General features: G+C 45.8%; 1 protein-coding gene across 2 annotated transcripts; it reads left to right on the top strand.

Moving 5' to 3' along the window:
* The first annotated feature begins 16,220 nt into the window (after positions 1-16,220).
* On the top strand, positions 16,221-20,055 carry OTX2 (orthodenticle homeobox 2). 2 transcript variants are annotated; one of them, XM_067555137.1, is made up of 3 exons: positions 16,221-16,317; positions 16,798-16,949; positions 19,020-20,055. In XM_067555137.1, the coding sequence occupies exons 1-3, from the start codon at positions 16,221-16,223 to the stop codon at positions 19,638-19,640; spliced, it is 870 nt and encodes a 289-aa protein (XP_067411238.1). In that variant the 3' UTR covers positions 19,641-20,055. The 2 variants fall into 2 exon arrangements, with proteins under 2 accessions (XP_067411238.1, XP_067411237.1); XM_067555136.1 differs by having other exon boundaries at positions 16,732-16,949.
* Positions 20,056-72,089: the final 52,034 nt, after the last annotated feature.

Raw genomic sequence — 72,089 nt, 5'->3', positions numbered from 1 at the left:
TGTGAGACCTGGGTCCAGGGATTATAAGCCCAGGTTTACAATGCACTGTAGATGCTCCAGCGCAGGCTTGGAAATGTTGAGTCAACAAGCCTGGGTCTCACGCTGATAGTGCAGTGTAGACATAGCCAGACTGCGCTTGTCCTAGGTGCAGCACTGAAGTCAATAGTAACTGTAATAAGTGGAGTGAGAGCAAAAAATAGCACGTTAGGAATGTTTCTTGCAATTGACTTTGGAATGAATAATTTACACTGTTGAACTGCCTCAGATGTGTAGCCACATGAGTTTTTACACTTCTTTCAGATAAATCTGAGACAAAATTGAGCACTCTGGAACATCAAGTGGAGCTGTCCATTTGCCCATTTCTCCCTGGGTCCACAAACCAAGTAAGTGGTGTTTCATCTTTCACACAGGTACGGTCCTTGGTATGCATACAAAATTCCGTCTCTGAAATGAGCTGAAGTGAATAGTTTTTCTTTGGGATAATAGTGCAGACACAAGGGAGCCTGGAGGAAGGATGGTCTTGTGTTTAAGGCGGTGTACTGAGTTTCAGGAGGTCTGGATTCAATTCCTGGCTCTCCCACAGACTTCCTGTGTGACCTTGGGCAGTGCCTCAGCTCCTTATGTGTAAAATAGGGATAAAGCATCCCTAGATCATAGGGGCACTGTGAGGATTAGTTCATTAGCATTTGTGACGTGTCAGATACTATAGGGATGCAGGCCAGAGAAATAACTAGATAGGTAGCTCTCTCACCTATAACAAAATCTATGCCCTATTACCAAATCACTCATGGGTATTTTTTTCCAGATCAGTCGCCTTACAAAGCAGACCAGTCCTTGACTTCACTTTCATAAGTTCCCTTTTCTGCCTTGAGTGTGGAGATGTGTGAAAATGTCACGGTTCAGAATTTTGCATTCAAGCATGTGCTCTTTCCTTTGGTGCGTACTTTTGCACCTCTTCCTTTTGGTGACATTTGAAAATAAGCCTGTTTGCCTCAAAACCATGCACACTTGGCAATTATCTTGTTTCAAGGTGAAAGCCGTCTTTGCTTGAGAAAAATGGGACTCATTTTGCTCAGAAACACTTCTGCTTATAACCAAGCCGGATATTGGCCCATCTTTCTAAGAAAAAATTGCAACCTTTTCCAAGAAGATGGGCTTGTTTGTGAGACCCTAATGAAATGCAAAAATGTTTTTGATTTTTAAGTAGCTTTGTATTTTATCATTATTAATTTGTATATTTCAAACTGGAAGACTCTCATGAATAGTAAAGGTAGAGCAATGGTATGTATAACATGCTCCATTTTTTTAATGCGCAATAATCTTCATATAATAATTAATCTCAATAATCTTCATATAATAATTAATCTAACTATAACAATTATGTATAGAAGTTTAAATTGTCTTCTTTTTATTAAACTGTTTCTCAACAAGTTTGAGGGAGCACAACAAAATGGAAATTGTTTATATAAAATGTGTTGCAGTGTAACACGTACTGCCTGTGTTGTATTCCTGGCCTATGTTTATGTTGTGATTGCCATAACTAGAATATTGGGGGAGGGGAGGTTGCATCTATTCTATATTTTGCATTTCTTGACAATGAATATATTGAATAAACTGTTTGAAGCTGCCATTTCAGTAAAACATTGTGAGTACAATCTCTCTGAGAGTCCATATTGTGGCCAATAAAGAAATGACTAAGAAATGCATTCTGGATTGCTCATAGCAGATATAAAAACATAGACATATACAGTATGTGCATATCGTATGTATGGATTGAACAATGAGGGCATGCAGTAAAAGTGCAGATATGGAAACCTAACTGAAGCCTGAGCCTCAGACACAGGGGTGTATAAATCAAACAACAGAGTACAATATGAGCACCGCTGACCTGGCCATGAACAGTTATGTTCAGGTTAAAATGCATGGATCTTACAAAGGGCAAGATATGGCCAAAGTTTCTGCTTTCCTATGTGTTTTACCAAAGTGATGCTACTGACCGAGGTGGTGTCAGGGCATATTACATTTCAAATGTCTTTTTACTCAAAAGCAGCAAGAGGGAAAGATGCATGACACAGGCAAGTCAAGAAGTTTCGAGAAGCAGAGAATTGAGAGTCCCAGAGGATGTATTATTTTTGTGACCCATGCACTCAGCCTGGGACACTGAAGATATCTGAGGCCAGTCGCATATGGCCATAGTTTTCAAAAGTGACTAGTGATATTGGGTGCTTCCGTTGTTGAGGGGGCTTGAAGGCTTAAAGTGGCATGAATTTCAGAAGTTGGGGTCTCTGCACTTTCTGAAATGTAGATCCCTTTATGTTTTCTCAGGTGGAGTGCCCATAACTTGGGGTAGTCAAAATCATTAATCACTTTAGAAAATCTCGGCCACAGGCACTACAAAATTGTCACAATGAATTGTTACAGGAAGAGAGATGTTTGGAATTTTCTGCTACCTATGGGCGACTGCATTTCTGCTATAGAACTAGAAATCTTTTCAGAGGGTTCTGTCCTGCATCAACCCGCAGAGCCGGGTGTGAGTGGCAATGGTTAAAGCAGGTCAGACTATGTCTCCACCTTATGTGGTGTCTGCATCGTCTTGTGGTGACGGGACACAGCCAAGAAAAGAAAATGGGAACAAGACAAGGTTCTTCCCATCCCAGTATTCATCCTTGACTCTTGATGTAAAAACAGCTAACAGTAGAAATCCAGGCATCCTTCCACAGAAAGTTTGAAATGCCTGATGCAATTTCCAGCCATTTTAGGTGTAAGGATATTTCAGAAGATAGTGATTTTTCATGAAATATAACTAATCTGTCTTATTTATATCTTTCCCCCCAAGAGGAGCAGACCTTCCTTCAGAGACGCACACATAGACAGGGGACCCCTGGCAGGGATCTCTCTCTCCCTACTGGCAGAAAAGCTGGACGCCCCGGAAACTGTTCAACCGTACAAAGGCCTCACTTCAGATTGTGCTGCCTGGAGGTAAAGCCTCACCTAACCAGCCAAGGAAGAGGGGGAGCAGCACCCCCCCAAGCTAAGGGGAGGAAGAGGAGGGAAAGCTGTCCCCCTGGTGTTAGCAGAGAACAGGGAGTTATACTCTCCCTTACTTAAATCCCAAGGGCATTGATTACAGAACAGATCCGCTCGGGAATGAGGAGTGTGCCAGTGATGGGTGGGGGAAAGGCCCTGAAGGAATCAGGGTGCTTTGGGAGGTGAGATGCTACAGGAGAGTGAAGAGGGAGAAAAAACCTCCAAGCCAACAGGCCAGAGCTTGTTTGTCTGTTCATCTGAGGGAGAGAAGCAGCTGGCACTTTATCCTTATTTAACATTCACATTGTGTGAGCACCTCGAGTCGCAGGCAGGTTGGGCCCCAGTGTGGTCTGTCTGTCTGTCCCTTGGAGGGCGCCGGGGAACACTCTTCTGTCTCTCAGGGCAGTAGAGTATCACATCCCTGTCTGTCTCTGGGAGGGAAAGGGTGGGGCACTGCCTTGTGGTGGGGGGGGGGCTGGGCACTCTGTGTCTGTCTGTCTGTCTGAGGCAGAAGCTGGCCTGCCTGTCTGCCAGCTTGCTGGGAGTGTCTGTCTGTCTGGGCACTCTGTGTCTGTCTGTCTGTCTGAGGCAGAAGCTGGCTGGGATCTGTCTTTCTGTCTGTCTGAGGGCAGAGCTGGCTGGGCACTGTGTCTGTCTGTCTGTCTGAGGGCAGAGCTGGCTGGGCACTGTGTCTGTCTGTCTGTCTGAGGGCAGAGCTGGCTGGGCACTCTGTGTCTCTGTCTGTCTGTCTGAGGGCAGAGCTGGCTGGGCACTCTGTGTCTGTCTGTTTGTCTGAGGCAGAAGCTGGCTGGGCACTGTGTCTGTCTGTCTGTCTGAGGGCAGAGCTGGCTGGGCACTCTGCGTCTGTCTCTCTCTCTGTCTAAGGGCCGGAGCTGGCCGGCCTCTGTCTGTCTGTCTCTGAGGGCCGGAGCTAGCTGGCCTCTGGCTGTCCGTCTGTCTGACTCTCTGTCCGAGGGCGGGAGCTGTCCAGGAGCTGCTCGATCCCTTCCCCCCCTCCCCCCCCCCCGGGACCTGGCAGCCCGCGGGCCCAGCGGGAGCCGCCCTGGCAGCTGTCTCTGGCGGGGGCTCGGCGCCCGCTGGGGGCAGGAGCGGGGCGGGCGCGCCGGGAGGGCTGAGCCCGCAGCTGGCGACCTGCGGGCCGGGCGCAGCCGCCGCCCCGCCAGGGGGGGGATAACCGCTCCGGGCAGCCGAGTAGCTGGAAGGAGGCCGGGGAAGGGCCGGGAGCGCGGCCAGCAGCCGGGGCCGGGGCCCAGCCTGGGGAGCCCTTCCCCCGCCACCCCCGAGCCAGCGGGGAGCCGGGCTAGAGCTCCAAGGGCGGGGGTGGGCGAATCCCGCTCCTGGGCCACCCCCGGCGGTGCCCTCGGCTGAGCCGCTCCGCTCCGCTCCCCACGTCCGGGGGGCGCCCGCTCCCCGCTCCCTGCCCGGCCCAGGCCGGCCGGGAGACCTGCGCACCCCGCGGCGGGCAGCCAGGGCTCGCTCCCGGGGGGGCAGTGGGAGAAGAGTCCCGGGGGGACCCCACCGCGCTGGTTAAAGCCCTGCCGGCGATCAGGGCTGGGGGGGGGGGGGGATGGTGTTGGAGCCTGGCTACAAAGATCCTAAGACAAAGCTTCGCCATGGTCTGGCCACTCGGCCCCCCCCCCCACACACACACACCCCGCCTCGCTCACTCGCTGGGCGGGCGTGAAACGGGCCCACGGGCTGAGCTGCGCCGGTGTCGATCGGCTCCTTAACTTTCGCGGTGTAAACCGAACTGCGCGCAATGAACGGAACCAAAAGCAGAAGAAAAGCAATTCGGAGCTCAATCCGCGGGTCCAAGAAAGCGGGGCCGGTGTAAAAAGCCAGGGTGTTCCTCTCCTTCCTCTGCCCCGGCTGGCTTGTGGGGTTCAAAGACCTACAGAAAACTTCTGTGCACATCGTCTTCGGCGGGGATGGGTCACGTTGGGAAAGGGGGAGTTCAAATGCAGGAGAGACACTCGGAATTCAGCAACAAAGTGGGTTTGCTGCACATCAGTATTGGGGCGGGGGGGGGACGGGACTGATACCTGCCGGCTGATTTATTTTATTTGTCATTCATAAACCAACGGCCCTGCCAAAGGCAGGAGTTGGAGCTGCGTTGATCTGGACTTTACCTTCGTGAAAGCCAGATCCTCGAAATGTATTTTTCAACCTGTCTCTAGTCAGACGTTTCACACTGGAATCACGGCTCTTTTGACCCTAAAATAAAAGCCTGATTTAAAAAAAAAAAAAAACAACCCCCCCCCCCAAATAATCTGCATAAATGTAGCTTTCAGCACAACTATTGAATGAACGTTCCTCGTCATTATGAGTTTTGGTTAGAAAAGAAACCAAACAAATGCATGAAACCGGCGTCGTTTAGATGAAAGCTGAGAGTTATAGAGGCTGGACGTTGGAGAAACGATTTATCTGGGGGTTTGGGCCGCAGATCCGTTTGGGAGCGGCAGATTAAAGGCTACCACCACCCGGCGTTGTTGGGATATTAAATGCCCTGAATGATGCAGCTCCCCTCAATTCAAGTCCCTTTAAAATATGTCAGGAGACGAATTTTGTTTGGACAACTTGCTGGTTTGATGCTTCCATTCAAAACTCAGCGAAGAGCTGGGGGGGGGGGGGCAACGCCTCGTTTATGTTCTTGGCAGTTTATCACTGGACCAAAAATAAGGGGGCCAGTCCTAGGGTGAAATGAACCTGTGCCTAAAGAAGGGCAGATGTGGACGCGGGGCGCGTTTCACTGTTTGTCCCAGGTATGAGCGCTTAGATTGACATTGATACAGCTGCATTAGACTTAATGGCAGCAGGCTGGTCCTCATTATTAATTGTCTTTGTGTTTGGATAAAGTATGTAATCTTCTCACCCACCCCATTCAAACAGGTTGCCTTTTCAATTAAGAACTGTCTGGAGCACAGCAGTCAATTTTCCTAATGAAGATGCATTATATTTTCACTTTCCCCCACTAAATAATGGGGAAATCCTTCGGCACGATTACGGAGAAAGCACAACCGAGGGGAGGGGGGTTTGACTAAACTAAATGTGGCCCATGTCATGTATTAAATACCAGGCTTTTAAATAAATTGAAATTTCATACAGATAAGACGCCAGCTTGGGTCGCAAATATGGCCTGGCTCGCTTCCTTCAGATTAAAAAAACATGCAGAGGCCGTTCTTTAAAACGCACTTATCAGATGGAAAATAATGATTAAAACCACCGTGGTCGACTCTCAGCTGCAATTACGCGGGTAAACTTTTTACTCGGTCCAGTTTGCTAACCTCCAACCTGAGGCTGCTGCTTCCAAACGTATTTGCACTTAGAGGGAAATGTGCAGCTTTTGGGGACCAACTAACACAGTTTAATCCTGCAGAAACGCAGGGCAGCCGGAATAGCCTGACAATGAATTGAAAATAACCAAACAAATGGAAGTGGGGTGTATGGTTTAAAATGCTGGCCTCCCCCCATCGCTCCTCTGAGCAAAATACCTAGTGCTATTTTTGACATTTGCCCATCAATATTTCCTGAAACGAAAGAAGCGAGCAAAATTGTACAGAATTTAACGAAAAACAAAAGCAAACAAAAAAACCGGTTTAAAAAAAAAAGTGATATTCCTGCCTTCATCTTCGGCAAATTAAAGGATTTCGTTTCTTAGAAGATTTCCTGAGAGTGTTATACTTTTTGATCTTTGGCAACACACACACACACACAAATCCGCCCCTTTCTTTTGCAGGTGAAATAATATTTCCAGCATGCGATTAAAAATGAAAATACTGATAGATTTGTCAAGATTTGTTTCGAGATGAATGTGTAAAAACCATCCTGCACTAATAGATGGAAATGAGGGAAAGAAAGAAGGTGACATGCGAGTTTATTTCTCATGCCCAGAGTCACAACAGTTGCTTTTTTAAATCTTTTGCAAGTTTTCTGCATTGTGTGGCTGTGTCTGTGTGGTGTTTTGTTTTGCTCGTTTAAATGCACATTTGTTTCTCCACCAGCCAGCGGCTAAAGAAGATCTGCAAAGAATGGCAAAGAAGATTTTCGATTAAAACCTTATCCCATCTCCACGGATTACTTTATATCGATTCTTATATAGGTGGCGGCGACGGATGGGCTGTAATTAAAAGTCCAAAGGAAACCAAAGGCAAGAAAAAAGTTCTGGGCGAGTCTCAATTGAAAAAAAAAAAAAAAAAGTTTGTCGTGTGCGGGAAATGAAGGTTGTAAAAGGTTACAAACGAAAGACTCGTTTAAATGTTCACTGCGGATTTCTTTTCTTCTTTCTCGCAAACCCTTTCTTCTGGTTTCCTTCCCCCAGGTCGTCTATGAAGTTTGCCAGCTCGTCATTGTAATATCAGGACTGGAAGCTATAACCTGACGGCTGCCCAGAGCTCGCTGCTCCACCCGAGCCAGGAGAGGAAAATGATGGGAACTGATAGTTACCGCCTCCCATCCACACACACCTGCCCCGTCGGCTCCCACACAGCCCGCGCGTCCCCCTGAGATGCACAGAACATTTCCACACACCCATCTCTTTTTCGCCTCTTCGCCCGTCTCACAACCCCCCTCCAGCTCCACACCAGATCTGCTTTTCTCACTCTCACGTTTGCACCTCGAATGTTTGTCTCGATTTTTAGGGAGCTTTTTTCGGTTTGGGATAATAATTCATTTCCAGCCCTGCCTCGGATGTGGTTCCCCCTTCTCTCGCTCAGTGGATCCCTTTTAGGAAATGTCTGGCTGTAAACCGGGCAGTTGCCAGATTGCATCTTTCTTCCCCCACCATCTCCCCCATGGAAATGATGAAAGTTGGTTTAATCACGGTTAGGATGGCGACTAATAAAAAAAAAACCCCAGAGGAGTCCAGGCGCTGTGTAGTCAGCTCTGAGGGAGGAAAGGTGAACTCCCTTTAGCATTGCAGCCTTGAAAAACGGCTGGGAACGTTTCAAAAAGTGGCTCTGGATATTTGTGAATGGCTGTAAAAATCGCACCCCTCCCCCCGCACCAAAATAAGTTTTTTTCGGGGCAGGAGAAGCGTCGGTAACCGCAGATCAACTCCAAGGGAAGTGTGGACTATTTTAACTAGACACAAATCCGTTGGGGGAAAAGCTAAGGGAGTAGCACGCACTGCTGTCGGGATCCGATCAGCGATAGAAAAGATGGCAAAGCATACATCGGTTCTTTTTAGGGGGGCTTGCTTAACTGTCAGAGAATACACCCTTTTTGTCATCAGATACAAACCGAGCGGGTCAGAGCCATCCGCCGGCCGGGTAACACAAACAGCAATACATAAAGCTTGCAAAATAGTCACCTAGAACAATAATACCAAAGGAATCGCAAATAAATCGAGAGAGAAAGACAGAGGTTGGACAATACAGAGACGCAGCGAGAGAAACCGAATGGGTTTTTAACCACGATTGGTATTGGAAGTTGAAGAACTTACTGCAAATCAGAAGGGAGAGAGCTCTTTTCATCCCAGAAGTAGATTTTTGGTTCTCAGAGGACAAAGTTCTCCACACAGCGTCCACTCACTATCACTTTATCCGGGCTAGACGGGGTTTCTGGGGCTGCACCTGGTCTGAAATGGTTTCCACATTGAAAAGAGGAGATTGGAAAAGCTTTTTCAAAAATGAAAAGGCAAGTTCTGACAGATGGAGAACAATTTTTTTTTTTTTGCAACTTTTCCATTAGCTGCAGGGAAACTGAAGCCAGAAGCTGCTTCAAAGTCTGTGCAGAATTCCTCCAGAAAGAAAGTGCCCCCTTTTCCCCCCCTTTCAGATCCAATCTTTGCAAGAGCCATTCCAGCACATTGCTAAGCTAAAGGGAAATTCTCTTTGATAAAGCGGTGTTCCCAGCTTCTGGGTTTTAAAACCTAAATCTATATTCAAATCTGGCTGAAGGTGTGTTCTGGGATTTATGAAAGCCTCTTAAAGGGGTAAATTTACCAAACCGTGACAAAATCATCACAATCTTACTTTAGACATCTGAAGTGGATGAGAATTTTAAAGAGACCCTTGTTTATTTAAGTAACACCGTCCATTTCTGCCACTTGTTTTATTGGCCGGGCGATTATTCCAAAGTTATTAGACTAGAGGCCAAAGGGAAGGGCTGGGGGCTTGCCTCATGCAGTCCCCTATCTACGGGAAACGGAGCTCACTTATTCACACAAGATCTAAGCCTGGTCAGTTTCAGGAGCTGATGCGAGACTGGATATTTACCACAAGCCCTCTGGCTTGGAATAGAATGAAGTTCCAGATCGTCTCTCCCAGCTTTGATTTAGTTTCTTGGACTCTGTGTTTTATTTAACTGCCTCTCCAAGGCCTCCCCATTTCACCCCCAACTACATAACCCATTCCCCCTTTTACTGCCCCCCTTTCTAAAACATTGATTTCGACTCAGTCAAATTTCCTTCTGGCCCAGGCAGGATACAGGGGAAAGAAAGACCTTTGTAATTCTTCCTTCCAAAGTGGATGAAGGTTATGAAATAGTATGGGGGTGGAGGTTGGGGGGAAAGGGTTGAATCTCGGTAATTACTATTGTTGCGGTGTTGAATGGAAGTCTGAGGGCTGGGGCGGCTGTGTCTATACTGGGATATTTACATCATTTCAGAGCTAGGTATTGTATGTGCAGATCTCTGTCTAGTGAAGGGGGGGATTACAAAGAGCCAGGACTCACTCCCCTCTCCCCTAAAAATAAATGCGTCGGGGCTCCTAAAAAGAGGGATGGTGCCTCTTTCTAGACTGTAATTCTCCTGGGTAACCAGGGGATCGTGTTCCCAGCAAGTAGCTGCAACTTCAGGTCCGGGTTGTCTGGGCTGCGCCCCGGCCAGCAGAACTTTCCAAAAAAAGTCGCCCTGGGAGTGAAAGAAAAGCAGAGCTAGGGACAGGGACCGGAGGAGGGCGGGCAACGGTCGTTGTTGCTGTTTTACTTCGGGTTTCATTCTCCACTCCCCTACCCCGAAAGACATAAAGCTCTCGAAACTGTGCTGCAAATTGCTAGCTCGGATGCATTGAAATAATTCGTTAATTGCTGGAAGGCCAAGGACAACCACATTTGATTACACACACACAGCATAAGAAAGATCCACAACGAGACGGACTAATTACTAGAGCTTCATTAACATAGGTCACCGCAGGAAAAAACGAGCGAGCCGGTTGTATTTTATTTTTCCTCCTGGTGCCGGAGCAGGCAGGGATGCTGGGGTTTCTTTTTCTTTCTTTCTTTTTCTTTTTCTTTCTTTCTTTCGTCTCCTGATCCCTGCGATTTTTTTAACGTCTGTTTGAAGTGTGTTAATTTGTCTGCTCTCCGCGCCGGGAGGAGAAGTTAGCCGGAGATTACAGTCCGCTTGGACCTGAAATCACTTCGACTGGCGTTTACACCCCCTTGATGCTGCCACCGGAGAGTGGACAGCTCTGAATTTCTCCGGATTTCGCTTGCCGCTAGGAACCAGACACAATTCCCCCCCCCCCCCTGCTGCAGACACTTTATTTGTATTAAAATATTTGCATCTCCTATTGGGAGGGTAAAGTCAATCCACCTCACCCCAGTCCCCCATTTTGACACACACACACACACACACGTACACACACCGGGACCCCTTTGCGCTGGTTCTCCCAGCCCCGCCGCGTTCTCTCTCCTTGCAGCCATCCGCTGGAGAGGCAGTGGGAACCCGCTTTCCTTCCGTCCTGCCACTAGTTCCTATTTGCTAAACCTCCGTGGGTTGGTGGGGAAGGTAGGGCACCAGCCCCTTTGTCAGCTTTCGAGAGAGTTTGTCCTCCCGCTTTATTCTCTCTTCCCCTGGCTTAGTTTCACTTTCTTTGACATCTCAGAGTCTTGTTTTTAAGCTTCCGTCTTTGACATGCTTTTTGCTTTTAATCCCATCGCTTCTTGGCAACTTTTGCTTTGTCTTCCCCATATTTTCCCCCTTTTTTCTTTCCCATCATGTTTTCTCCTATGTTTTATTATCCCCATTTTTGTGCGTTCTCTGCCCCCCCCCCATCAGGTAACGTGATCTTTGCTGTCCATCATGTTAATTGTACAATTAGTTCATATGCTCCAGCCCATGCTGTATATTTTTAAAGAGCGCAGAGTTTCTTTTATGTATATTCTTGTGTCATTTCGGTGGCTGTTATTTGTTGCCTGACTGTCCCCCCGGCTCAGCAGTGGCCTGTTTTCCTCCCCCTGTTGTGTGTTTTTATTATTTTCCCTCTGGCTTAGATGTGTCAATCATTCTCTCCCTGCGATTGGTTGGAGAGTTTGCGTCAAAAAGTTGCCAGAGAGGCGCTTTCTCAGCAAATCTCCCTGAGAGAGGTAGAGACCTCAGCTCCAACTCACTCTCCACTATTATTAAAAATAAAATCACTTGACCAGAGCCTCCAACGCCCTACTTTGTATGTAGCCACTGCATCCCCCGAGCCATCGGTAGTCTTAGCCTCCTGTAGCATCGCTCCCCCTTTTGCGTGTACTTCTTGGGGAAGGTGGAAGAATGCAAGATTTCTAACCTACTGCTCTGTGGTTTCTTTTGTAGGAGAACTCTTTATTTTGAATGTGGCCAGGATAATTTGGTCAGTTTTTTTGCCCTCCTCCTCCTCCTCCTCTCTCCCCCTCCCCAAGGCTTCCTGGAAGCTGCAAGGTAAGTGAGAACGGTTTGCTTTTTGAAATTTGTTTTTCGGAGCATGTTGATGTTACTCGCCTCTCCCTGAATCTTTGGAGCTGATGGATCAGGGGAGATCACAGCCGGATAGCTGCCATAAAATCACTGCTTTGTGTTGGTTGGGTTTGGGTTTGTTTTTTTCTGAAGGGTTGACTGAGGATTTTTCTTTGCATATTGCAGTCATCCAAATAAGTAAGACACTCTCTCTTGAAACGAAACATTTTCCATTGTTATTTTCAGTTAGGACCGAACATATTTTCGCAGCCCGGATGAGTTGGGGGGGGGGGGGGGGGGGGGGGGGGGGGGGGGGGGGGGGGGAGAAAGGGGGGAGGAAAGCGTGTTTAGATCTGCCCCAGTTTAATTGATTTTCCTTGCCCCGAAATGTAGACTCTTTCCTCTGAATGAAAACGCAGAGACCAAATTAGCTAATTGAGGAGGCGGGTAGACACTTCCCCTCGAATTTCCCCCCTTTCCTTCCTTTCTGTTGTTGTCTCTGGGACTCTCTTCCTAAAGACTGAGCTCCTTCCATGAAAAAAACCCACAACGACATGTTGTGATTGTCGGCCTGATCCTCTTGACTGCAGGCACCACCCAGCCGTGCATATACTTCTTAAATAACAAATAATTGGAATGAAATCCCTGGCCTCGGCGGTTATTGATAAACAGATTTCTGCCTAGGACTCCCGATCGATGGACTAAGCAAAGGGAAAGTCGTTTTGCAAACATGGCTTTGACCAGAAAGGACTCGAGGCAACAAGAAATGGGTTAGATTGAAAAACATAAACTAAAAAGGGGGGGAAGGGGAGGGAGGGATACCTCTTGAAAGCATCTTGGGGTGGAGAAATAAATAAAGAAATGGGCAGCTGCTTCGGTCTGCTTTTTAAATGAAAGACAGGAATTGGATCAATTTCTAAAAGGGAGACCATTGGTTTGGCTATCACTGGGAAGGTGCTTTCTAAATACTCCAGAATCGTGTATATAACGCAAACGGCTTTACTATGGGTGTAGAAATTACAGTGTAAAAAGCGTAAAACCATTTGCTTGATACACCCGACTCTGCCACTTTCCTTCTTTGAAAACGCCTTTCCAATGCTAGCTAAACTGGAACTTCTATTGTATATATATGTGATGTGTCAAGTCTGCATCTCTTTGACTTGTTCGCCTTTAGTCGAAGAAGGTAAACCCGGTGCAAGTTCCTCCCCAGTGATAAACCTTCTCTGTGCTCCGAATAATTCAGTAATTTGGGTCTCCGTTTACTGGCATTTGGCGATCAAACGCGTGCTTCAGTGCAAATCAAATACAACATGGTTTTTTAAAAGCCTGAGCACGGCTGGATTTGAGGGCTTCAGTATATAGTCGGTTGGTCCCTTCACGGTTTGGTCTCTGATTTTACCCGTGCAGGTGGTGTTATTGTACGGCAATGCAGGGCGAGGTGTTTACAATTCTAGCTGGCTTCTTTTGAAGGAGAGCTGTGAGTTTTGGAGGATTATTAGCTACAAATCAGAGCAAAATTTGATCAGATCTCTTAACCCACGGCTAATTTTGGAATGCGAAAAGTTCCCCTTCCTGTTGAGAGACAGAGGGTGTGTGTGTGTGTGTGTGTGAAACAGTGTCACACACACACACACACAACCCCCCCCCCCCCAAAAAAAACCATAAAACAAAAACACCCAGAAAGTGACTCCGCACCGAAAAAGGGAAGTTCTCTCCATTCCCATCCTTTCCCTGATTCCCTCACGCCGAGCCGAAGCACCAACCCTGGGTGATTCCCCAGGGCCTCCAAACTTTCTCTGCAGTTCTTGGAAGGGCAAACACCGGGCTGCTTGTTTTGATCCCCAGTATGCCAGTCCATATCTGTTTTGTTTCACTGCCATCAGGCAGAAAATTAATCAGCGCACAGGATCTGCAGCGCCGGGCCCGGCGTCCCGTAATTAGGGAACGTGTGCCGCTCGGATTATCTCGTTAGTTTATCAAGAAAACATTTATTATAATTAATTCTTGGACGGGGTCATTATGATTGAGCGAGGGACAGAGCAACTGGTAGGTTGGCTCTTTGGTGGAGAGGGAGAAGGTGACAGATTGCGCAGAAGAGCCGTTAGATATAAAACTGCAAGCCTTGCTATGAAGAGGGTCAGACCAGCCAACCCGCTTGCAAGGGGCCCGGCTACTAACCAGGTAGGACGTAAACCCAACTTTGCATTGTGTTCCCAGGTTTGCAGGGCAGTGTGTTTGCTAAACGCCTTGGGTTTATATTGTCTCCCTCCACATGCAAAGTCCTGTAGTTTTTCTGCGCCTTTTTTCTTTTGAAGATAGGCAAAATCTCTTTCCCACAAAGGCAAGTCATTCATGAAAACGAATTCACTTGAAAAAAAGTTTGCAACCCAGGATGGAAGCTTTCCATCTTATTTCAGTAGGAACCTGGGACTGGGAATGCCCCTCTAAAAGTTGCATGTGGTCAAACCTCAAAACAATACAAGTAAGCGATTTTTTTTGGTTTAAAATTTAAACTGAAATTCTTTCAGAAGGGATTTTCGTGAAATACACCCTTCCGAAGATGGGTGAATGAACAATATGTGTGTATTAGGTCTCTGTGTGTGTCTGATACATGTATGTAATTCACACACACATACAAATATGCACACACAGTATTCTTTTAAAAACAAATCTGAGTCTTCTTAGCCTAGCAAATTACTATTTTTCTCCCCAGTAGAAGTAGGGTTTGCAAATTATTTACAATTAGGTTCAAGAGCAAAAATAATAATAATGATCTGAATTTATAAATTAACTCATGCAATTCAGGAAAGTTAAGAAACCAAACGAACCCCAATTAATAAACTAATTAAAACCCTTCCTAGAGGTTTGCACTAACATAGGAACTGAAATAGAGCAAGATGGCTTTGTTTTATAACTTGGATGATATGGATTTATTTGATGCAATATCTACCTTTGAACTGGGGGGAACCCTGAAATGTCTCAAACATTCACGGTTATTTTTACATGAACTTTGAATTAAAGGAGGTCTGTTTTTGTTACACGAACAATTAATTAACGTCTGTATTCACGACTTCATTAAAATAGCTGGCTTCTTTATGCCATCTGTGCAGGAAGCCAGCCAGTCTAAAGATCACCATCCAAACCTTCTAGAGACTGGCAGACTTGGAAATTCCTGACCCTTTGTCCGCCATTTTGGAAAAAAAAATGTAGCTTCATCAAAGTTGTAAAGTCTTTTGCTCTTTCCAAGAGAAGGGCAACATTTTATTAGACAACTACTACTGATTGAATCTGTCAGGACGTGTCAATGGCGCACGTTGGAGCCCTGAAACAAGGAGCCAGGTGAAAAAAGAAATAGTTTTTGTTGGGGGGAGGTAGGGGGAAGGCGGCTGCATACCAAATAGTAGGTCTAGGGATGCAGCCACCCAAGGCAATTTGGGGCTGGAAAATGAGATGCTGGCACTTCTCCTCCCAGTCACCGCTCCGCTTCTTCGTGGCCACCCAGCTGTGCGCGTTCCAAACGCAGGAGTGGGACGCCTGGTCCTGGTGCGTCTTCCTGTGAACACAGCCCGCGATGGACAGCAAAATCCGCCGATGCTGGATGTTCCTCTTGCACTAAACACGAGGCAAAGCCGGGAGGAAATCTGGAAGCAAGTTTAGCTCGGTGCCGATTTGCGTTTGCAAGTGAAATACTTGTTTGTTTAGCGTCAGCTCCAGAATCGAGAGTTTCTGCAAGCCTAATACATCTCTTACTTACCTCGAAATCTAATTACCCCAAGTACTAATTAGGCGAAAAATGGCTGGTGGAAATCACTTCAGACGTGGCCTGCTAGTGCTGGGCCGGAGAAGTCTGGCTCTTTCCAAGATGGCATGCATGTCAGCTCTGAAATGCACCAGCCTTTGGGGGCGCGGAGCAGTTGAATGTGGCAAAAGCCGGGATAATTAAAAAGCCCTGCCCCAGACCGAGGGGGAGATCGCTTTCCTGAATTGTTCCTTTGTCTCCCACCGATGGGCTTTGTTATCGGCATTATTTATTTAGCCAAGGGCTTCTTTGTGTCTGCCAATGGCTCCAATCAAGTTTTGTTTGCGACAATTAGCTAGTGCCAGCCGAAGCACCCCTATGCAAATACCCGGGGGAGCAATACAATGTGTGCATTTGAAGGCCTGGGGGGGGGGGGGGTTGTGCTCCCGCCAGGCGGGCTGTAATTACTGTTTGGGGTGTCACTTTTTTTTTAACACAGCATTTATCTAGTCAGTCTCCTCCGGTCCAAAATGCAGCTGGAGGTCTCGGGGTGCTCTGAGAGCGGAGGGATTGCCCGCTAAGATTCACACTCCAGCAAGCCGCCGGAGATAAAAGATCTTCTCTCGGCAGCTCGGTTAAAGCAGCTCTTTCCCCTCCCCTTTCTTCCCCTTTCCAGACCCCTGATTTCAGCCGGGACCCTGCCTCTCGGCTCCCGAGGGAAGCGAGACCGCCCGGGCGCCTCCGCCTGCCCCGAAGTTCGGCCAACTTCCCGCCCGGCACAACTTTAGCATGATGTCTTATCTCAAGCAACCACCTTACGCCGTCAACGGGCTGAGTCTGACCACCTCGGGCATGGACTTGCTCCATCCTTCCGTGGGGTACCCCGGTAAGCGGCCGCTGCTTCCATGGGGCCCTTGGGACCCAGCCAGCCCCAGCTCCCACTGCAATCCGTGAAAGGACACGGGGGGGGGGGGGGGGGGCTCCCAGGGGAACAGGGGTCGAGCCACCCCTCAGCGCTGCGGGCGTGGGATACACTCCACAGCCCCAGCCAGAGGCTTGGATGCCCGGGCCCGCAGAGCTGCCAACGACCCCCTGCCCGGAGAGGGGGAGCGTGGTGCAGGGAGGGGACCCTGGCTGAGCCCCGGCCTCTCTGCCTGGGAGCCATCCCCCGCCGGCTGCGGGTGCGGGGATGGGGGGGTTGCTCTGGGCTGGGGTCTCTGGGGTGACGCGGGGCTCGCTGCGGCTGGGGGGGGGGGGCTACCCCGCAAGGGCTCGGTGCGCTGGCCGGGGGTGGGGGGAGGGGTCTGGGCCGGGGGCCCGGCTGGGCTGCCCCGCGCCCCTAAAAGCCTCCGGCCGCTCTCCGCAGCCACCCCTCGGAAGCAGCGGCGGGAGCGCACCACCTTCACCCGGGCGCAGCTGGACGTGCTGGAAGCGCTCTTCGCCAAGACCCGCTACCCGGACATCTTCATGCGGGAGGAAGTGGCGCTGAAAATCAACCTGCCCGAGTCCCGGGTGCAGGTAGGGACCCCTCCCCCACCCCCTCCCAGGCCGGGCCCGGCGCTGGGAGCTTCCCGGACCTGGCGCCCCAAGACACCCTCCGTCAGCAGCCCGCAGCCCCCAGCCGGCCCTGCTGCCTCTCCCCTCCACCCCCTTTCCCCGCCAGCCCCGGCCCCCCGCCCCTAGGCGGCTCCGAGCCCCAGCCCCTGTCCCCTGGACCCCCAAGACAACGTCTCCCCACGGATCGCAATGGGTCGGTTTGCCGGTGTCCGCCGGGCTGAGTCTCTGGCCCAGCTCAGGGGACACAGGCCCCAGGCCCGGCCCGGCCTCTGGGCTCTCCTGGGAGCTGCTGGAGGGGTCCGATCCTGCTCCCACTGAAGGGCGAGGAAAACAAGGACCGGCCCCAGGTAGGGGGTCCAGGGAAAGTTCAGTGTCGGCTCAGGGAGGAAACCTGCTTAGCCTCCGAAACGCGGGTCACTCTGGTTTCAGTGCCCAGCCTGGATCCACTCCCCCCCCCCCCCCCCGTCTGCGCTGTGTCACAAACCGAATCAAACGCACGCCTGATTTGTGCCCCCCCCCCCCCCCACCGCAGCTGGCAGCCACGGCTCGGGGGGTTGGGAGAGGGGGGGGGGGCAGGCTCTTGGCTGCTTGGAAATGCTCGCAAACCGCTCCCAGGGCCGCAGATACCCCGCAGGCAACCGGGACAGCTGCGAGGGCTCAGCTCCTCCGCCTGCCCCGCCAGCTCGCTGCAGACTCCCCACGGCCCGGGACCCGCTCCTGCACCCGTTCCCAGCCAGAGGGGTTTTCATGGCAGTGCGGGAGGGCTGGAGCAGGGGTGGGATGGGGGGGGGGGGGCGGTTGCAGTGTATAGCAGAAGGCTGGGTCTCACCCCGGGGGGGGGGGGGGAACTGGAGCGATGGCTAAGGAAGAGGATGGGGGAGGGGAAATGGGGACTCTAGTCCGGCCATCCTCACTCAAGCAAAATTCCCAGGGAAGTCCATTCCCCCCCCAGGAAGGACTGAGCTCCGAGAGGTTTTGGGGGCCCACAGCGGAGTGTTTCCTTAGCCCAGCTCTTCCCTTTGATTCTTCGGTTCGCGCTGAGCCCAGCAGGGCTGAAACTCCCCAGGGTCCCACGGGTCCAGCTGGGCCGCTGTCCCTAGCGAGCCAGGATCAGGATCGGGACCCAAACCCGCGCGAAAGGCGGCTGTGCGGCCCTCTCCGGCCGCCTCGCTGGCCCCGGGGCCAGGACACCCGGGTAGCCACAGGGCAGAAAGGCCGGGGGCAGGGAAAGGGCAAACGCCTCTTGAAAGAGTCACGGCCCGCGGGCCGGTCTGGGGGCGGCAGCAGAAGCGCTGAGCCCCGGCGGGCCGGGCTGTCTCGGGGCGCTGGGGCCGAGCGGCTGGGAACCCCGGCTGCGATCTCCTGTTCCGCCTTGAGTCAACGGGGCAGACCAGACTGCAGCCGGCCGGGCCTCGGAGCCCGGCAGAGTCTCTCCGAGAGAGGCAGGGCAGGGAAGAAAGGGCACTAGTGGCACCGGGGGGGAGAGGGGGGCCCCACCGCTGTGGGTTGTTAGCATCAGTGGGCAGCGGCCGGGTCTCCCCTCCCCCCGGCTGCGATAGTCCCCAAAGGCAATCCCTGCTCGGCCTGCCCCTGCTGCTCCATCCGTGGGGCAGGGCAACTGCGGGGATCCCAGGTACCGAGACTCCGCCGCCTGCTTCACACTCCCCCCCACCCCCCGCCTTTGTCTCCCCGGCTGTTTTCCTCCCATTGTAGCGCGCTATTGTTTCCAGTTCAGGGCTTGACTTCAGTGGGACTTCACCGGGGGCTCTGGGCTGGCAAGCGGAGCTCAGTGGCAGGTGACCCCCCTCTCCTGGTGCCTCCCCCCCCCCCCCCAGTGCCCTTCCTGAGCGGTTAGATTGGCTCATTTCTACTTCTTCCTCTTCCCAATCACCCCAGGGCGCAGGACCCAGGGAAGCTGCCTTTAAAGCCAGCCGCAGCCCGAGAGGGCTGGAATAACGCCCGCCCCTCCCCCGGCCCGCCTGTCCCGAGCAGCACTAACCCGGGCCTTCTCCCGCTCGCTTCTCTCCCCAGGTGTGGTTCAAAAACCGCCGCGCCAAGTGCCGCCAGCAGCAGCAGCAGCAGCAGAACGGGGGGCAGAACAAAGTGAGGCCGGCCAAGAAGAAAAGCTCCCCAGCCCGGGAAGTAAGTTCGGAGAGCGGGACCAGTGGCCAGTTCACTCCCCCCTCCAGCACCTCCGTCCCAGCCATTTCCAGCAGCACTGCCCCCGTCTCCATCTGGAGCCCCGCTTCCATCTCCCCACTCTCAGACCCCCTGTCCACATCCTCCTCTTGCATGCAGCGATCCTACCCAATGACCTACACCCAGGCTTCAGGCTACAGCCAAGGATATGCTGGCTCAAGTTCCTACTTCGGAGGGATGGACTGTGGATCTTACCTGACCCCCATGCACCACCAGCTTCCTGGACCGGGGGCCACACTCAGTCCCATGGGCACCAATGCAGTCACCAGCCATCTCAACCAGTCCCCAGCTTCCCTCTCCACCCAGGGCTATGGAGCATCCAGCTTGGGTTTTAACTCAACCACCGATTGCTTGGATTATAAGGACCAAACGGCCTCCTGGAAGCTAAACTTCAATGCTGACTGCTTGGATTATAAAGACCAGACCTCTTCATGGAAGTTCCAGGTTTTGTGAAGGCCTGTTAGGACCCCTTTGTGATGATGATGATGATAAGAATAATTATAATTATAATAATAAACATGCTGGGTTGAACATTCCAGTTTTAGTCAGGTCTTGGTTAAATTAAAGAGAAAAAAAGAAAAAAAGAAAAATAATAAAAAAAAAAAAAAAAAGAGAGACAGTTGGTGTGATCCAACCTAGATTCACCTCCTGCTCAAAAGCTCTGGAAAGAAATAAAGAGGAAAGGAAGGAAGAAGGCTTTAAAAGGCCAGATCATCTACTGAGCAGAAGCAGACAGACCAACCTGTGTTCTTTATAGTTTTAGCCAATTGTTGGGTTTCTTTGTTTGAGAGGAATGGCAGATCATTCCAGCTATGGGCCAGGTTAAAAAAAAAAAAAAAGTCTAGGTTTTTTTTTCTCTCTCTTTCCTTTCTTTTGTGTGTGTGTGTGTGGAAAGATCCTTCACCCAGAGGTTTCCAGTGTGCGAGCCAACCCTTGGTTAAAAAAATCCTTGGAATGGACAGCGTCTCTTTCTCTCTCTTTCTTTCTCAAGCTCATTCAACTGTTTCATGACCAACTTGCTAGTTGGCACTGACAGACCTTGGTTCAGGGTTGTGTGGGTTGTGCGACTGATTGTCCAAGCTGCACTACTTTATTTAAAAAAAAAGAAAAAGAAAAAAGAGAGAAATGTTCATAAGGAGTCAATATGTAGTTTTAAAGAGACAATCAGTGTGCGTCTTATATAAATGGTACATCTGTGGTTTTTAATCTGTGCTAGACTTCAAAACTGTGATCTCCTGTATTGTATGCAACTGTGAACTCCTCCCCAGCAGGGGTTCTGCTGTGATTAAATAGGTTTTAATTATAAGTGAAATTCAGAGCAACTGAGTTACCTAGTATCTTTTAAAAAACAAACACCTAAAAAGATCGCCTTTCACCACAGGTGAACTGTACTGAAACTTTTCACAACAAACTCTCTCTGAATGAAAGAGATCGAGACCACACAAAGGACACTAAACTCATCTGTAGTAACTACCTGTTGGCCAAGCCGGCAGTAGAAATGAAACAGGACATTGGTCAGTTGCTCTGACCTTGATGAATTTAAGCAGAGAAATTCATTGTCGTTTATGCTTGCAGATGTTAATTAAAACAAAGATATATATGCATAAACCTTTCTTTTTCCTGGATTGGCAGATATGTATAAGTATATTAAAATGAATGGTTCTAGCACAATTTATGGTTGTCTTCCATTTTAATTGCACAGGGTGATTTATGGAAAAGTGGGAAAGTAGCTCAATGCAGCAGATGTCAAAGTATATTAAAAATAAAGGGGGTGGGGGCTCCAGGGAAAAGGCAACTATTACTCTGCTATACTGAACTGAGACAAGAGCTCATTCAACCTCATCTTTTCCATGGGTGCCCCACCAGCTGATGCTTTCCTTTGGTACAGGTAGAAAATACAACAAGGGCTGACTTTGTGTTCAATCAAAAAATGTCCAGTGGGTCACTTCAAGATTATCTCAGCTAATGTGAAAACAAAATCATCCGGTATTGTCAGAGGGTGGAAAGGGGCTTTGTAGTCAGTGCCCAGCATTACTAGGGGTGAAATGCACAGAGAGGGAGAGAGACATGTCCTGTTTGGTGGAAGGGCCCTTGCTCCTGCTACTATAAACTTTCTGCGGCAATAGGCATCTGAGAGCAATTCAGGCAGAAGTGATGTCTGAACAAAGGAGTTTGGGAAAAGTTTTAAAGGTATAATTTCGAAAGCTGAGTACAAAGAGCCCTGGTCAGTTTTGCTTCTTTCTTGAAACTGCTGGGGGGAAATTGGTCCCTTAAAAAAAAAAATGTGTACCTGCTTTTCTCTTTCTCATCACACATACACACAGGTACAAATGGTGCAGTGGGCCCAGCAGTCGCCCCAAGCAGAGCTCAAAATTATATTCTGTTTTGAATGTGGCCACCATTCAAAACATTAAAACCGCCTGAGCTGCAGCTATTTATTATTCATCTACTTCAAACCTGAGCCTGTTGTGTAGTTTTTCTGATTGTTGTGAAGCCTGTGAGCAAATCATTCGAATAAACTAGTTTTGGGTTTGTTGAAGGAAATAGCCAGGATTTCCTCTCAACTCTGAAGTCTCTTCTTGATCAATACATTTACAGGACCTGATCATTATACTTGATTATAGTTTATGGTAGTTTTTTAAAAAAAAGACCAAGGAGAGAATCTTCTTTTTGAATTTCTCCACCTTATCTTGTTGCGTCACCTAATCTCTTATATTTCATCTGTTTTTTTCCCTCCCCTAGTCTAAACTGACGGTATAAATTATGCAGGTTTGATGCATGTAAAATAACTCACTTCTGATTAATGTATTTATTTCTGTTTTAGTGTGCCCTAGAATTGCCAGGCAACATTATCCTTTAAAAAATAAACGACACTATTCAGCAAATGAGTCAGCTCTCAAATGAATGGAAGTTTTTGTTGGTATTTTTATTATTTTGCAACATAAAGAGAAAGAATGATTGGTCATCAGCTGAAACGAAGTTCAAAGCGAACCAGTATTTCATAGTCTTTATACGTCTTTTCTAACAAGTGTGTCCGACTTTTGAGCAGACCACTTCGAAGACAGTAAATTAATAAGTCCGTTTCTCCTGTAGGAAAATGTAGCAATATTTGTAATGTTCTTCCTGACAATGTAAAAAAAGACAATGCCTAAAGGTTATCTCTGGTGATTTGGTTTAATTCAGCGATGGCAAAAATGGATTTAAGCGAAATATTATCTGAAAATGCTTTTCCTTGTAAGAGAAAAGAAAAGAAAAAAGAAAATTTTTGCTTTTCCCACGAAGGATTATTTTCTTTTTGTTTTGTTCTGCTAGTTAACCCTAGTTTTCAATGGAGAAAGGCATTTAATGTTTTTCTTAATCAGAAAAGCTAAATAATGTCAGGACGTTCATCTTGTTTAGGGGTATCTAGCATTTTAAACATCTCGGTATATTTATTGATTCTGTTTTAAATCTGATTTAGGTGAAAAGTCATTTGATTCTATACTGGCAAACTGCAAAAATCGACATGGTGAGGGGAAAAAAAAGCAAAACATTTTAAAAATATTTTCCACTGCTTTTGCAGATCGACCTTCAAGTCTGATTCGTTTCCTATAGACTGCATTTTGGGGAAGGCATTCGGAATTAGACGTGGGGGAAGAGACAGGTGATCCGAATCTATTTTATGTCTAAACCCAAATGTGAGCTCTGAGGCTCAAGGAAAATGTTTTCCTAAAAAGAAATAGAAGTAAAACCCTCACTCAAGCACTGTGATCTGGAACGGAAAATGAAAAGCAAAAAAACCTTCAGCGGCCACATCTTTTTTTTGAAAAAACCCCCGACCCCCTGCCATTCACTCCAATCGTGCTCCTCTTCCGTCTCTGATCACACAGGGGAACTCTTCCATAGGGTGACAGACTTCACAGCTGTTACCCCCGCCAGCAATTGCACTTGCAGGTGATCTGAATGGGCTTTATCGGGGCAATTTTCAGTGCCCGTGTAAGTTTCCATATCTTCCATCGTTTTCCTCCATGCTCACGACATCTCTGCATCAGTCAGTCCCGCTGACACTCCTTGGGCCCCGTCCAGTCTGTGCTCACCCCCCTTCCCAATTTCTTAACAGCATTTGTTTTTATTTTGAACCAAAGGTGATAAGCTCCGGGTCCCCCAGCTCCGGCGGAGCTTTGTCAGTTTCCAAGGCTACGGGGGGGGGGGGGGGGGGGGGATAGTTATGTGTAAAAGCCAGCCTTATTTACTCATCGCTGGAGCCTGCTTGTGTTTGTCCTTCTGATAAGACCGGAGCATCCCCGCCTGGGCTGCGAACCACGCCCGCTTGGCGCCCACCCCAGCCCAGCGGGCGTCGCTCTTTCTTACCCAACTCCCCCCAAAGTTTTTGGTTCCCCCGGGCGAGGACTTTTTTAGATCGATGAGGGGGGTCCCTGCGGCATCAGCCTGTACAGGCAAAGAGCAACGTGCCCCAACCCTGGGGCCGAAAGGCAGCAGCCAGATGGGGTTTTCCCTGCAGGAGGGGCAGAGAATGTGATTATTTTACTGATGGGCTCCCCCCCCTGCTCCCCCACTGAAGCCAGTGGGAATTCTGCCCCTGTCTTCCCTGGGGCTGCTTCTTGCTTTGAGTGCAGGGCGAGATGCCCAGTTTTGCAGAGACGGCGTCCGGGCGAGCCCCAGCGGTCCCTTTCACCGGCATCAGGCTGTCCCCGTCGGTAAGAAAGGAAGAGACGCGTTGGGCTGCGCCAGGCGCGGCTGGACTGTGTGTGGACCCGGGCTAACCCCGAGGACTTTTTCACCGGGCGCTCCCTGCCCGCGGGGGCCGGGAGAGGAGTCAGGGAGGATGGGAATCGGCGAGGGGAGCGGCTCCCTGTCAGACCGGAGAGAGGTGTCCCTGGGGAAGAGATCTGAATCCCGGACCCTCCCATCCCCTGGCAAAGACCCCCTGCCTTTTCGCAGTCTTCCCTCCCCCCTCCCCCGCCGCCTTCACTTCCAAGGCGGGGGCCGGCCAGATGTGCAGAAAGAAGCCGCTTCCTCCAGCTGCAGCCCGTGCATCCTGGCCCCCCACCCAGCTGCGGGTAAGCCAGGGGCTGGCTAAAGCCCTGCCCCGGACTGCGAGGGGTGGGGTGGAAGCAGAGAGGCGGGTTGCTGTTTGCATGAAAACGGGAGTCCACCACAAACCCCCTTCCCGCGTCCACCCTAGTGACCGAGGAGGGCTTGTTCCCCACCCCACCCCACCGGCCACGTGGGAGGGGAGCCCCGTGTCCTGAGCGAGGAAACGCAGCTAAATGCTGGTCGTCCTGGCCGGTGCAGAAGCGAAGCGATTCCAATGAAGACGCAGGCCGGAAACCACCCGGTGCCAGGCAAGCGCACGCCGGGCAAAGCCTCCCTCGGGCTCTCCGGGCAATCTAGATTCGTCCAACCAGGTCAAGCCGATGGCCAACAACTAAGCCCAGGCTTCTGGCTGCCGCATTGGAGTTAGAAAGGGAGTTCCTATCAAAACTGGTCCCTCCAGAGGGACGCAACCCCAGCCATGTTTAGACGGCAAACAGAGGCGCAGACTTCGCTTTTGGAACCATCTTTGGAATCACCGTTGAAAAAAACTTCCTCTTCTTTTCTGTTTTACTCTCTGACCTCGTGTGTTTCCACAACCTCTCTGCAGAGACGGCGGCCAGCTTTTAAAGTACGTTGTGTGTGTGTGTGTAGTTGTACTCTGCTTTTCTAAATGTAGACACGCACACACCCTCACACGCTGTCCTCAGATCACACACACACACCTGTCCTCAAGTAGAATTATCTGTATATGTTACACTTCCCCACACCCCCCTACTCTGCTTTACTCCACCAGCCAGGCTCTCCATGGCCCTTTATCTGATCTAAAAGGACAATCATGTCCCCCCACCAACCCCCTGTCCCATAATCGTTACCGGCACTAACATTCCCAGGACTGCCTTTCAGGCTGTAAGAAAAGATCCCTCCTGCAGCCCCAGTTGAAGTCAGAGTGTGGTCCGAGCCAGAATCGGGCCCCTCGAACGGACTGGTGTGAACGCGTGGTTTGGGTAGGTCTTTGAAAGCCCAAAGACGCTCCAAAATTCGTATTAAAACAGGAACCGCTGTGAGGCCATCTGACTGCAGAGTGCATCTCCTCCAAAAAAAATCAGAAAACGGGAGAAGGTTTCACAATAATAAATGGGATTTGGTCTGCACAGACAGACACAGGTACACACACACACACACAGACACACACACAGAGTTAGGGACAGTTCGGGAGTTACCGATCTGCAATTTCTTTAGTGAACGAAAGAGAAACGAATAGACCTAGATAATCAAGCATTTCAGTCCAGAAGTGACTGAAAAGTGCAGAGGCATCCGGTCCTTGGCTGCCCCTCGCCATATCTTGTAAGAGGGTTTAACAAATATAAAAACACCTTTCATATGCAAAGGTTAGAGGGACAAACAGATCCTTCCACACTCCGGAGTACAGGACCCGCCCCCTACTGCCCACACCTTAGCTGCTTTTTTAAAAACACACCTTAATTGCTTTTTAATCCCACAGTCCAAGCCCCCCAAATAAAACCGGTGCAAACGCAGAGAGCCAACCCATCAGATCAGCGTTTCTGATCCATCGTTTGTGCCACGGAACAACTAGCAATAGCGATCAATAGAGCACTTAGCTCACCAGGGAGTTTAACCAGTTCATTCCCTGCCAGCTTTTGTTTTAAGCTGTAAACATAATTTTTTTAAAAAAGTTTTTGCAGCAACGCCAAAAGCCGCCTGCAATGAGGCCACCCGCTTGGTTTAAAAACCTCACAGGGACAGGAATAAAATACCAGCAAGTTCGAGGCTCATCAGAATTGGAGCCAATTATTTTTCAAACGGTCCAGGGTAAGGCTGGGCATGTTGTTGGGTTTCACACGTCGCTCTGCTGAGGGTACCTTTAGCAAACAGGCAGGCAGTGCCCGCTGAGCTCAGCTGTAAAACACTTCGTAAGCAGGAGGGCTACGTTTCCTGGGATGATTTTAATTTGCTATTTGTAATGGCAGCTCAGAAAGGAAGGAAGGAAGGAAGGAAGGTGTAACCAGCAAAAAGGTTTAGAGGGAGCCCTCAAAGATCTCCTAGTAAACATGTCAGTTCCAGCCTAGTTAACAGCGCGGGGAGCTTTTCCACTTCCTGATCTGATTAACCTTTGTTAGATCACTTGAGTTGGGGGAGGTAGAAAAATATTATCGATAATGCCACAAACTGTTACAATCTGCTCCCCGAGTCAATTTGGACTTTTAGGCTCATGAACCATTAATAAAAATCTCCCTCCATTCCAATGGCTCTGAAATGCCCGGCTGGCGGATTAGGAGCTGCTAATGGAGGGCCTGGCCGAGCAAATGTTCTCCAAGCGGCAAGGCCTGAAGTCCTGGGGGCGGTCACTCGCTACCTGCTTATCGGCTTATCGCCAGACACGTCTTAGCCGGCGCTGTGCTGAGCAAGGCGCCTCCGAGCAGCCGCTCGGCGCAGGACTTGCCTGGTCTTCAGATTGGCACACGACATCTGCGAGAAGAAAAGGCATCTCGACCGTACCATGGACTCCGGGTGCAGAGATGCGGGTTTATTTCGGCCCCCTATGGTGCGGTGAAAAGGTATTTTTAAAACAGCCGAACCCCCCCTTCCCCCCTCCCCAGCCCGACACGAGACCAATCAACTCGGCCCCAGTCCAGACACAGCCGGGGCAGCTCTGTGACTCGCCAGACCACTCCGGCCAGCGAGTGATCCCAGGCCTGTACCCGCTGGGCGAGCTGTGCCCAGCTTGTTTCTTACTACGTCAACGCCGCTAAGGACACGGAGAAGAACCAGGTGGGGTTTTTCTCTCTCTCTGTGTATCTCTTGCTCACGAAATTCAGTTCCTTTCTACACACCGTTGACTATGAAGCACCCTAAAAACGAGCCCCGTGGATGGGGTTTATGTCCGACAAAGCAGCGGATGGATAAAGGCTCGCCCCACTTGCCTCCAGACTGGGGGGCTTATGGGGAGCTGGGTTCTTTCCTTCCCAAGGCAGACAGACAAGGACAAGCGACCGCCTGCCCCCCGCCCCGCTTCCAGGTGTGTCTGGCCAGGGATTAGCACGGGAGGCACTGGCCAGCAGTCGCTGCCCAGGAGTGCGGGCGGCCCCGCGCAACCCGGCCCGTGCGCTGCTCCAGCCGGGCCAGCCCCCGCCCCCAGCGCCTCCGGCTTACACGCCCCGGCCGGCTCCGCCAGGCGCGGAGCGCAGGACACCGCCCCCCGCTGCTCGGCGCCTCCTGCACCTGCCGGCGGGGCGAACACGGGCTGCCCGGGCCAGGGCGGACACGGGCCGCCCCGAGCTGGGAGCTGTCAACGCTCCCCGGGCGGGAGGGCAGCAATGAGATGTAACCCCCCCACCCTCCATCTATGTACTCACTGTTCATAAACGGTACACCCCCTCCCCGCCCCCACACCGTGTACACACACACACTAATCACACACTGTACACACCACACGTATATCTTAACACACATACACTAATCACATACTATTCACACCACACTTACATGTATATCTTAACACACACACACATATGAACACACACACACACACTAATCACACACTATTCACACTTCGCATACATGTATATCTTAACACACACACACATTATGTACACACACGCACTAATCACACACTATACACACCACACGTACATGTATATCTTAACACATACTCCCAATACATACACACACATACTAAACACACTGTAGACATACCTGTGTATGTAAACACTTGCCCAATACACACACATATTAAACCCACTATATACGTACATATACACACACAACACATACATGTGTATCTTAACACATACTCCCAATACACACATACTAAATCCACTATATACATACATACTCACATTACATCTAAACACATACTCACAATACACATACACACAATACACATACATGAACATACACACACACAATACACACAGACCCCCTGTCATTCACACATACACACACACCCCCACACACTCAGGCAGGTAGGAAGTGTCTCTCTTCCTGTGCCGGCCCCTTATTAGCCCGCCCCAGCAGTTGCCGTCCCCAGGGAATGGGGGTGGGTTTCTAGCCCAGGGAAGAATCACCCTCCCAGATGAAATGAAGCCAGGACGCACATGTTCCAGGCCCCACAGATGCAGGAGTTGCAACCTTTGGGACAGGATGTTATTTTTAGCATGGCGCAGCCATCAGAGCCCCAGAGCTTGTCCCCGGGTTCTTCAGGCACTTGAGAGCAGGGGAAGCGGCCCACTTGGGAGCCTGCGCTCACCCGCAGCCAAGCAGCTTCGCTTTCCCACTGCATCTCTTTCACCCCATCAGCTCATGCAGCCATCGGTGGGGGGTCACCGCACCGGCTGGCTTTGCTCCCCTTCTCCAGCAGCTGGGGCAGTCCCTGCAGGTGGAGCTGGGTGCAGGAGAACGGGATGAGAAGCAGCTCCACAAGCAGAGGATGCCTTTTCAAAGAGACATGACCAAAGAAAAGAAGCACCCGGGAAGGCTTCTGGCTTCCTTGCATTGACCTGTCTCTCCACTCACGCGGTGTGCGCCCCTGTAGCAGCTCTGACACTGGGGGGCTGGCTGTGCTCATGCTCAGCGGTGTAAATCGGGAGTAATTCCATGGCAGTCAGTGGAGCTGCACCAAGGGCGTGTGAAAGGAGAGCCTGGCGCCCTTTAGGATTGCTGCTGACATTCAATTCATTGGTCAGTTGGCCCCGCAGGTGCCTCTTCATTACAACAGTCTGCAGCTGTGTCAGCGGTCCGTCCTGCTGCCCACAAAGTCAGTGGATGCTTTGCCATTGACTTCAGTGAGAGGAGAATCACCCACTCTGTCCCCTTTATGGCATTCCAGTGGGTGGATAGGTGGCTTAAAGAGTTTAGGGGTTTAGTGGAACCATGGGACATAAAGCCAGCATAGTACAGTACAACACAGCAGTACAACCTGCTGCCAGTCTCTTCCCTCATCCAGCATAAGGTGCATATCTGGTGAGTGGCTGGAGTGCATTGCGCTCTAGCAACCCTGTTCGGAATGACCCCCAGCTTGCCCTGGGATTGGGGGACCGCAAGACGATGGTAAGACGTTACCCCCATCCTCTGCTGCTGCCGAAGGGTGTTACCTTATCACATGGTCTGAGGATAGCGTGGGACTGGGCAAGGTTCAGAGAAGGGCAGCAAAGATGATCAAGGGTATGGAACAGCTTCCATGCTAGGAGCAATTAAAAAGATTAGGGCTGTTCATTTTAGACAATAGGCAACTAAGGGGAGATATGATAGAGGTCTACAAAGTCCTGAATGGGGTGGAAAAGGTGAATAAAGACGTGTTATTTACCCTTTCCCACAACGCAAAAACCAGGGGTCATCAGATGAAATTAACAGGCGACAGGTTTAAGACAAACAAGAGGAAGTACTTCTTCGTACAGCTCACAATTAATCTTTGGAACTCAATGCCAGGGGATGCTGTGGTGGCCAGAACATGACTGGGTTACAAAAAGAACAGGATAAGTTCATGGAGGATAGGGCCATTGGTGGCTATTAGCCAAGATGGTCAGGGATGTAACCCCTGCCAGCTGGGAGGGGAAGACAGGGGTGGATCACGCCAACTTCTCTGTTCTGTATACTCCCCCTGAAGATCTGGTACTGGCCACTAGTGGAAGATGGGATACTGGACTAGATGGACCATTGGTCTGACCCAGTTTGGCATTTCTTATGTTCTTAAATAGCGAACCACATCAACGTTAAGTGCACCAATCATAGGTAAACCATAATAGCAACACAGTAGAATATCAACAGGCAGTGGCAAACGCTTCCAAATGTCAAATCGCCCTCACTGGAAACCCACTGTCAACTCCCAGAGCTATTAGCCTGCCACAATATGGAGAAGATGAGCATGAGTAAAAATAAAGAATACCACAAAACAAACAACTCTAATGATGCTGTGCACTGTTACTGACCTAGAGGGTCCTTCCATTTGAATCTGTGATTCCATCACACTCCATTTTAAACAGCAGGCTGATCTAAGCACTTTATTAGTATTAGGTGGGGAGCCAGGGTACATGTGTTCTAAATAACTCCCATTCAGTGCCTCAGCACTTAGTGTAAACATGTGTTCATTGGTCTCAAATACCATTCAATGATACTAAGCACTTGCCGGGATGAAGTCATTGTATGTGATGTATAATTACTCGGCAATTAAACAATTTGGAAGCCATGAGGTAGGATCATTATAGGGGGAATGAGAGGAAAGGGGTTGTTTTTGTGAAAACAGAGACCTTCTTACAGTGATTCCTATTGAGCTGCTTGGAGAAAAAATTGACCCTGTTTTCATTATTTTCTATTTTTTGGGAGCGGGTGAGGAGTCCCCCCATCACCACACACACAATTCGGGGGCCTGATTTCCATACAGATTACGAAAGACTCAAAATGCCTCTCAAAAACTCAGAAAATACACTGTGTTACCTTCCACACAAGCTGATAAATTTGGTTTCACATTAGTTTGATTTATTTGCCCTAACAGTGGCTGCTCAGCAGAATCCTATTACTCATAAAGTGACAGAAGTGAGGGGAGGAGATGACAGAATTCATGTAAGTAAATCTCTTCACCCTTTTTGGTTCAGCACTTAATGTAGGGCCCTGCAAGGACTACAAATGCAACATTAGCTTCCTTCGCAAGGAAGCTCTTTGGGGCAGCGATTGAGTCTTTGCATGTGTTTACAGGCTCCAACACAATAGGGCTCTGAGACTGAGTCCCTGGGAACTACTGCACTGTACATTGTTAATAACAACTAAATAATGATCATCACTCTTTAGGCTTGAGGTGACTTCATGTATGTCCAGCATGCACAATATTGATGGGGTACAAAAACCCAAATCAGCAGAGCTAGGTGAGAAATGAATTTTCGGTCCCACAAAAGTTTTTCCACCTCAAAAATTGAATTTTTGAAAATTTTCATGAAATAAAAACCAAAACCAACCAACCAACCATCCAAACAGACAAACAAAACCAAAAAATGTGGATCAGGTAAATCTAAACATTTAGTTTTGATGATCTAAAATAGTTCTGCTTCAAATTTGGATATTTTTAAAATTTGTTTTTTACTCTAAATTAACAAATAAAAAAAAGTTGTTTCAACCCAAAAACCAGATTTTTTGTTTCTAAAATGTCAAAACAGGAGATTTTGACAAATCTGAAACTTTTTTCAGAATGAGCAATTGATCAACAGTGATTCTTTCCCATGGACACCTTTGGTTTCAACAAAATGGCATTTTTTAATGAAAAAGGTTTGACTGAAAAATTCCTGACCAGTAGTACAAGGGCCCTACCATCAATCAAACATTGGCCCTGCCCCCTGACTCCTCAGGCCCCGCTCATCACCCCTCAGGCCTCGCCCACCTGTCACCTTATGGCCCGCCCCCTGGGATATTACTTTCAGGTCAAGATGGACACCTAACTGGAAGTGGGTCATGTGACCCCTCTGAGAGCTCCTCCCACTGCCCTCCACCAATAGGCGCAGGTTTCACCCCCGCAGGACCACCCCCTAGAGAGGATTTGAACAAAAAGGGCACATGGCGGGGTGGAGTGACCTGCCCAGAAGTGGGTTGTGTGACCCTTCTGAGAACTCCTCCCACCGCCCTACGCCAATAGGAGCAGATTTCACCCACTGAGCCCATCCCAAAAGGGAAACATGTACCAATTGGAATATGTGTAGTGTACGGGTCTAGGCCGGAACCCCCACCCAATCCCTGGGGCTCGATGGTTGGTTGGCCGGCAGCACCACCCCCGGAAATCTCAGCACCGAGCGGAAGACCCCGTCTCGTTTCAAGAATGCATGTTTCAGAGATCATGAGAACTTCAGAATTTGTTTCAGCTCTTAGGGCCTTGGCTCCCCTGCGTGGAAAGCACTACATCAGCAACAGTTCTGAGGAGGGAGCAGCTGAGGTGAGTCCTTTGGCCTAGCCTTTGTTGGATACACTGGAACCTGAAACCCAATCGATCATGAGGCAGCAATGAACCAGCTCAGACTTCCCAATGGGATGTGCATCCACATCTTAAACAATGGTCTTGTTTCGTTTAAAATGTATTCGAGCTGGTTTGTATAAAGCTAAGAGTTCTGGTCTGAAAGCCAAGCTGTTAGCTGTCTTCTGTTCAAAGTTTTACTATGCTTTTTGGCTGCTTGAAAAAGAGAGTTCACTCCTCCCAAGCTCCCAACTTCCCCAGGGGCGTAATATATTTTCTTTAAAAGAGCCGTCTGCGTTGACATGACTGTTACTTGTAATGTCTTTTACCAACAGAAGTATGGAGGAGACACGTTCACACTGACAAATTTAAACAAGTTTTTATTAATCGCCTGGTTTAACACGCCCTTTTACAACCTCCTGTGAAAATGGACGCCATGACCCCTACCGTTAGGGAATCTGAGCCAGTTCATTCTTCCGTTTGGTTCTTTTCCAGATTTTCCTCTCGAGTTCTGTGTTTCAGACACGGACAAAAAGAGCTGATGCATGATAGATTTACTCCCACAGGGTTACCGATGTGTAGTTCTCAAAGGCCTGTAGAAAGGCATCATCGAGCTGTCGAGAGATTTTCAGAAAAGAAATAGCTGTAAGCCCCCCGCCACTTGGTTTGTACCTAACCCCATCATGCCCCCATGCTCAACCATCACTTCTTATCGTTCCTTTATCACGCTGTGTTTTCTCCATTCAACTTGTCCGCCCATGCTGTTGAGAGTCTGTCAGGCTCATTGGGCTGCTTCACAATCGATCGGGTTTCGGGTTCCGGCCTATCCAACAAAGATTGGGTCAAAGGGCTCACCTCAGACGCTCCCTCCTCAGAACTGTCCAAGGTCACTGAAGATTTCTCTATTAAGCCAAGCTGGTCGCCTGCCATATTTGCTATTCTTTCTGCACATCGGGATGGTTTGTTCCTGCGACCTCAATAAGATTTCTTTAAAATACAGCCAGCTCTCCTAGACTCCTGTCCCCCTCATATTAGCCTCCCCGGGGATCCTGCCCATCAGTTCTCTGAGGGAGTCATAGTTTGCTTTCCTGCAATCCAGGGCCCATATTCTGCTGAACTCGACCATCTCATGGTCGGGTTACCACCCACTTCTACTTCCCCTATCTATTCTTCCCTGTTTGTGAGCAGCAGGTCAAAAGGAACTCGGCCCCTAGTTGGTTCCTCCAGCACTTGCATCAGGAAGTTGTCCCCAACAGTCTGCAAAAACGTCCTGGATTGTGCACTGATGTATTGCTCTCCTGGTAGATGTCAGGGTGACAGAAGTCTCCCATGAGAACCAGGCCCTGTGATCCAGAAACTTCCATTAGTTGTCTGAAGAAAGCCTCATCTACCTCATCCTCCTGGTCTGGTGGTCTATAACAGATGCCCACTACGACATCACCCTTGTTGCTCTGACCTCTACACTTAATCCAGAGATTCTCAACAGATTTTTCTCCAGTTTCATACTGAGCAGTCATACTGTTCTCTTGCATACAGTGCAACTACTCCACCTTTTCTCCCCTGACTGTCCTTCCTGAACCGTTTATACTCATCCATGACAGTGCTCCAGTCACGTGAATTACCCCACCAAGTCTCTGTTAACGGTTTTACTAAAGTAATTGGGTTTGATGCGAGAATCACCAGGTTAAATGTATGGAGTTATACGGAAGGTCAGATTAGATGATCACAATAATTCCTTCTAGATTTAAAATCTATGGATTTCCTAGGAAATGATAGTGAACAGCAAATTAGATATTATTTTGCACTGTAACACGATGGCCCAAAAATTCTGTAGTAGTTGAACAGTGTCTAATAATTCAATTATCCAATAGCCAGCACCTAACATTAAGATATGACATTATAATTGACTTCCTTTGTGAACAATAAGTTCCTGAACAGCCACTGGATGAACTGATATGACAACATGTATTTTGATGCCAGCAATATGGAGATGACACACAGTTCTACCTATCCTTCACCAAATACAACCATGCCACTACCACCAAGATGGCTCAGTGGTTGGACGAGATCAGCTCATGGCAGGTTGCAGTTGAATCCCAGCAGGACAGAGGTGACGCAAAGCACTTTGAAAAGTTTGCTGCCCCAGTGCGGACCCATTGGGTTGAAGGTGCAGTTCAGTCTATTGTTTAGGAGTACTCTTAGATTCCTTGCTGATGTTGATCTCTCAGATAGCTGCATTTATGAGTTATGCTTTCTACCATCTCCAGCTGGCTTGGAGACTCCATCCCATCCTGGAGGATGATATTCTGGTTTCAGTTATAAATATCTTTGCCACTGTCTGTCTGGACTACAGGAATGCAATATACTTGGGCACAAAGCCATCAGCCCTTAGGAATCTCCAACAAGTAAGAACTCTGCAATGCACCTCCTCCGCAACATGGGCTACACAAGCACATCAGACCAGTCCTTTGTTCTCAAAACTGGATTCCTCTAGAATATCAAATCCAATGCCAGGGCTTAGACCTTGTTTTCAAGGCACTTAATGATCTGCCCCCAGCATGCCTTTCTAAAACAGCCCAAAGTTCCATGACGTAGACCTTGGTCAAGAACTCCATTCCTCCAGCACAATGGAACTTTCTACCATAAATATAAAGCTCACCTATGCAGGGGGCAGGGCTTTCTTGGGAGCCAGCCCCCAAAGGTGGAACAAACTCTCATAGGAACTAAAGACCATCAACAGTGGGACCCTATTGTGCTAGTCATTGTATAAATACATGTAAGAGACAATCCCTGCCCCATAGAGCTTACCCACTTAATAAACAATACAGACAAAGGAAGGAGATAGTACCAGAGTCACAGTGAGGGAAAGTGACTCGCCCAGGATCACACAGCTGGTTAGTGGCAGAGCTGGGAATAGATCCCAGGTTTCCTGAAACCCAAACACACAGAGTAAATTATTTAACTCACTGATACAGGGTCTGATTGAACTCCTGTTGAAATAAATGGAAGGTCTCCCACATGCTTCAGCTGGCTTTGGATCAGGCTCAAACAGAGCACTATGACTATTTAGTTCCAAATCTGCAGCATAACCCCTCTGAAGAAGGACGTTCAGTGACAAGCAGCCACAGAGGATCTGAAATATGGACAGAATAGTTGGGGACTAGCCCAGAATAAATGTCGCAGATTGTTTAATATCTCAGCCCTTTCCGTACATCTGAAACAAGGCATATGTTCTCTGGATCTCGAGAAGGGATTTCTCACACTGACATTGCTACCATCTCACTGGGTATTTGCCCCTGTGGTGAAATGTGATCTTGAAAAATGTCTTAAAAGAATTCCTTGGAATAATTTGTTTTATCCCTCTCTTCCTCCTCCTCCTTCTTCTTTTCTGCTTCTCGGCTCTGTTCTTCTATGGAGTTGTCTTTCTATTCCCCCTCCCCTGAAAATGACATTGTAAAGCTGAACTGGCCAGGTGTGCAAACTTCCCGCCTCCCCTGACACTTCTTTGGCAGAAAGCACAGGGAACCCAGCAGGTAATGTCAGGGTCAGGTGAAAAAATAACAAAAGCTGCCAAGGTGGATTTCCTTCTGCTGGTGCCTATCATCAATGAGGTAAGTCCCGTATATAGTTGGTATTGCTTAAGCATTTCCTTTTTTTACAGCTAGCTCTGAATTAACCTCTATTGTTCATCTTAACTCTCTACTTTTGTTCTGGGGATGCTTTTCAGAGTCCACTTGGGAGCCAACATTTTAACTGATCATCCAGATTCATTGCAAAAGGCTGTTACATCATAATTCTTGCCTCAGTTGTTGACGGACCGCTGCAAAAACTGAGGACTATGACAAAACATTCAAGAATTCATTCAGGGTCCAATTCTTTTCTCAATTAAATCTGTGTGAATCCAGAAAAACCCCACTGAAGCCCATGGAGTTACTCTGGATTTGCACCAGCGTAAGTGAAAACGGAATTAGGAACTCACTGCACTAATTTTTAACCAAGTGTTAATTCCATTCCAAATGATAATTTCTCCATGCTTGGCTTGAATGAAATCCCCTAGAAAAGAGCTTTTCAGTTCACACCCTGCTTTGATGGCATCATTTGAAAGTCACCCACCAGTAGGTGTGCCAGCAGGTCTTTGTTATTTGATTCCATCTATTTGGGATCTTATATGGAGCCCATCACCATGGTATCTGAATGCCAGAACTGAATAGAAGTATACGACTGGAAAGGACCTCAATGGGCTATCTAATCCAATCCCCCTGCACTCTAGGCAGATCTACATAATAACTAGACTATTCCTGACAGGTGTTTGTCTAATCTGTTCTTAAAAACTTCCAGTGATGGAGATTCCACAACCTATTTGGGCAATTTGTTCCAGTGTGCTTAAAGGCATGCAGAATTCAAGGTCAAATATACCATCAAACAGCAACACTGATTCATGAGGGTAAAAACTAGTTTTGTTTAAAGGGCTCTGGGGGCTCATGTCTTCAAATCTCCACAGAGGCATTGTCTATAGGTGGGCGTATCTGGAATAACATCCACTATGGAAAGAAGTTCTGGGATTTTTGCATTGTTTTCCCTATATGCCAAGCATTTGGTAATGACTACTGCTAAACTTCCAAATGTTGCATTGTGATGGTCAACAAAGATAAGAGCTATGTGTCCCTGTGCTTATATAAACACACCACATCCTAGCTATTCCATACCAAACAGCCATTAACATTGCAAAGCAAAGTGCTCAAAAGGCAGGAAACAGCAAAGTAGAGCACGTATGTGTGACATTAACTCTGCTCTCTTCTGCATATGTATTATGATTACACGTTTTATCACATAGTCACAAACTATTTCTTAGATAATAAAATATAATATCATACTATTTAAGGGACATTAGTGGCATCTTGTAATAACCTGCACATAGTCTCATAATATTTCTTAAACAACACAAAGAGATGCAGACTCCTTGGATCACTGTGACACAGTAGGACACGCCCATTCAGTGTCTCAGCACTTAGTGTAAATATGTGTTCATTGTGTAGCTGTATTTTACAAATATTCCTACACCTCATCAATGATATCCAATGGAGAATTCATTGGTGTGTGTAAACCTCTACAGACAAAATTTAAATGACGAGGAACATAAATTTCCTCTTTGGTGGTATCTTCTATACCATTTCTGCACTAACTCCTCTATTAGACAACAATTATATATAAACCAGAGTCAAATTGCCCCCAGAGACTATGAACAATATGCCTATTTTTCCCACAGAGATCATGAACAATATACATATTTTTCACATGTCTTCAAATCAGAGAAAACAGCAAGTACTGTTACTTCCTTCCGGGTCCAGCTACACCAATACAGTTTCAGAGGCTTGAAAGCAAGCTGGCCACAGTTTCTGTAGATTTTATTTAAGAAAAACAACAACAAAAGGACAACTTCATAACTGAGGTTACATCCTGGCATTAGAACCTCTACTAAGGTTCTTACTGAAAAGAATACAATGGGTTCGATTTACATAGCACCTGACCAATCCTCTCTCATGTGAGTATTCCCACATTCTAAAGAGACATGGTTCTCCTGATGGATCTAATTTCCCAGCTGCTTACTGGCTGTCCTTTGCATAATGAATACATTATGAACATGTGCTAATTCTTGATTATGTTACAATGCAAACAACATATACAATAGGGCTATAATGCATGGAAATAGCCAAAGTGTTGGATAAAGTGGATCTCTGAAATATTAGAGGTTAACGTAACCTTTCTCAAGAGTTCATTAGGAGAGAACTAATTCTGAGGATACATGCACTGTTTGTATTGCAGATGATAGGTAATCAGTATAATTAATACATAATCTATAGATCAGGCTACAGTATTTAAAACTGTGGAAGGAAGCCAGCAGGCTGGGAAATATTCTAGGCAGAAGCTCAGTTGTGAAGCAGAGAGAAAGCAGCTTTAGGGATAATGTGTTGACTTCATTCTAATAAAAGTTTCTTGTTCAGTGTTGAAAGAAAGTGTCTCTTTTCATCATGCTGTATCATTGTCATAGGACATAGCGTCAGAAATTGACTTATTTTAATCCAGCATAAATAAGAGGAAAAGAGAAAGTCAAAGTTCAATTCCTCACATAATTTGCAGTTTGATAAACCCACAGAGTGGCCCAAGCAGGAATCTGCTTCACTGAATTCTGACCCACAACAAACCTGAACACAGAGAGTGGTGAAGTACAGCTATTAATGTATGCAATGGGGAGGGAAGCTGAAACTATTTATAAATCACTTGCCTTCAATTAGGAAGGAAAGAAGAATAAATATGTCATTGCTTGTAAAGAGTTTGATGCACAATTAATTACAAACATGGAATTCAATGCAGGAATGAGTGTGCAAAGGCTCAGAGAAATCCTGCAAGCCTTAAAGATCAGTGGCTTTGGTATCAGTAAGAAGAAGACGACTTTTGAGAACATTTAGAAGATGATATTTTAAACAAGGAACTTTCTGAAAAGATAGTTATACCCGGAGCTACCTGTAGAACAGGTGACATGACCAGCACAGGACACAGCTAAAAAAAATGTCAAGTCACTCAGCAAGGAAAGAGCTGGATCAGGGTGCAGGAAATTGCAAAGAAAAAATTGCAAAGGAGAAAATCGGAAACATCCATCATTTAAAATATGCCTCTTAAACACACTGAAGTGCCCGGGCAGAAATGTGGCAGGCAAAAAACAACACAGGACTGATGAAGTCTGCCCAGCCAGTGGAAACACATGCCAGTAATATAAGAAAAAGAAAGATAATGCGGCCATGCCTGTCAAAATAAAGGAAAGCTTAAAAGGGAACCTATGTGGTTTATTTCTAGAAGGTGACAATGAGTAGAAGTCACTGTTTTTCTGCCCCCACCTTAGCACGTAGGTAACAAAGTGAGTAGCAAAATCACCTGCTTGTTTTTTTCACTAGGGAGCTGTTACATTCTCATAAAAACGAAGAACATTTTGGAGTCAATCTTAAAAAACGTTTCTTTTTCTCACAAAATGGCCAATTTGATAATTCCCTGGTTGTGCTGGGATTAGGCACTTTGGACCACACTGCGGATTTCTTATCTCTAATGTGGTTCTCTACTACATCTCCTATACTTAATCCCCTCACAAAACTCCCTTTGATTCCAGTGACAGTCCCTCACAGAGATCAAAAGCAGCACACTGCTCTGTCAGGTAGAGCTGGGTGAATGATTTGTAACAAATAATTTACCCAACAAATTTCGCCTCGTATTCAGTTCCCAAATCGTCCACCCCACAGATCGCAGTTTTAATATGTTTGCTATTGAATGAACTCTTCTTGGTCTATAACTTTTTCATGCGATACGTGTGACATTCAGCAAACAAGATGGTTTGATGGCACACATCCATGCCTCTGATCTTCAGTAGTGCTAAGCACCTCTCAGCTCCTAGCATACATCCACACTGCATATTAAGGTGCGATTGTGGTGCAAAGTAGGAATACCCATACCAGCTTTAATCTAGCTAGTGCAGGTAATAATAGAAGTGAAAACAGGGCAGTACGGGCTTCATGGCCCAGGGTCCCACCCTGAACATCTACTTGGGGGGCACCACAATCACAACTTAATTGACAGTGTAAACATACCCCCAAGTAAAATCAATGCACGCTGCACACCTCTGAAAATCAGTCTCATAAGTTACATGGTACATTTCTTGTATCTGATTAGAAAGGCGTGACTTGTAGAATCAAGAGCTGCAGTGCAAATACTCTCTACTGCCATTTCAAACTCCTTGTGATGAAATATTCTGTAATTTATGCCCCCGCCCCCTTTATTGCCAATAACTTCATTTGCTAGAATAGTCACTAAAAGCAAACACACAACGGTGTGTGTGTGTGTGTACAGCTGAAATGAACTGCTGTAACATTTGAATGAATGGTAATGGAATAATTTTTGCACTATTTGCCCAACTCTAATCAACATGTTTTAGCAGGAGGAGGAGAAATGAGAGGAAAAGGCAAAATTTTATTTTGCATTTGGCTATCAGAAAACCTGATGCATATCCATCTGAACTCATTTATTAATTACATAGTGCTCTGAATTTACAAAATGATTTACAGAGAAACCTTGAACTTGCAACCAATATTAACCTTTTTAAAAAAAGTCTGTAATGGCAGAAAAGCAGAAAGGTGGCAGCTTTAATCTTCCATCTATTTTCCAAATGGCACTGGTAACGTCTATCGAGAGCAGGGAAGAGTGCTGCCTTAGCCAGGCCCACAGAGACGCTTCATTAACCCAATTAAGCAGGTGGATGGAGAGGGTCTCTCTGATAATTTACACCTTGCTAATGAAGTGTGTGACTCTTAATCTCCTCCAAACAAGATACACTCATGAAACGCTGGTGCAGGGACAGGGGAAATTAATTAGGTGAAAAAAACTATGAGATTATAGCAGAGGGATTCCAACAAGGCAACTGTAACCTGGCTGGCTATTCATTTATGCCTTTCTTAAATTAATGGCTGAACTGTCAAGTAAATAAGACCTGGCACTATTTTGGCTTAAAAGAAGTTTTCAGCATGGGTTATCACTGTGCAGCTGATCCTACTGCACATCAGTCCATTTTCTGCACTACGCCTAAAGGGAAGCCAGTCGGGTAAAGATGAACCCAGACCCGTCTTATCCCGAGTTACTGCTAAGAAATTAAAATGTATGCAGAGACTATTCGTTTATATACAAATGTTTTCAAAATTATGGATATTTTTCGTCATAAATATTGTCCATCCTACTTTGGATACAAGAAAAAGCAATCAAGCTGTTAGCTATTCCCCCTAAAATGGAGCTCAAAATGGAGCATATTAGCGTATTGCTGGTCTTTATTTGGTAAGTGCTGACAATGGGCCCTGTCTGTAAAAGGCTTGTCCAAAGGAGCTGTCAATCTGAGCATGACAGACCTGACTCCCTGGCCAGACTATGGTGTTTATTTTTATGCTTGCTGTAGTGTCTGGAGAAAGATTTTGGTTTTGTATGGCAGTGGTGCCAAAAGATGGCATTGAACTTTATGGGTTTGCTCGGAGAAAAATGGACTTTCCAACAATAGAGGTGGCAGCTCTTTCTGAAAAACAGATACATACTTTTGCTTCTGGGTGCAATTCAGGTATTGGGAACAGGCCTGAATGAGGCTTTAGATCTGAGCTAGCACCACTCACTCTCAGGATATCTCTACATTGCGGGTGCTGCGTCGGGCTTCACAGATCGATGGAGTGGGATCGATTGAGCAGGCAGTGGAGATCTGCCCAATCAATGCTGGAAGTACTCTCCGGCCAATGAAGTAAATCCATCGACCGGAGGGCGTTTCCTGTCGATGCAGCGCAGAGAAGATGCCGCGGTAAGCGAAAGTTAGTAAGTCGACGAGAAATACAAAAGTTTCATTACATAACTTGCGTATCTCCCGTTGACGCTGCCAGCAGCGTAGCCCAGGTCTTAGTTGCCTACTGGCAATGAAAATTTAGCGGGGTCATGTTGGCTGTTGGTTCACCGAAGCCAGAGCGGAACAGTCTTCAAGGCGTGTCCACTGAGAAAGACTTTCAGATGGATTTTCCAATGGTGGGTGGCAAGCACTGCCAGTCAGCAAAGGAAGCCATTGGACTCCAGTGAGATTGGCTGGCACTGTGCATCAGAATTACAGAACTGTAGGGCTCTGCTCTGCAAACCGCTTATGCACATCGGGAACTTGAAGCACTAGTAGTTGCATTGACTTTAATAGAGCTACGCACATGCCCAAAATTAAGCATGTGTGTGCCTGAAGGGCTGGGTGGGGGGTGGGGGTGGCGAGGGCTATATTTTTAAACGATGTGAACTAGTCAGCCGCTATGCTAATGGGTATCACATATGTAAAGTTATAGAAATAAAAACGTACATACATAACATAAAAATTTAGTTGAGGTTTTCAGAACAGACTTGGGGATTTGGGCACATATCTTCCATTAATTTAAATCTCCTTGCTGTTCCGGCGAGGTATAATATTCTTAATTATTTCCTTTCTGATTTAAATTAATGGAAGATACGTGTCGATATTCCCTAGGATTCTCTCATCCTACTCTCTCTCCAGACAATGGCAGCGACTCCACTAGTTCTACTAGCTGACTTCCTATCCATTTCAATACAGTGTTAGTTACAGCCTTGACGCTAACTTTATATAGTGTAGTATTACTGTGCCACTGAAAGAATAGTTCATGGAAGTCTCTGAGCATCACCATTTGTGATATAGGGCAGAGGATCTCAAATTATGGTTCATGGACCACTAGAGGTCTTTGGAGCACTTGAATGGAGGGCTGACTGGTCACGTGGTACTGGCTCCTCCTTACTTCTAGCTGCTCAACTGCATTAAAAGTTTTGGTGTGTATTGAAAACTGTGTTGGAATTGCAAGCTGTCACTTTAACAACCGAGGGGCGGGGAGGGAGGGTAGCATTCCTGGGCCTGTTTTCAGGCCAGGAGGCACTGTAGCAAAGTGTGTGAAAAGAGTCATTCTGGAAAGAGACAGATTAAAGCAAAGTGACTGAGTTGTGACTTTCTGCCTTAAGGAACAGCCTGTTTTCTCTCTCTCTGTTTTTGGAGTCTTGTGTGTTATCATTCTGGATTCCAAGAAATAAAGTAGTGTTATGCTGCAACCTTCCAGCAAGTGTATACGTTTTTAATCTAATTTCTGTGTGTATGCTGTAAAAATAACATTAGTAACACGTTAGATATGTTTTGAATGTTCCTGTTCCATGTAAACAATTGCTGTAATTACCACATGATTTGTGGGATCATGATTGAAAAGGGAGGTGATTTGTACCATCAATTAATTAAGCCCCGCAAAAAGACATAGAACGATCGCTTAGTATTGCCAACTCCAAACGTTCAGAAATCATTAATCCAGCCTCCCAAAATGACGAGATGGGCTTAAAAATCATGCTATTATTAAAATAATACATTTTGGATTCTTTTTATTTGCCTTCTGTCTTTTGAGCCTTTAGGATGCATGTTCTTCACATTTCCAAGCTTTTCTCGGCAACCACAAGGGCTAGTAGCTTACTTTTTATTAAATGAAAACTGAGATTCTTAGGCAATATAATGATTCCAGCAGCTGGGACTTTAAGAAAAAGACTAAAAATCTCGAGACTCATGGTAAAATCATAAGCGTTGGCAATATTGATAACTCACCTACTAAGGAACAGTATTCAGATCTGGAGGTGAAACACAACAGCTGTTTATCATTGTTGGTTTTTTGCCTTCCTCTGCAGCATGGGGCATGGATCACTTGCTGGTGGATTCTCTGTACCTTGAAGTCTTTAAACCATGATTTGAAGATTTCAATAACTCAGTCATAGGTTAGGGGTTTATTACAGGAGTGGGTCAGTGAGGCTCTGTGGCCTGCATTGTGCAGGAGATCAGACTAGATGATCATGATGGTCTCTTCTGACCTTAAAGTCTAAAGTTGTATAGCAACACTACACAAACATGTTTAGAAGCGAAGTGATGAAGAATATCACATCTAATTGAAACTGCAGGTGAAGTTAGGGAGGCGAGATATAATTACCTAAGCAGAATGTCATGTAACCCCTGTTGGAATTCAGCCAGGGCACTAGGGTAAACACCTCTGCTCTTATGAAAAGTCTTTTGGGATTGCTTATTACCATCATTATGTCTGTTGCTCAGCGACTCAAATGCAACACCTCTAGCAGTACAATTCCCTCAAACACCATACTGGGGCAATGGTTTAGCATCGAGTCACTGGGCAGAGTGCCATTGACAGAATCACTACCATCACTTGTGCAGAACCCAAGGAAGGCTGGCTTTCTTTGTAAGTATGCCATGCGAGTACGGATCCAGACTGATCCTGCTTAGCTTTTGAAAACTGACCATATTGCAATACCAGATGGCAAGGTTGCAGGCCATAACTTTATTAACTTACTGTACTACGAGAGCAGAAAATGATCAGGCCAGAAAGCGTACATACGAGTTAGAGCTGGATGAAAAATTATTTCACAAAAAATTGTGAAATTCTGACATGACTCCCATTTTGGACCTGTTTTCCATTTTTTCCCTGCAATCAGTTTCAAAAGTTTCCGTGTATTGAAAACCAAGTGTAAATGTGTTTTTCAGCAAATTAAAAAGTTTGATCAAAAATTCAGTTTAAAGTGTTGGAGAAAATTTCATGAGAAAGGAGAAGTTTAATCAACATTGACAATATTTGCAAAAAGTTTGGGTTTGAAAAAAGATCATTTATCACTGAAAAAAACTGAGTTTCAGGTTAGTTTAACGTGTAACAACTCGTGTTCTAAGGAACAAGTCCAAACTCCATATACAGGCAAAACTCACATGAATTTCAGTAGAAGTTTTGCCTGAGAAAGGCTGAACTTAAGACAAAGTCTTGGTCCCTGCACACAGCCTATTTACGGGGATGCAGGGGTTGTCTTCTATGGTTATGAAATTATCTTTGTCCAGGGAATACACAGACCCACCTGCTATACACCGCACTATGATCTGTCCCTCAAGTCTTCTCTTCTGCTAGTTCAGGTCATGTGTAGGTTACATATAATAATTCTCTAACCACCAATTATCTGTTTTAGCCTATATGCAAACCTGGTTTTACGAAGCTTATCAAGAAGAGAGGATTGGTGCTGCAGTCTAGTACCCATAATTAATCCTGGAGACAGTGCAGATTTAGGGTCATGGGGACTAACTTCAAATTAAAACGTCATTATTAGCATGTGGAACAGACACCATATGTTAAGTATTAACCCTCTAGATGTTGATGAATATATATATATATATATTTCAGTATCTCTATTTCTAGATATAAATAGGTATAAAATATCTCTGTCAATACATATCCCTATTCAGTGATCTACATCTATTATTATATAAATAGCTCTCACTCTATAGACAGCTCTATGTCTATACAGTTATCTTTATATTTTTATAGCTATATCTATTTGTGTATGTGTTTATATATACACACACAAACCTGGATCGTTATGTTTATAGGTGTGAATAGATGGATAGATAGATATGTCTATATTTTGATATCTATCTCTTAAATTTATTTTTTATATATACACACACAGATAGCTGGATCCATGCCAAATAGAGATATCAGTATGTTTACATCTATATTCATATATGTAGATATACAACTTATAGACAGATATACTCCTTAACTATTTCTCTAGCAGCACAATGTACTAAGGGTTAATACAATTATCTCAGCATCTTCAGTCATCCGATATTTGCGTCTAAAATTCTTGTACAAGATTTCTCTGTCAACATAAAGTACAACAGGAAACTAACTTGAGTCAAATTTGTTGATCTAATCCTATTGCAAAGTTGAGCATTTTCATTTTTTTCCTACCATGAATAATTTGTGGTTTCCTAAGGTGTTTTCGAATGTCAGGTCCATCAATTATAACAAGCAGAGAAGAAAGACACAAAGGGATTGCCAAATATAAAACCAGAAAATCACTCCTTTTCCCCTCGGGGAGGTGGAGAGGACAAGTTTTCCTACATGTTGAAAATGGTAATAATTACTTTATTTAAGAGAGATTCTGGGTCTGATTCTCTACTGCTCTGCACCGTGTGGAGTCAATTACACCGGTGCAAAGTCAATGGAACACCACCACAACAGAATGACAGCATTCTGCACTCACTTTGCATGACTGAAATTGCACAAGGCACAAGGCTATGGAGAATCAGGCCCAGGGACTTTAACACTTTCTGGTTTTCACACTGGGGAAGAGGACAGTGTTCCACAGCCAATCTGAAAATGTGCTGTTTCTCTCTCTGTGTCCTTTGCTATCACTCTCTCGTCACTTCCTTCCTCCAACTCTCTTCTTCCATTCCATTAACCACCGGGATCAATGTAACAGCACCAGCTTTCCTCCTAGATACTTAAGCTTGGGAGGATATTACAGCATGCTGCACTCCACTGCAGATTTGGCTTAAGGTAATTAATTCTAATAGCTGTTGTTGTTTTTCCTGCAGAAACTGTATTACAACCCCTTTTGTATCATCGGCTGAAGCCTGTTGTTTCTGTAGAAAAAACAATAGGCCCGCAGATTAGGACTGCATATTATGGACCTAGTTGCACAGCAGGCTTTTGGTATTTGTACCAATCCTATCAATTCCTGGCATCATTCCCCCTTTACTCCTGGTAATTAATCTTTTCATGAATGCTGTCACATTTAGAGCCATTTCATTAAGTTTCTGGTTCCTACATTTTATGTAACTCACTGCATCTCTCATCTGCTCCATCAGCTGGATAGACGCACAGAGAGGTCATGCCACAGGACTGGGTTTGCTTTCCTTCTGTTGGGTTTTTTCTCCATGGTACACAAGTTCAAATACATTGACCTATCTGACAATTACAGACGAGAAGCTACATTTAAAGAACCTTCAGTTGGCAAAATTAAGCACGGCCAAGTTAGGAAATGTCAGAATTAAGGTAGCCCATGAAACCTTAATTCAGTCCCATTTGTGCATGTGCATTATGATATAGCTTTGTCCAGAGTCCAGGAGAAAAGCAAGTCTTGTGGAACACACTGCAATACCCTCACCACAAAACAAACCCTTGCTTTATTTATTTATTTATTTTTAACAGTTCTGGGTCTCTTTCACTTTCCATACTGTGCCCTGAATGAGGAAGTGGTCCTCTAGAACAAATAGCATGTGATCATTAATTAAAGGCTGTATCTTAATGCATATGCCCCAAGAAGGATGGATTCAGGTTGCATGGGCAATCATAAACCTATAATGTCTTACCATTTTTCAGTGGGTAACCCTTGCACCCTTCATATTCTTTAAATGTAGAGTTTTTAATGTACATTTTCTTGATTTTTTTTTTTTTAACTAAAAAATCAGACATTCCACTGGGCAGAACTATGCTGACTTCCACCTGGATCATCAGCAAGGTTTGAAGCCAGGGTCATTAGATCCATTGCTTTAACCGGCCACACGTGGAGTTAAAGGAGTAAGTGAGAGCAGTAGCAGTTTGTTACGCTCTGTGTAGACTAGCCCCTGGTTGGTGTGTGTGTGTGTGTGTGTGAGAAAGAGAGAGAGCGAGAGAGAGTTCCTTAGTAGCTTACACAACTAATTCTGCTACACTGCTTTGAAGAGGTCAGCAGATATGTGGAAAAGGGTGATCCAGTGGATATAGTGTACTTGGACTTACACAACTAATTGCTAGGCAGCCATGGAATGCTAGGAGTCATAATTCCCCAGCTGAAATCCAAGCCCTGCTCTAGCCCCTTTACACCAGGTAAAACCTCTTTAAAAGCACTGGATGCAGTGAAGGGAGGGTTTCCTTGGCACAGGAATGGAGGAAGCCAGCCACAAGGACCATCTCCCAAACCCCAGCATAGGATGTGTCAGGACAGGACTGGGGTGGAAGGAATGTGTCAGGGGTGGGACTGCATTATGTTGTGTGGTGGGGATTCCAGGGAGCACTGGACCACACAAGGGAGCTGTGGAGACTCCCAGGGTTGTCTTGGTTACACCAGGGGACTCACCAACCTCCAGAGCAGCCCAGGTTTGGCGGGGGAAGGTGCTCAAAGTCACTTTGCCTCCCCTCAGCTGGATTACTATCTCTTGTCCTTGGTTTCTGTGCTGCAGAGGCAAGTGGGGTCTAATGGTTACTTCCAGCCCAGCCCAACACAGATCTTGCACATTTATTCTGAAAGGCTTTGTGGCTAATTGGACGAGACAATGGGTTGCATTCCCAGCTCTGCCTCGAGTGACCTCGTGAAACCTCTTAGTTATTGCATCTGTAAAATGTGGGGAATGGTCCTTACCTGCCTTGCAAAGTTGCATTATTTGGCCTGGCTCAATAATAAGGGCTGTGAAGTCCACGGAATCACTAACAGCAGTCAGTGGAAAAGCAGAGACTAAAACTCATGGTCTCCTCCTGGCTCCCAGCCCAGCACTCCTTCCCAGAGGCCAAAGCAGTGGAAAGGCAGCTCCTGGTAGTGTCCCATCTGAAGCTCAAGCTCAATCAGGGCCAGAAACATGTTCAGTGCAGATAAAGAGTTTTCAGAGATTTTACAGCATGGTGTCTAGAAAGCTCTACTGAGCATGTGCAAACGGCAATTTCTGCCAGCTTGTAATTCGGCTAAATCTGCAAGGGTTTGCATGGGGAAAGAAAAAAGGACCTCTCTGGCTCCACTACTATCCCTCTGCCAAATTTTTTGTTCCTTCTCCAAATTACGGAGACATTATAGCTCTTCCGAAAGCCAGTTGGAAACAATTTTTAGCATTAGCAAAACTACCTCGTCTCCTCTAGACCGAGAAATGGTTGAAGAAACTTTTTTTGAGGAAACTTTACAAACAAATTCAGCCTGAGGCAAAGGCCAAGCCAGGAAAATGTCCGTGCAAACATTCGGAGACTGGCAAAGTTATAAGCAACTGAAAACAGGGGTTTATAATGGAAAGTGTTAGACAACCTTAATTATAGGGATTGCTGCCTGCTTTGTCTCTAATTAGGGACAATGGTTTTGTTTTAATAGCTCTCTTCTTTATGGTAAACCTTGGCTGGGAAGTGTCTGTCTGAGTGATCTCGGGTTTTGCTTCTGTATAAGCAGAAGGACTCTGTGGCCACCCTATTAAGGTGAGATTTTAGTTTGTGTAAAGTTACGCCTGGCTCCCCTTCGTGGCTATTTCCTGCCATAGTCAAGTCACAGTGCTCACAGTCCTTCCTCAGAGCAAAATCCTTCAGCAGAGCACACAGCTCCAGCAGATGAGTTTGTCACTCCTCCCAGATCCACACCTATGCTGCTGCGCAGACAGCTGCCATGGCACTTAGCTGCCTGGCATACAATCCCATTGTGCAGATTCTCCATTTCATGGTCCCAACACACAGTGCGGCTGCACCATTTCCACTGCATTTAGGGCCTCGCAGTCAGACACAGAGGGTGCCAATATTTGGCACTCGATCCTTACTTGGGCAAAACTCCCATGGGCATTGCTGGGAGTTTTGCTGGTGCAAGGAATGTCCAGGCTGGGGGTAAACAGAGACAAAGACTTTTCTGAATAAACAGTTTCTGTACCTGCGCTTGGCTGACTTCTTCTCTTCTGACGCTGCCTTCTGTAGCAGGCCTGCTGCTCTCCTTCCGTTCTCTGTATTGCTTTTTCATCAAGGTATGGTAGAGTGAGTGGATTTTTTTTTTTATGGCCCATTGACCCTACTGCAATAGAGGAGGTAAAATATTTTCATTACCCTCTCCCCAGAATGTAGAAATCTTCAAAGAGGATGTAGGAGGGAGGTTAGCTTCTTAACCCTCATTTCCCTACCACTGGCTTTGCTTGGCTGCTCATCACAAAATTAGTCCGCATGCTCCTTGCATTGGGGCACTAGAATTGTGGTAGGTTTTGCTTTTTTTAAAACAAGAAATCATTTCATATTGTAAACCCAGCGATTAGTTCACGCTGTTTAAACTATATTTGTAGTCTTTGATCATACATAAGCAGACTGAAGTAAACTGCTGATAGAGGGAGGATATTGTTCTCAACGTTGCTCGCGTTTTGTTCATTGCATTGTGCCTATAAGCCTGCATAAAATTTTCACCATGGCCATGTGCCTTTGTTATGAATTCTTGCAGTATTACATATTTTTAAGCAACATAACTCAGCCACAAATGTGGTGGTTATGTAATTTGTGTAAGCATGTGGGTATATGTTACACACACACACACAAAATACCCATCCTCACACATACCTATCTGTACATATATAACCCCCATTCCAACACACACAGAAGCTGCTGAACCAACAGCTCCCACTGAAGTCATCTCTGGAAAGCAATTAATTAGCCTCCAATTCAGCAAGGTACTTAAGCCCATGCTTAACTTTAAGCAAGTGAGTGATCCCTGGCCCTGCATAAGCTTAAAGTGAGGCACGTGCTTAAGTATCTTGCTGAATCAGGGCCTTAGATACCAAGGTGGCAGGCACCTTGGCCAGAGAGCAACTATAACCTAACATATATAAAGCACTTTCATTCCAAAGATGTCAAAGCGTGTTACAAAGCACAGTAAGTTAAGGCTCACGAGACTCCTGTGTGACAGGTCAATGATGTTATCCTCATTTACAGATCGAGAAACTGAGGTTCAGATCGCATAAGTGGATAGCGCAAGTCAACTGTAGCTGGGAAGAGAACCTAGACTGAGCAGTTCCTAGTTCTGATTCCCCTCTCCGTCTTTTACAGACTACAGATAATTATAATTAGGCCACGTTATGTAGTACATGATTTATTTCTCTTTCAACAAGAGCCTTAAGGACTGAGATTTCACTGGGAGTTGCGTGTCTCTTTCTCAGGCTTTTTGCAAATCCCAGCCAGAGAGTCCAAAATAGACATTCAAGATTGTTCAGTATTCTACAAGCAGGAAATGACAGGGTGGCTTGTGCAGCCTTTACTCTACCCCTGATACAAGAGATTTTTTTAGATGCTTTAAAGCCTGTGTAAGGAATCAGCACCACAAACGGCTTCCTGTCACACAGATGGATCAGGGGAAAAGATCATAATTTTGGCATCTCTAATTAGTATAATGAAGGTGGTAACAGTGAGTCATGGTGAACATAAAAATGTAGTTATTTTAGTTTTAAAAGGTTTTAATAAGGAATAAATAACGATGGTTTTAAGCAGTCATGGCTAAAATCCAAGATGGCAGCCGCAGGTATTTTACCTGAGAAAAATCAAAATGTTGGCCTTAGAATGATCTGAAAAGGTCTAGAGACAGAGGTCTCTCCAAAATACCTGAAGGAAGGGGTCAGTTGCATAGAAGTGTAAGTTCTCAATCAGGTCCGGCATGATTGATCATTAGCATATTAAAAGCTGATTGGCGGAACGGGCAAAGAGCAACCAATCAAAGACAGTCAACATTTGTATATAAGGAGGACAGCTGAGAGGCTTCAGTCAGTGGGAATGGAAGGCTCCAGAGTGAGCGGGCCTCAGGAGAAGGAAAAGCTGAAATCACCGAAGAGGGAAAGAAGAAGGCTAGGCTGTTGCGACGGATCAAGCAATCACCACAAGCAGCAGCAGGGAAGCAGCAATAACACCAGCAGCTAAAAAGTAGCTGTGACAGAACAGAAGGACTCCTAGATGATAAAGAGGGAAGGAAGCTGTATAGAATTAAGCATGATGATTCTGATGTAACAACTAGAATGTATGCATGTGTATTCCTGGGTTAATAAAGCTGGATGAGTGTGTATGTATGTCTATTGTTAGGTGTATGGTTTTAAAACATAGAAAGGAACAAGCTGTCAGCATCCTGCATGAGACTGATCACATCATATAGAATGTAACCATTTAAAGCTATTTTCCTGTTGCATAATATTACAATATTAATTACTGTAACATGTATATTTGTGCTAAGATTTGTTATTGTGTTAAATTGTGTGATAATATGTGCTAAGGAAATATTATATTGTGTTATGTTATATAATGAGTATTACATTGAATCGTTATGATTTATAATACCCTGCACCGTATCAATATGATTTATGTTGCGCTGCATTGGGTTAGGAGACTTGTGTTATTTTGTAGTATGTTATATAACCTATGCTGTGTGTTACATTGTGTTGCATGCTGAATTTAGAATCCATTTGTATTGAACATTGGTAATTCAATAAAGAATACTTTGTTTTCAAAGAAATTAATACCTGGGTGCTGTCGACCCTTCGATCAGAAGACTGTATCCATGTCCTCCCAAGGGTAAACTGAGGCAGTCAGTTATGGGGCGTTTTCCAATGATCAAAAGGAAACCCCTGGAAAAAACCTTGCAAATGCCCTAGGGTGAGCCACCTCCTGTTACCCATTGATACAGACAAGGCTTGTGATTGGCCCGTTGATATAACTAGGCCATTATAGGGGTGTCTTGGGTCAAATTTGGGGGTACGTACATTTGTGCATGTGTGCATTGCTATACGATATTTAATTGCATGGTCACCCACTATTTCTCCAGCAATACAGTAGATCATCATCATACATTCTTTTTTCTGCAACATGGGTTTGTTTTTAAGAAAACAAAAAAGAATGATAGATCTATATTTGGACTGTGGAACAACTGGTGACTACTTGTTACCAGACTGTCCTAGCACATACGTTGTAGGAGGGAGCCCCTCGCCTTCCATTCCTAACAGCCACACTCCTTATGTTACAAAATACCCACGAATGTGTAATCCAACAGCCAGTGTGTTTCGTGGGCTCGTCTGTGCCTCATCCACAGAGGGTGAGAGTCTGCTACATTTCCCAACTGCAGAAGGTGGTCCTGTAGCATAAGCTGTAAAGCCTCATGCTTTTAGCTCAGGATGTCCTTGTTTCAGTCCCGCATGTCAGCCCAATGGCGCTCATCACAAATGTATCAGTGCCTTCTGGCTAGCTGATGCCTCAGTCATTCCCTCTATCAGTTTATTACATCTTTTGCTATGGACGTACATCTTTCACGTGGAGCCACATGCAAACACAGCCCAGATTTGCTACAGAGTGCCAAAAGAAGTGTAGCAAATAGACTGTGCAGGCACAAAAGGCTCCGTTCTCGCTCAAATCAAAACAAATTCCATGCTCTGTTTTATCCCAGTCATTTCCATATATCCATAGATTTTAAAGCCAGAAAGGACCACTATGATTATCTAGTCTGATCTGCATTACACAGGCCATAGAAATTCACCCAGTAATTTCTGCATTGACCCCAATAGTTTGTGATTGAATTTTTTGGCAAGACATTGAATCTTGACTTAAAGATTCCAAACAACCGAAAATCCACCTCATGTCTTACTAGGTTGTTCCACTGGTTAATTATGAGAGGTGGTCAGAGAATGGATTTTCCATTCTGTGAGAAATTTAGAGATTTCAAATGTTTTGTTTCCTCCTGGCAATGGGACAAAAAGCCAAAATTTTGAAATTTTTGGCAAAACAAGATTCCAAAAGAAATTAAAGAACTAAGTAAATAAATAAATACAATTTCCATTTGGGTCAATTGACATTTTTCATTTTGATAAAGGGGAAATATTTTATTTCAATTTTGACTCAGTTGTTTTTCTCTTAAAAATGATAAAATAATTTCCTCACCAAAAAGCCATTTTGAAATTAAAAATAAAAACCTTTCAGTCTGAAGACTTCAAAATGGACCATTTTCAAAACTTTTTTTTTTTCCAAATTTTTTTCTAAACAAAATTTGGTAAAAAATTGAGACAATTTCACACACACACACAAAAATTCAATTTAGATTAAATTACATTTTCTGACAGAAAACTGGTTTGATGAAAATGTTCTGACCAACTTTATTAGTTACCATTGCTGTTAAAAGCATGCATCTAATTTCCAGCTTGACTCTGTCTAATTTCAGCTTTCAATCACTGGATCTTGTTATACCTCTGTGTACTAGGTTAAAGAGCTCTCCTCCATCAGATATATTCTGCTAGGGTTGTTCAAAATAGCTCAGGAATTATTTTATAAAGGGGGAAATTGTATTTTTTTCCCTTCACTCTCCTCATATTCCAAGATGCCCCAAACATTTTCCTCATGCTTTCAAAAAAAGGTGGCATCAGGCAGTGACTAAGCTTGGAAAATTTCAGCTGAAAATAGGGAATTAGAATGTAGATACTTTGGGAACATTAGCGCTTACTGTTGTCATTGTAACATAGATACTAAACATGGACTTGCTTCAATGCCCATTGAAATGAATGGAAATACGCCCCTATAGAGGTGATCTCCATATGATAAAGTGCAGGCCCCAATGACAAAAAGCATTTATCATATACTCTGTCTTCTTCACCTGCACTCCAGCCCATTTCCACTGGCACAGCTTCAAGTATTCCAAACTTTTGAGCAACTTTCAAACAGCCACCTTTTAAAAACAGAACAAAAACCAATCCTCTTGGACAACTGCTTCCTTTTTTCCCACTCCAAAGTGGATTTTCTTCCCCCAAATCATATTATCCTGGGGTTCAGGATGGGTAATATTCAGGACTCAACCAGTCATCTGTTCCAATAATAACTCATCTGATATCTTGCAAACAGGCTGCTTTTTGCCATTACAAAGCCATGAATTCCTCCTTCCCAGCAGCAGGAGCCTTATGTTTCTTGCCCTGTTAGATTACAAAATATCAAATTGCAAAACATTGCGCTTCATGGAAAAAGTTATTCTAGGATTTATTAGATACAATTTTTCTCTCTCTCTGAAACTTGCACAATTGGACTCATGTTACTAGGAGAACATGCTGTTACTGCCACAAGGGAAGAAAATGTAATACAGGAGAGGAAAATGTTTTAAAACTCTTAAACGTATTTTTAGGAAAACACATGATATGTTCAGCACATCTGATAATGTCGAGTGGTAGAAAGGCCTTAATGTCCTCCATTGGCGTGGCCTGTATAGCTAGCTTACTTTGCCAGTCTTGAGTTGAGAGACTTTCCTGAACTCATGCTTGATCAAGTGCTTTATGAGAGCCAGGTATTAATTATTATTATTATAACATGTTGTAGCATGGGGTCCTGTCCGGCCCCGCGGTTGTGGTCCTTCTTCGGGCCCCTGCTCAGAGGAAGGCCGCTGCACCTTCCTGCACAAGGGAATGTTAGCTTTGGCTATGAGTCTGGTGCCCTGGCCCTGAGGCCGGGCGGGCAGGCAAACAGTCTATCGCCCCGGCCCTCAGGCAGGGTGGGTGAGCAAGTCAGCAGTGGGTTTACTCTCTGGAGCGGAAGGGAGCAGGAGGCTCTCTTCAGCGTGGCTAGGAAAGGGGGGAGGGGAGGGAGACGCAGGCCCACCCGTCTCCACTGCCTCGCAGCCCAGGGCCCTAGCAGTGGCAAAAGCGGCTGCCACAGTGTTGGCGGGACTCCCGCCGCAACACACTGACTAGGCCTCAGATTCAGCCAAAAGCTATGGCTGCCCCTGGCCCACTTCCTCCCCGCTGGCCCCAGTACCTGTCTCCTCAGTATCATGGGGGTATTCCATCTGGGGTTGGCCTGTCAGTCCCTCCTCATCCACGGGCGGCAATGCGGGGAGTTCCTCTTCGAGGGGCAGCTCCTCTAGGTCGTTTGGCACAGGGAGGGGCTCGGCTTCCGGCAGTTCCTCCAGCTCCTGTCCCAACTCCAGGGGCTCGGCGGCTGGCAGTTCCTCCAGGTCCTGTCCGGCCTCAGGGGGTATCCTCCACCCGGGTTACTCCGGGGCTCTGCCCAGTCCTGGGTCTCCGGTGACTCAGATCAGTCTCAGGGTCCGGGTACCTCGGCCCAATCTCTCTGGCCGGGTGGCCTGGTCCAGCTCTGGGAAGGCCCTATCCAGTCTCCAGGCCTGGGTGGGGACGGGGTTGGTTGGCGGCTCTGCTCTGGCCTAGGCCTCTGCCAGCAGGGCAGCACATCTGTCTCCAGCGGCAGTCTTTTTTTTCTCTGAGCTGTGAGGTCTGCTTCTTATAGCCTCAGCCCTGGCTGAGGCTCCGCCCCTCTGGTGCTGGATTGGTTGGCCGGCAGGACCTATCACTAGCCGGCCTCCTGGTTGCTGGGCAGACTGGGTGGCCGGCCCTTTTTCTATCCAACCCTGCGGTTGTAGCCCTTCTTCGGGCCCCGGCTCGGAGGAAGGCCACTGCACCTTGTTACACGTTAACAGTTATTTTCTCTCCGTACTTGGCTGCCTGGTCTCACGAATACATCATGAGTGCAGCTCTCCAGTAGTTCACATATGTACTGAGACACTTGTGAAAGCCAGACTGCAGTTGCTAACAGGGCCATCTCACCTGATCCTGGCTTCCCTCTGCTTGTCTTTTTCCCAATCATAGTTCTCTCTAGACTTTTTCCCATCTCCCCGGGACAGATATTCTCCTCCTCCTTCCCAGCCCACATCTGTCTGACCATAACTCTCCATCTCCTCCCCACCTGCTGCAGCAGGGAACACTTTCTATCCCCCTCCCACCACAGCCCCAAAATGCCTGGGGGTAGGGAAAAAATTAATCAGAAAAGAAGAGGTTTCGCTAATCCATGCTCCCACCCAGGATTTGGACCCAGTGCCTGGAGAACATAAGGCAACAGAATCACAATAACTGATTCTTCCTGGGTGTGTCATTTGCAAAGCATGAAGCTGAATGCAGGCTAAGCCAAACAAGGGGGACTTTATTAAACCCTGTGGACTGCTCTGTCCATGTGGCTGAGTTGCTTCCAGACTACCTCCCCACAACCCTGTGTGACAGATATCGCAGTCACACACACAATATCTGTAGGGACCAGTTTGTGTGAAGTCTATGAATGGTTCATGTGACACCAAGGGCCAGGGACTGTATGTAACACCAAGCGAGGAGCTCTGCGAGGAACTGAAAAACAGTAAGGTGAATCACAAGTTATCACCACCAGAGAGGTACCATCCTCTGGGGAGTTTTCCATATGCTGGTTCAAACTATTTTTTCCAGAAACCAACAGACAAAGAAAAGGCTTTTAATACAGAAAAAAAGCTGGGTTTAACCTAACTCATATCTTCTTTCAGTTGCAGCAAATGGACTGGACTACTGATAAGTTGTTAGCATGCATATAGGAACTTTTATTGTGTTATATGTTTCCTCTGTAAGGCTTCTACCCTAAGAATAAATGTGCTTGCTTAGAAAGAGCTGTGGTAACTTGTAAATGCTGGCAACACACTGCTCATTGCCACTAGAGAAAGCAAAAGCACAGCTGCTTGGCGTGTAGGCAGACTAATGTGTTGGAGATACACAGTTTAAGGAGGGAGCTGTGCAGCCTTAAAACCCTGGTCAGGAGAGAGCGAGACTCAGGTCTCCACCAAGAGAGTTAACGTCTGGAAGCCGTGGTGCCCCTGAGGGAGCATGGAGAAGGAATACAGATGCAGTTACCCTGAAACTGTGACACCTTGTCCCACCGGTCCCCGTAAGTAGCAGTCTCTTCAGGGCACATAGGCTCTTTCACTCCAGTTCCACTGATCGTGGTACGTTTTCCCTATTTTACCAACGTTTTAATATAAACACAAACAAACGTACCATTGATGCCCAGACGCCCACCCCATGTCCCTTCAGCTAGAAGCTGCTAGCACACAGATGAGTTGGAGTCTTGTCTTTACAACAGAGCTAGCTGATTACATATTTCTTTGAGATAGTTTGGTCTCCTCAAGAGGTGACAACACCAGGACCGGCCCATCTCTATCTTCCTTCCACCTGTCTTCAAGTCTAGCAAACTCTCTCTCTCTCTGTAGTCTCCTCTCTCCCTGTGGCCTCTGGGTGGCTCTTTGTCTCTCCTTTCTGTAATGGTCTCGGTATCTCTGTAGGTTCTCTCTGGGTGTTGTGTCCGATGGCTTGTAAGTGTCTCCTGTTTCTTTGGAAGACTTGTCCTTCTTGTGTAGTCACCTCTTAGGACCTGGGTGATACTGCACCCCATACAACTCCTTTAGTTCCCTCCTTCTGGGGTTTCTTTAATGTCTGGATCCTCACAGAGGTGCCTGTCTCCAGGGCCGTTATGCAGTTGGCTGACCTGTCGTACTGTAGCATTTCCTTTCTCTTGTCACCCCTGTGAAATGGTGCCAAAAATTCTTACAAGGGGTCTGAACCAGAAGAAACAGCCTAGCGTAACAGTTTCTTAGCTGTTTTCACAGCTGATTCCACCTTACCATTACTTTGTGGGTATGCTGGGAATGAAGGGTGGTGGTCCATCTCCAATTTGTGTGTAAATTGCTTGAATTGTTCCAAGGCAAATTGGGGTCCATTGTCGGTGACTACAGTGTCCAGAATGCCATATCTTGTGAAGTGGGCCTTCAGTTTAAGAACATGAGAATGGCCATGCTGGGTCAGACCGATGGTGCGTCTAGCCCAGCATCCTGTCTTCTGGTGGTAGCCGGTGCCAGATGTTTCAGAAGGAATGAACAGAAGTGATCCATCCCCCCTCATCCAGTCAGAGGTTTAGGGACACCCAGGGCATGGGGTTGTATCCCCTGACTATCCTTGCTAGTAGCCATTGATGGACCTATCCTCCATGAACTTATCTAATTCTTTTGTGAACCCAGATATACTTTTGGTCTTCACAACATCCCTGGCAATGAGTTCCACAAGCTGACTGTGCATTGTGTTTGTTTTAAACCTGCTGCCTATTAATTTCATGGGGAGACACCTGGTTCTTGTTTATGCGAGATGGTAAATATCACTTCCTCATTCACTTTCTCCACACCATTCATGATTTTCTAGAACTCTATCATACCTACACTTAGTCATCCTTTTTCTAAGCTGAACGGTACCAGCCTTTTTAATCTCCCTTTATATGGAAGCTGTTCCATATCCCTAATAATTTTTGTTGCCCTTCTCTGGACTTTTTCCAATTCTTATATATCTTTTTCGAGATGGGGCAACCAAAAATGCATACAATATTCAAGGTCTGGGCATACCATGGATTTATATAGCAGTATTATATTTTCTATCTTATTATCTATCCCTTTCCTAATGGTTCCTAACATTCTGTTAGCTTTTTGGACTGTCGCTGCACATTGCCAGTCATTGACTTACTTCTTGTACCAGGCACAGCACTGACTTCCCAAGAATTGGAATAGTAGTCCACTGTAATCAAGTGCTGCTTTTCCTGGAAAGTAGGTAAGTCCACTCCCACCAGGGTCAGGTGGGCAGCTCATGTGATAACAGAGTTGCTTTCTGCTAGTGGTTATCATATGACCAGCAGGTGTCACACCCTTCTATCAAGGACCGGAGTTATATATTCATTCCCAGCCAGTAAACACATTCTCAAGCCCCTCTAAGACAGCTGTCAATGCCCAGGTGTGAAGCAGGTATATTTTGCATCACATCCATACATAATAAGGCAAGGACCACAACTCTCTGTTCTAAAATATGATTCTATCCTGCTCATCCAACTCATCTTTAATTTGAAAATATGGTTCTGCTCCTACTGGCAATTGGCTTTTGTCTTCTGGCCACCCTGCTAGATTGTTCCTTTGGCTCCTGTAGCTGGATGTCCTTTTCTGTCACTTCTTAGATTTCTATGAGTTTTGCTGTTGAAACTGGGAGATTGAACCCATTAACGTCCTGCACTATGTCCTGATTGCCTTCCCCCAACTCATATATGTCCAGCTCAGGGTGTCAGCTAATACCAGCAATCATCCTGGACAATATCCGATCTCTGATCTGATCTGATTGATGCTGGAGGTGCATCAATTTGTGCTGCTATCTCTTTGGAGCACAAAGAGGGGTCTTTGCTATGATTGTCTGTAGGAGTTTGTGGTCTGATTGCACTGTTACTGGATGGACATAGGTGTATTGATGGAATCACTCCACTCCAAATATCACAGCCAGAAGCTCTTTTTCTATTTGGGAGTACCCTGGTCAGCCTCAGATAGGAATCAGCTGGCATAGGTGATTGAAAAATAGCTACACCCAACCCTTTCGCCAGTGCCTCATGTTGAAGTGTCACTGGCTCTTCAGGACAGAGGCATCTGTTGTCATGTGTTTCAGTGCATCAAGTGCTTTCTGCCCAGTCCACCTCAACATCCTGCCTTATGAGCTGACATATGGGTACCCTACTGTAGCCAGGTGTGGACAGAACTTGGACAGAAAACACGTTATTCCTATGAAGCGCTGTACCCCTTTCATATCCACTGGAGCTGGCATGTCCCTGACTGCTTTGATCTTGTTTTCAGTCCCTTTGCTGTGAGCAGATGTCCAATGGATGTCAGCTCACACTGGTTGATTCATATTTTTGGGGATTTAATTGTATGTTCTTGTCCCGGCATCATTGTAGAAAAGCTTGTATTTTTTCTGTCATGATCTTGTTCAGCTTCTGTATAATTCCTTCCTTTACCTACAATGAGGATATAATCTGTGATTACTTTGCCCCACAGGCAGTCCTTCCAGCGCTTCCGTGAGCTGTCTCTAGATTAGAACACCTCTGGTGCTGCGCTTATGTCCATCGGCATGTACAGCCATCTCTAGCATCCAAACTGGTGGTGCAAGGGTTGCCAGCATGCTGGAGCCTTTATCCAAGCTTATGTGCCAAAACCCATTTCTCACATCACAGGCCATAAAGATTCTGGCTTTGGAAACTTCTGGCAAGATGTCCTCAACTGTGGGCCGTGGATAGTGGCATCTTTTCAATGCTCAGTTCAGTGGCTTTGGGTTTATGCAGATGTGTAATTTGCCTGACGGCTTCTTTATCACCGCCATGCTACTTACCTAGGCTGCACTCCAGGTGCTATGATACTTCTACTCTGCAGCTTGTTTACTGTATTACATAACACGGCTAGAATTTTCCTGCATGATGAGTACAGAGGTTCCACTGCGGCGACTACCTCTGCTCGCACCTTTCCTTCAAGGTACCCATTGCCTTTGAAAACATCCCCATATGCTTTTAAAAGGGTCTCCATTGTCCAGGGGACTCCCCCTTTTGCTTTTTGCATTGCAGCTATAAGATTCTGACTCTACATCCTGATCAGCTCCATGGCATGGACGGCTTTATTCCCCAAGAGGGGTCTGTGGATCATTCCATCCACTACCACAAACTTCACTGGGTACCCTCTGTTATTTTTTCAGGTCAGTCACCCACAGGTCACATTTTCCTACGATCTGCGCCATGCTCTCATTGTACATTATTGCACCGCGCCTGCCCTTTGTAACAGGTGTGTCTGATGCAATTCACTCCGAGGAATTACGCTGTGGGAGGACCCATTATCCAGCTGAAATCGCACCGGGCACTTCCCTAGTAAGCCTGTTGCATGCACCGAGCTTGGTATTGTCCCTTGTTGCTTTCCTGTCCCAACAGCCTGACCCTGATATGCTCTTGGACTCCAGGACAGAGTCATGATGTCATCACGGTTGTCTGATGTGCCCTCCCCCTCTTGTATGAGTCTGCAGGAAGGTCTCTGCTCTTGCACACGCTGCTAAAATGTCCAGCTTGCCACATTCCTTACAATGGAGTCCTCGTGCAGGGCTCTTCTCCTTTACCCACTCGTGCTGTCTTCCACAGTAACAGCATCGCACGCTGGGTATGGAACCCTGGCCCTCCTTTGTGCTTGTCTCACTGCATGCACTTTGGAGGTGTTGTGACTCCAAGGATTTTCATTTTCTCTCAAGGCTTTCGCTGCACACCCCGTGTCTAAGCATCTGTCTAATGTGAGCTTGCCTTCTCGGAGCAGCTGCCCTCACAGGTGGTGATCCCAAGTGCCGCAGGCTGTCCTGACCTGAACCAGGGAGCCAGTGAAGTCCCCAGAACTGCATGTAGTAGCCAGTGTGAATAAGGCTGTAACATAGGGGTCTATGCCTTTCCCTTCAGACTGGTCTCCAGTAAACAAATGGTGCTGCTCCATAGTTTTGTTCTGCTTTGGGTAGCAATAGTTCCCCAGGGCTCCTAGGGTTGTTGATTAGCTTGAGACAGTGGTGAGCATCAGAACGGTGCAGATCACCCTGCCTTGTTCCCCAACAAGGTAAAATAATAGTTTTACTTTCCTGCTGTTTTCATCTTCCTGCCTAGCCAGGTCTGTGTACAGCTCAAACTCCTCCTTCCACTGGGCTAGTTTGCATGTCCCATCAATAATAGTCCCTCCAGGACAGGTTAGTTTTTTAAACTAGAAACAAGTAACAACATCAGCCTCCAATAACTACCTAGAAACAACAACTTTCAATTCTGAGAAATTACTGCACCAATATACCTTGCAATGGATTATTTCCCATTCATCAGAGACAGGCATGAGAAGTGTGGTCCAGCTTCTGGAAGTCTTCAGTTCTAGTCCCATCTCTGACAGTGAACTCCTTCAGTTGCCTTAGACAAATCACCTAACCCCTCTCTGCCTTGGTTTCCCCAGCTGCAAAATGAGGATAATTGTACTTACCCACCTCACAGGGAGTGTCTGAAGATTAGATGGTGCTTGTAAAGTGCTTTGAATGTGCAAAATGTTAAATATTATTAGCCATATCCCTGACCATTCCTGCTAACCAGTAAAGGCAAGTTGTTTATCTTTCAGTAGAAGTGGAATTAGACTTAAAAACCGACTTTTTTAACTATGCAGACGGATCATTAAATAAACCATAAATCTTACGTTTTCAAAGCCACAGATGGTGCATAGAGGCAGAATTACCATTGACTTTCAATGGAAGCTGGGTGACTAACTGATCATCAGCCCTTTGAAAATCTCCCCCTAAATTACCTGACCCATTGGAATAGTTTTGGGTCTTGCTATCTTGCTCTACTTCAGGGAATTTCTGACTCTTCTCTCTTTTCAGGGCATATCTGCTCGTGTGCTCACTGCAATTACTGGGGGTGAACCTCATCTCTCAATATGTTTCTTCAGAACTCTTTGGATTCTTTGCTCCTGGGGAGGGCCGTGAGATACAGCTCTCTTTCTCCCGCTCGCTCTGTTTTGCTGTGATCTTCTGAAATGCACATTTATACAGCGACACTTGCGGAGATGTCACATTGATAAGGTGAAAATTGCCCCTTTTGCCACAGACACACACTATACTCTACCAGAGATACCTGCGTGCATCCCCATACATAGGCGGCGAGTTATATGGGCCCATGGGGCCGATGCTCCACCAACATTCAGGAACGTGGGCCCGGCTCCACCAATATCTCTGTGCTGCTGGGGGGCTGGCCACGGAGCCTTCAGTTTCATTGATTTCCCCAGCACCTGATTCCCCTCTAGGTTTCACCTCAACCAATTGAGTGCATGTTAAAGGTGGCGTATCTTGTCCACATTAGACTGTTCAAACGTGTTAGTGAGAACGTGTTGCTTAACATACGCTAACATCACACCTTTAAATCCTGGTCTAGACGTGGCCGAAGACACCATGAGCAAAATATTTGCTCTGTTTCTTCAGTGCAAATAAAGAGCGACTGACGTCAGTGAGGTCACATTGGATTTATACTGATGAAACTGACAACAGAATTTGACCCTCAGGGTTTATCTGTTTTTTTTTTAATGTGGCCTTATAAATTCACAGAATCATAGAAGATTAGGGTTGGAAGAGCCCTCAGGAGGTCACCTAGTCCAACCCCCTGCTCAAAGCAGGACCAGCCCCAACTAAACCATCCCAGCGAGGGCTTTGTCAAGCCAGGCCTTAAAAACCTCTAAGGATGGAGATTCCACCACCTCCCTAGGTAACCCATTCCAGTGCGTCACCACCCTCCGAGTGAAAACGTTTTTCCTAATAATTCAGATTCTGTGGGCAATGCTGTCTCAGGGAAGGAGTCCTGCTTCCCTTGGCCTGATGGCATTAGGTTAGTGGCAGCACAGATGAGCAGTGGAGTAGGAGAAGGGCACAGGAAAGGAAGATGAAGGAAGTAAGGAGGCGAAAAGACTGGCAGGGATGGGGAGTGAATGAGAGGAGATGAAAGCAGAGCTCTGGACGAGGGTAAAACAGTCTCCCCATAGGTGAGAGTAATGAGCTTAAATTTGATGCAGTGAGAGAAGGGGAACCAATGGAAAGATTAAAGGGGGAGAGGAGCAGAGAAGGAGCATGTTATACTGGGGAGAGATGAGAGGCAAGGGTGCTGGAGAAGGTTGCAGTACTCAGCAGGGAAGACCAATGCCAGGGGCTAGCAGGTGACTCAGTGTTGAGCAGAGGATTGAGCTATGTGTAGGGTTTTAGCAGCGGGAACAGAGAAGAAGGGGTGGATTTTTGTGATATTAAAGAGGAAGAAGCATGAGGATTTCGCGAGAGTCTGGGTACGGTGGGAGAAGGAAAGAGGCGTCAGCGGTTCACCAAGGCTTCAGGACTGAGAGACAGGGAGAGTGGAGCTGTCAATGGCGGTGGAGAAGGGAGGTGGGAAAGAATGACCGGGGGGGAAGAGTTGGGGATGGTCGCTAGCCTGCCAAGAGCGGCTAGAGGCCCAGCTTGAAACGTGGGACTGGATTGGCTGAAGAGAGGCCGGGGACAGAGGAGAGGTCAAAATGGAAAGCTGCCAATTCTGGGTTATTTCACTTTTAATTAGGATTTTAGCAATACGAAGGAAAATCACAAGCTTAAAAACCAAACGTCAAATGCAGGAGATGTAGCTTCCCACACGAGCCTGGTTCCAGCCAGAGCTGGCCTAGCTGGCACATCACAAACCTAAGAAGGGAATCTTGCACTGCTTACAGGGAATCGAGCTGGCTTGTATATAAACTGCCGCTTGTTGTTCCCCTGGCGCTAATCTGCCTCCTTAGCCGCCTGTATTTAGAACATGAGCTCCTCGGAGCAGAAACCATCATTTCTTGAGTGTATCTGGAAAACACCCAGCACACACTACTATAAGCAAATAATACATTCATTAATACAATAAAATAATGAAATAATAATAAATAAACGGCACTCAACTTCACTACATACAGGTGCATCTAGCCATAATCTCCTGTATCCCCGCACTGCAAATATTTAAGCATTTGTTTAATTTTAAGCAGGTGTGTATTCCCATTGATTTTAATGGGATTACTCAAGGGGGTAAAGTTAAGCATTATTGTGGGGAGAAAAAAAATCTGAATTTCCAAATTTTTCTGTGGAAAAAAAGGGAAAAAATATGAACATTTTCATGAAAAATGTGTCTTTTAAAAAAAACAAAAACAAAACACCAACTCTACTAAGCATATGCATAAGTGTCAGCAGGACTCGGGCTGTTATTTTTAGTGCACGGGAAAAACACTGCAGCAATGTTTGCTTGGCTGCTATGGATTCGTCCTCTGTGTATTTCAAAAAAAGGAGCCCAAGTAACACAATCATTTGTAGAATAAATTACCTTTCCTGGCCGTGAGTTTTGCCATTGCTAGGCTATCCCATACCTTAACAAAACATTCATATTTCTTCATTTGCCACCAGAAGAAAAATAACCCTGAGTTTTCTTCCTTCCTTCGCCCTGCAAGCTGTAGGTGAGATCTGATTTTATTTTGTTTTGTAAGTTGGCATTATAGCAACCTGTGCAAATTTCAGGAGAGACACCAGCACATTTCTAATGACTTTGCTATGTTTTCATCAACTGGCAGGTGCTGAGGGGTGGAAAAGAATCAATCCAGACATGTTAACAATCTATAGGAAAATCTTCAGAAAATGATTTCAGGCCCTGTTTTTACTTACACTAATGTAAATCAGAGTAACTCCACTGAAGTCAGTCAGGTTAGACCGGTGTAAAAAGTAGTACCGGTGAAATCTGGATCAGGCCCACCCTCCCCCAAGCGTTAAAGTTACGTGTCTTTTCGGACTGTAGCACTAATGTCAAGATTTGAATGGTTGCTTCTCTTTCTTTCAGACCCACAAACATATAAAATAGTAACAAGATTAACAGATTAAAGAGCCAAGGCACAGACAGTTCATTACACTCGTGTCTAAAACATTCAAATCTTTTGGTCTCCCTTTGCATACTTTTTTTTAAAAAACCACAATCTGTTTTAATTATATATAAACTGAAAACATATAATTAAATTACGGGCTTGCTGAATTGCCTACAAATCTCTCTTAACATTGATCGTTTAGAAGAAAAAAAAAATCTTTGCATTCTTTCTGTCACTTGCCCTGAAGAAACGTCAGGGAAAGAGAAGAAACGGATGGAGCTGTATTAAAGCTAAATATGTGTAAATGCTGCATTCCGTCTCGGAGGGAAAATACAACCAAAACACCACCCAGTTTGCACTGGTTTAAATTATTTAAATCAGAGAGGGTTTATGTTAGGGGTCTTGAACAGATTGCATAATTGTTGCACAACTAATGTGTACAAGTGTGTCACTAATTTAATTTTAATTTTACTGTATGAGTTTGTATAAGATCCCCCAGCTGTCATGTGCTCATCATCTGTCACAGAACTATCACTAAGCCATGCTGGGCTAAGACAGGATTATAAACGATGAACTGCCATGTGCTCTAAATCTTCTTATTTGCCTAGCCTGGAAGGTATGCCCTGTAAAATTTGATTGGCAGCGTGCTCTATTCTGTCAATTGACTTTGAAGGCCTTTTCTATTGGTTCTTTCAGCGGATCTCAGTAGCTGTATTGACTGTCACCTGCTGATTCCAGCACGTGCCTGACCTTCAACCCCGCTTCTCGTCTCTTTCCCACTTGTACTGTGACTAGCGTGGAGGCTGCATTGCAGGCCGTGTCACTCTGGTGGCACGTGCAGCATCTAGGGCATATGGCTGACTAGTTGTATGCAGAATAGGATAACTGAAGCCAAGCAGCCTTGCACTGTTATTACAGCAGATGGGGGAAGCGTGGCATTCAATATTTAGACAGATGCCACCTCCTTATTCCACCTGTCTGGAACTTGGACATTGTACAGAATGAACTGTCTGCCTAATCATTAAGGAAACAAAGACTGCATTTATGAAGCGCACCAGAGCATCGTATCTGCAAAGCATGCACAGATAGAATTGTTGACTATAACAATAAAGAAATGTAGACTACTGCTCGTCAGATGCTGAGATACACATACGCTGTTACAGTAGGAAACTGTACTGTTCCCAGCTGCTTTTGTAGTCTTTGATTTAGACTATTAAATTAAACGGGAGGAAAGATTTGGCTGCCATTATTACTATTATAAATAACGTCTTAAAATTACAGTGAAGTTCCTTAAATAACAAAGCCGCACCATTCCATCTAACAATCACCACTGCTATTGTATTATGCCCTTTCTTGCAAATTTGCTCTTTACCTCGCAGTAGTCAGCTGTTTTTGTAACAGCCAGACAGAAGAAAAACATTCTTTTCAGGACTACTATTATTTTCACATATTTTTACACAACAATTTACCCCTTTTCTTTTGCTTTGTTAAAAAAAAAATAACTAAAAGAAAAAAAAAAGATGGCATGGATCATGGAGGCTTATGCTATATTACAATATTAGTTATTTATTGCTGCTTAATTTTGTACCCATTATTGTTAATTCTGCCAAACGTTTTGCAACGGGAAGAATGCTGTGTGAAAGGGCCCGATCCTGATTCCACTGATCAGCGGGAGAAGGTCAACAATATGGTTTAATACAGATTGTAGCCCCAATTCTGCATTCTGCAGGCAGCCTAGATTCCTACTGAAATCAATGGTGGTTTAGGGCTGAATTCTGCTACCATTATATATGTTGAGTAGCACTTTATTATGGAACTGATTCTGATCCCTTTACACACTGAATAACACTTTACTCCACAAGTGGTCCCACTGGCTATTTAACCAAAGTAAGGGTATCAAGCTCTGGCCCTATTAGAGTAACCCCAGTGACTTCAGTAGGAGTGCCTACTGAATAGCAAGGTATTACTCAAGGTGAGTAAAGGTGGCAGAATCAGGCTCTGAGGTTCCAATGCTGTAAACCCTTGCAGGCTTGCGGAAACTTTTGGACACGAGCAGCTGCGTTGATTTCAGCGGAACTATTCAGGTGCTTAAAGTTAAGCAAGCGCATAAAATTCAGTGTGTTTACTGAATCAAGGCCTTAGCTGCACAAGAAATACAGGATTAATAATAAATAATAATAATAATGATAAAATAATACTGCCTAGTTAGAACAATATAAAATTAATATGGGGCACATTAAATAGATGAAAAGCTGGCTAACTGATAGGTCTCAAAATGCAACTGTAAATAGGGAATCATAGAAGATTAGGGTTGGAAGGGATCTCAGGAGGTCACCTAGTCCAACCCCCTGCTCAAAGCAGGACTAACCTCAGCTAAATCATCCCAGCCAGGGCTTTGTCAAGCCACAGCTTAAAAGCCTCTAAGGAGGGAGATTCCACCACCTCCCTAGGTAACCCATTCCAGTGCTTCACCACCTCCTAGTGAAAAGTTTTTTCCTAATATTCAACCTAGACCTCCTCCACTGCAACTTGAGACCATTGCTCCTGGTTCATCACCAACAGGTGTGTTTCCAGTGGGGTTCAGAAAAGATCGGTTCTTGACCCTGTCCTATTTAACATTTTTATCAATGACCTGGAAGAAATCATCACTGATAATGTTTGCAGATGACACACAAATTGGGGGAGTGGTAAATAATGAGGAGAACAAATCACTGATTCAGAGCACTCTGGGTTGAGTGATAAACCGGACACAAACAACCCATGCGTGTTTTAACATAGCTAAATGTAAACGTATACATCTAGGAACAAAGACTGGAGGGCCATACTTACAGGATGGAGGACTCTATCCTGGGAAGAAGTCACTCTGAAAAAGATTTGGGGGACGTGGTGGGAAATCAGCTAAACGTGAGCTCCCAGTGTGATGCTGTGGCCAAAAGAGCTAATGTGACCCTTGGCTGTGTAAAGAGGGGAATCTTGAGTAGGAGTAGAGAGGTTATTTGACCTCTGTATTTGGCCTGGTGCTACCACCGCTGGAATTCTGTATCCACAAGTTTTCAGGATTGTGGGGAAACAGAAACACAGAGTGGGGATGTGAATTACGAACGGTCACCCAGACCAGCGGCCGAGCCAGGAATAGAATCCAGATCCCTGTCCAGATCTGTCCACATCCCAGTCCAGGGCTCTATCCTATAACCGAGAACCTAGAAATGATCCAGTAGATATTTTTATTTATATAGAATTAAACTGGTCATCCAGATGTGATCTGTTCTGTCCTTGAATGTTTCTAACCAATTAGTTGTATTCCTTTTCAAACAAATTCAGTTAATGGCTTTTAAAAATAGATCTGTGTTTCTGCTCTGAAATTTATTGGTAAAAAGCAACTGAAAATAAATATTAATAAGTTGCAAATTGATTGTGACATTGTTACAAAATAGCAGATAATGTAACTGCAGGAAGACATGTTAAGAGTGTGTGCATGTGTTGTGTATGTATGTACAACATATGCTTTATGCACACACAGTTAATATTTTTTCAGCATGTCACAAACTATTGTATCATATGTTTGTGGATTTATGTACATAGACTTTTATACATATATTATATATATAACCTCTGCCAGTAAAATAGATGGATTGGATTCTCAAAAGCACAGAAATCACAGGCAGAAAATTGCAAAGAGTAATCAAAGCTTGAACTTCATATATGCAGAGGGAGAGAAAAAGCAAATATTTTTACATTGTATAATGGATTACTATATCTCATGTTTGTGTATTATGTGTATATATTTATATACACACATGCACATGCATGCACACACACACTTGACATACTGTAAACACTTTCCCAGACTGTCTCACACTAAATTATTGCAGATGCATGTAAATTAGACAGATCTTCCCCTGAAAAAGCAACTGTCAGATTACTTGGATTCTCAAAAGTACAGAAATCACTTGCAATGAATTGCAAAAAGTAATCAAAGCTTGGACTTCAGTTTTTTGTTGTTGTTTTTTTGGGGGTTTTTTGTAAAGGAAGAAAGATGGTATTTAAAAAGGCACAAGCCACGTATTACAAGATGAGGATCAGTTTGAAAAGATTCCACAATATCTGTTACCAAAAGCTTTGTTAATCTTTAAAAACCTAGAATGATTATTTGTAGGGACGCTGTGACTTAACTATGCTTTAATAAATAGCTCACAGGCATGTGTCTGAAGATTGTGCTTTTGGGTTTTGTGACTTTTTTTTTTAAAAGAAGCTATTATTTGTTCATTTTTCTGTAACAATTATTTCACATTAAAAACCCATCTGACGAAAGGCATATGGATGAAGTGTGTGTGTGTGTGTGTGTGAGGGGGGTTGTTCCTAATTGAACAGCCCAGGACTCGTGAGGTTAATTACAGATATTAACGCTGCTGTTCTTCAGCTTCTTGCCCTCGTGAAGGCTCTAGCTTCCAAATGACCTGGCTCCAACAATAAGAATCTCTTTAGCCCATTAACTAATTGATAAAAATGTGAGTGTTTAGAATGAGTCTAATTAAATCACCGAGTCTTACAATTACAAGTCCATTTGGTAGCTGTTGGGAGATGGGTAACATCAGCTGGCATTGTAGGCGAATAAAAGATAAAAATAAAAGGGAGCTTAACCAAAGTTCATTTTGAAAGCTGTTCATTTGAAGACAAAGGACACATTTGCCTGCAATGTATACATACACCACTTCAGGCTAGCGCAGTATCTTGAAAAGAAATTGAACTTTTAGCAAAGATATTCATCCTCCACCCCCAAAGTATTCACAACGTTCTCTATGGTCTGTGTGATGGAATGAACTGAATTGGTAAACTGTTTTCCTGTCATAACAACTATGTAGACCCCTGGGGCACTGCAGAATGACTGGCACCGGGGTATATGGGGTATTAAGATTTTATTTTGTGATCTTCAGTAACCACGAACTGTATGCTGACACAGCACTTGTCTCCACGTTTTTGGTTATACCTGCTGTTTTGTAGGCACTCTGCTGTCCATGAAGGCTCTCTCTGATTCATCACACCAAATCGGTGTGGCGGGGCTGCTTCAAGAGAATAGATTTGGTGCTTTAGACCCAGACCCGCGGGCAGCGGGGAGTGTCACACTACTGCATGTGCGAAACCTCACCTGAGCAAGACTAAAGGGAATGGTTCTGCAATGCTGATTGATGGAACCCTAATCACAGGTGGAGACTGGTAGAAGGATACAGTCCCTTCTATTCTTTCTTGATAGGCCTCATCCAAAGCCCTTGAAGTCAATGGGAATCCTTACACTGACTTCAATGGCACTTTAGTTGTAGTCTCCCTAGCAGTCAAAGAAGTGGACATTTAGAAAAGGAAAAAGTTACAAAGACTTCTGCCTGGTTACACTTTCCTCATCAATTAACCCAACCTTGGATGGTGAGGTTTTGACCTCTCTGAAATAAGGCTAGGGAGGGCTGGATATGGAGTAAGATTTAGTCCTATCAGGTCTCAACTCTTTTTTTGCCTCTCTGGGTATGTCTACACTGCAGTGAAAAACCCATGGCTGAGTCTCAGAGCCTGGGCCCGATGATTTAGGTTAGCTAGGCTTGGGCTGCCGGGCTAAAATAGCAATGTAGATGTTAGGGGTTGGGCTGGAGTCCTGGCTCTGAGACCCTCCCTCCTTGCAGGGCTCAAAGTCCAGGGTCCAGGTCTAGCTGGAATGTCTACACTGCCATTTTATAGCCCCAGGAGCCCAAGTCAGTAGACCTGGGCCATCTGTGGCCAAGCCACAGGTCTTTTATCTCAGTGTAGACGTACTGTCTGTGGCAAGCGCCTACAGACAATCAGAATAGGGCTTTGCACACACTCACTGAGTTTTAATGTCTCATCCAGCAAGGTGTGGGAACTGGACTGGTGACATTTGCCCTTTCCTACTGGTAGAATTCTTCAGGTAATTTCTTTAAGCAGCCAAGCCTTATGGAACAGCACATGATTTTTCCAAAAAGTTAAAGCACGTAGTTACGTTTCTTAAGGGGAGTTGTGAGGATTGATTCAGTTAGGACTTGCACAGTGCTTTGATCATGTAGAGTGCTATCAACAGTGCTACATGTTATCATTAGTATTAACCACTCTGTATAAGTCACAACATTTTCAGGCTCGCCAGTGTAAATATTTTGTATAAATGGCGAGAATATTTATTTTATGCTCGGACTGATGAAGAGTAAGTCAACATCTATTTGACCATTTCACCCTCGTCTTTGAAACCTTCCATTGGTTTCCCATCCGCTATCCAATAAAGTGTCATCGTCATCATCTTCACAGTTCTACCTAACTCTGCTCAACTCTCCTCTCTGCCAATGCTCCCAGCTTTGTCTTTCCATTGAAAGACTGCCATGGACTTCAAAGGATCTGGGATGAGGCCCCAAATGACAGGTGGTTGTTAGCATAAAACCAGTGTCTTGGTAAAGTCTATGGGCTTTAGGGGCCAGCAGAGTTATTAATTTAAGTTCCCCGGCTCGTCTTTTGAAGGTGGTGTGCAGTTTTCTCTTGAGAATGAGGACTGAGCGGTCAGACACCGAGTGATCACTTTATGAAACATATTCACCCACCGCAGGATGTTTTTGTCTTTTATCATTTTTCTGTGTGGGTTCATTCAAGAGTGCAGAGATTGTCTCGTTTCACCCACATAGTTGTTGCTGGGGCAT

The sequence above is a fragment of the Emydura macquarii genome, unplaced genomic scaffold (assembly GCF_026122565.2).
Source record: "Emydura macquarii macquarii isolate MOO-44397 ecotype Brisbane River unplaced genomic scaffold, CSIRO-AGI_Emac_v2 contig_1551, whole genome shotgun sequence".
NCBI classification, from domain to species: Eukaryota; Metazoa; Chordata; order Testudines; family Chelidae; genus Emydura; species Emydura macquarii.
The sequence above is the reverse complement of the archived record's forward strand: the minus strand, read 5'-3'. Positions and strand labels throughout refer to the sequence as shown.

Excerpts from the sequence above, each read along its gene's own strand:
- OTX2 (XM_067555136.1), top strand. The coding sequence starts at position 16,221 with ATGATGTCTTATCTCAAGCAACCACCTTACGCCGTCAACGGGCTGAGT. Across the intron at positions 16,318-16,731 it reads TCCTTCCGTGGGGTACCCCG|GGGTCTGGGCCGGGGGCCCG; the intron begins GTAAGCGGCCGC and ends GGGTGGGGGGAG. Across the intron at positions 16,950-19,019 it reads TGCCCGAGTCCCGGGTGCAG|GTGTGGTTCAAAAACCGCCG; the intron begins GTAGGGACCCCT and ends TTCTCTCCCCAG.